The following is a 70717-nucleotide window of genomic DNA, read 5'->3' on the forward strand; positions in this document are numbered from 1 at the left end:
TACTCATTAACAGGCTGCTGTTAAGTGGAGGGGTGAGCAAATGGGTATTCTGTTGCTTGCAATCTGCAACTTCACCGCTAGATGCCACTAAATCCTACAAAGTGGACCTTTTAATTTGACTAGCAGACTATTCATGCTATGGATTCACTGAAATGTGAAAAGCAATGGCCAGGCCGGTTTAAAGGAACCTCGTAGTGTCTCTCACACCCCCGAAAACGATTGCAGCAAAATTCCAAATCTGAATCTGCAACGTAACTTGCAACATTTCTCTGAAAGGTAAATGTACAATGTTTTCCTCTGAAGTAGAAGTACACAGTATGTATACAGATGAGTTGCATATATTTCATCTGCTTTCGGGGCCTTTTGTTATTTACAAATGATACAATGAGTTTGAATAGTGACATAATTCAATATTTTTCTTATCTAAACATCATAATAAATCTGTTGCTGTTTTGGACCCTTTTAGTTGGGCCCCCAGGCCCAGGGTGCCTACCTTGCCCAGCAGTAAAGTCCACCCCCTGGTGTTTTTTCCTGAACCAGAGTGTATTTCACTGATGTTTCTGACCATGAATAGCTGTGGGTCGTGATGCAACAGCTGTATGTCATGGTAGGTGTATTGCTAAGGGCCCATAGAAGTGCAGTGGTTAGTGGGAAGTTGTTTGTATGAGCGGTTCTCGAGGAAGCTGCAAGCAGCAACACCACAGGCCAAGCATTAGGCCCATTCTGAAGAGGCATGTTTTGAATGGGCACCGCACTATTCAGGACAAATGCTACCAACATGGAAGCAAACAGTAGCCTGTTTTCAACTCATAATAATCACTTAGTTATCAAATAATACATTTGAATGAATTCCAATAATCATGCAATAAATACCCTACTATCATTGCGAAGGTTTTCTCTGGTTTTTGCACCACTTTAAAAAGTTGTGATAGTTTGTTTTATTACAGGCGCTGAAGGGAAACTCCAACACCAATTTTGCACACAGAGATCAGTTTACAAGTTGCGGGGAGTGCTGTTATTCTCCATGTGACAACAGCCGTATCATGTTGTATCTGGCTCTGGAAGAGCTTGTTAAGTCTGGGAAAGTATTGGCTTTGGAGATTTCAAATTGTTAACAGACCTGTATTACAAACCAGGGGCATTGAGATTGAGAGGGATGGAGATTTACCGGGCAGGATCTAAAGATGCTATTATTCCAGCGTTTTTGGAGCATAACCAAAAGCAGACAGAATACCTTCTGTTGCCTTGCTTCGACCATTAGAAAAAATAAATCTGTATCTTACAATCCCCAACTTTTTTAATAAAAAAATTAACTAATCAAACAGTAGTGCAAAGATTTTTTAAAGATTTTTGAAGAGATATTAATGTTGATAATCATGTCATTAATGTCAGTTACAGATTTAGTAGTACAGCATAATGTATTATTTTACAGCAGAACTGCAATACACGCTACCTTGTGAATATCATTGTGGTTACTGGCAGTGGAGTTGTCCACTGAAATACATGTATTTGTAATAATAACTTCCATAGTAGTCACAGTTGGGAACTACAGATTCCATGCAGAGACCCTTTAATTATTTGTGTTGGTTTAAGTTTTTAAAAAATGCAATTTTTGATTTACAATTCAAAACATGCTGTCTCGTGGCAGCTGCAACAAGTGAAAATGAGTCTTACCGGAAACGTAGCGAGTGTATCTTGCACAAATAAAACAATATTCTTTTATTCTGGCGAAAGACACTAATTTACAATAAATACATATTTAACATTTACAGAGCAAAAACTGCTATTCGATGCGTTTGAACCCCCGCTAAACTTTACCCATCTAACACGGCCAAGTAAGCCAGTAATGTGTATTGCATTTAATTCGAGAATTTCTGTCTTATTTTGAAAGGGTTTGCTTTAATTGTGTTGTTCTTTCGGGTTAACTTGACGCGGTGCATTGATTGTTAACAGCCACGTCTCAAAGTCAGGTGCGCATATTCTCGATATGGGTGACCCAGATATATAGGTGATGTTTGTGTACAGGAAGTGTGGTGGAACATGGCGGACAGCACGGCTGGCTCTGTAGCCTCCACTCATTTCGCTCCCATGCTACCGCACGAGACAGCGGCTAGCTAACGTCAATGGGCAACTTCCTCCTTTTACAACGCTCTCTGTTGTCTCGTTGACCGGCTGGGTTTTGCGATATTTCTCACTCTAAGTTAAAGCACCCAGTGTCTAAGAGGTAAGAGTTCTTTACATTTTGAGTTTGCATTTAAATCCTGATACCTTGCGCCCTAATTAATTCACCTACACCATGTGTATATGCTGTGTTGTTTCATTAGCATCAAAGCTCAGGTTGTTTTTAAAAGATACGGAACCGACACTGTTGTTGTATTGACAGTTAACGGTACACCAAGTAGCACAGTCTGTTTGTAAAGTCTTCCGTGTTTAGTTCGCGTGTTATTCTCGGTCTTCCTTCAGTGACACGCTCAGTTAAGTTAACGTTAGCTCAAACGAGTGCTCACTTGAATATGAGTGTGTGTGTGTGTGTGTGTGTGTGTGTGTGTGAGAGAGAGAGAGAGAGAGAGAGAGAGAATTACGAAATAGTGGTTCAACATAGGTGTTTGTAGCATCAGTGTAGTAGTTTACAAAGTTATGCAATATTGACCCTTTACAATGCGTGCAGAAACAATGAAAGAAGTGAGAATATTAATATAAGTAGTATCATCATTCAGGAGACTCTTATACTACATTGTCAAGTACTAACAAGACATGCAACACAGTGGCTCTTAAATTCAACACACTCAAAGTCAATAAAGTGAGGGATAACTATGTTAAATAGAAACATGGACTAAAGACAATATTATGCTGCATTGTTAGACACTATAAAACATCCATGTCAGAGGCACTAGACATAAAAGCATGCAGAGTATGTGAATTATATAAGTCAGTCAGACAACAATAAAAGACATGCATATTTCAAGACAGACAGGTGACAACAGACAGATGGAGGGAAGTTCAGCACGGACAGATGTGTGTGTATATATATATATATATATATATATATATATATATATATATATATATATATATATATATATATATTAGTGTGTATGTATGTTATTTAAAAAGCTGTAGCAAGTGAATGGACAATCATTGTGAATGACACAGTATGATCCCAACATGTGATGTTTACTAGTGTATACACAGAGGATGATGATTTGTGTCTCTCACCTGACAGAAGACTTTCCAGCTTCTGCTCCAGAGGACCGGGGACACCTGGGCTTAAAGCATTGAGCGCAAGACTGACAGACTGATCAATCAGAAGATGGACTAACGCTCAAAACTCTCATCGAACCCTCGCCTCCCTCTATCTCTACACCCACCTTTCGGGGGCCCACGGGCGGTAGGCGGGATGCCGGGTAGCAAGCAGACTGCCACTCTCCCGCTGTGGCGGATGCTGTCACCGCTTCGCACCCACCAGGACCGAGTGGTGGTGGCCCGCAGAGACAGCCTGTCGGGGGAGCAGGTGCTAAAGCTCACGGTCACAGAGACTACAATGATCGAGGCGGAGTCCGGGGTGTGGAACTGGCGCTCGCTGACCTACCTGGGCCTCTGGTACTTCTTCAGCTTCTGCACCCTGTTCCTTAACAAATACATCCTGTCGCTGCTGGAGGGGGAGCCCAGCATGCTGGGTAAAGAAAAGGATGCTTATGCTACTAGCTAGACTAAATTAGGCATAGCACGTTTATTGTAACGTTATTGCCTTGTATGTTTTTGTGACTAGTAACATCTCATAGAACCGTACTGGTGGTTTTGCAGGGTTAACTCTTTATACATGCATATGTATTTTGGGTTACTGCTGAACATTTATAAAGCACACTATGAGTCTTAAGATTGACTTCCTGCCTTCCAGGCGTTAAACGACTTGCAGAAACATGTAGCTTGCTTGAGATATGTCATTTTTAATGCAAGCAGAAACCAAGTTCAAATGACCTTTCTTCACAGTGACCACATTAGCTGATTGGTTTTCCTCTAAAAATTTATTTTTTCCAACTCTACATTTGTCATTTGTGCAAAATATTTAAGGTGCGATGCATTCCATTTGATGACGATGTAACTTTGACATAAAATATTAGTATTTTAAATGCATCAAATTGTTCACTATGATAGATTTTTGAAATCACGCATTTTTATGTCTCGAAAAAATAAGTAGTTGTTTGTTGCTGCTCCGCAGGGGCTATTCAGATGCTCTCCACCACCGTCATAGGCTTCCTAAAGATGTATGTGCCCTGCTGCCTGTACCAGCACAAGTCCAGAACTGAGTACCCCACCAACTTCATCATGATCATGCTGTTTGTTGGGCTCATGAGGTGGGTCCCCGCTCTCTTTTTAGTAAGTAATTTAATAAAGTAGATTAGCTAATAGATTTTTTTTTTTTTTTTTACAAAAAATCCAGTATTTGCGTCACCTTTATCTCCATTTGTCAGGTTTAGTACAGTGGTTCTGGGCTTGGTGAGCCTGAAAAACGTGGCGGTGTCTTTTGCGGAGACGGTGAAGAGCTCGGCACCCATCTTCACTGTCATCATGTCCAGGCTGATCCTCGGGGAGTACACAGGTAGAGGACACACAGATGTACAGTTGTGGTCAAAAGTTTACATACACTTGTAAAGAACATAATGTCATGGCTCTCTTGAGTTTCCCCGTTATTTCTACAACTCTGATTTTTCTCTGATAGAGTGATTGGAACAGATACTTCTTTGTCACAAAAAACATTCATGAAGTTTGGTTCTTTCATGACTTTATTATGGGTTAACAGAAAAAGTGATCAAATCTGCTGGGTATACATACATACATACATACATACATACATACATACATACATACATACATACATCAGTGCTAATATTTGGTTACATGTCCCTTGGCCATTTTCACTTCAATTAGGCGCTTTTGGTAGCCATCCACAAGCTTCTGGCAAGCTTCTCGTTGAATCTTTGACCACTCCTCTTGACAGAATTGGTGCAGTTCAGTTAAATTTGATGGCTTTCTGACATGGACTTGTTTCTTCAGCATTGTCCACATGTTCTCAATGGGATTTAAGTCAGGACTTTGGGAAGGCCATTCTAAAACCCTAATTCTAGCCTGATTTAGCCATTCCATTACCACTTTTGATGTGCGTTTGGGGTCATTGTCCTGTTGGAACACCCAACTGCGCCCAAGACCCAACCTTCGGGCTGATGATTTTAGGTTATCTTGAAGAATTTGAAGGTAATCCTCCTTCTTCATTATCCCATTTACTCTCTGTAAAGCACCAGTTCCATTGGCAGCAAAACAGCCCCACAGCATAATACTACCACCACCGTGCTTGACGGTAGGCATGGTGTTCTTGGGGTTAAAGGCCTCACCTTTTCTCCTCCAAACATATTGCTGGGCATTGTGGCCAAGCAGCTCGATTTTTGTTTCGTCTGACCACAGAACTTTCCTCCAGAAGGTCTTATCTTTGTCCATGTGATCAGCAGCAAACTTCAGTCGAGCCTTAAGGTGCCGCTTTTGGAGCAAGGGCTTCCTTCTTGCACGGCAGCCTCTCAGTCCATGGAGATGCAAAACACGCTTGACTGTGGACACTGACACCTGTGTTCCAGCAGCTTCTAATTCTTGGCAGATCTGCTTTTTGGTGGTTCTCGGTTGACTCTTCACCCTCCTGACCAATTTTCTCTCAGCAGCAGGTGATAGCTTGCGTTTTCTTCCTGATCGTGGCAGTGACAAAACAGTGCCATGCACTTTATACTTACAAACAATTGTTTGCACTGTTGCTCTTGGGACCTGCAGCTGCTTTGAAATGGCTCCAAGTGACTTTCCTGACTTGTTCAAGTCAATGATTCGCTTTTTCAGATCCATGCTGAGCTCCTTTGACTTTCCCATTGTAGCGTTTGTGGGCGTTTGTATCCAATGAGCCCTATTTAAATGGCCTCAGAGAAGTCACCAGTTGTAGTCACTCATAATCACTCACAAGAAGTTAAGAGGCCATGCTATGAAGCTCATTTCATTGACACAACTTTCTAAGTCACCAAAATTGCTAATTCATGTTGCTGTATGTATATTTTTGACCCAGCAGATTTTGTCACTTTTTCTGTTAACCCATAATAAAGTCATGAAAGAACCAAACTTCATGAATGTTTTTTGTGACAAAGAGTGATTGGAACAAATACTTCTATCAGAGAAAAATCTGAGTTGTAGAAATAACTGGAAACTCAAGAGAGCCATGACATTATGTTCTTTACAAGTGTATGTAAACTTTTGACCACAACTGTATGTCTGTATAAAATGTCAGGATACCAGGGCTTTAGGGGAAATTGAATGTCTTTCTCTTCAGTCGTATACTTAAATGTGACATTTTCTGAATCTTACTCGAACAACATGTAACGTGTCAAGATGCACTGAAAGCATTGTCACAGGTTACTTGATGCACATAACTCACTGTAGTCATCCAAACAGATGACAAAAAAATCGACAAGCGTCTAACACCTGTCTCTGTGCAGACTGCTCAGACGCTTTAAGTAGAAGCGTCAAGGCGGTTAGATCCAAAGATGAATCCTTGAGATGATGTATAAAACAGTAAAGCTCACAAAGTAAGGTTAATTTGATAGCTGTTTGGAGTAAAACATTTTATTTTCCAACACTTCCATTGGACACTTCAACTTTTTGTTTGCATTAATGCATGAAATATGGTCCTACCTTAGGACTGCCACGGGGGTGACCGTGGCTAAGTGGAGAGCAGGGCCGCCTTTCAATCAGAGGGTCGGTGGTTCGATCCTCGGCTCCTGCTCTGCTAGTCTCATGTCAATGTGTCCTTGAGCAAGACACTAAACCCCAAAATTGCTCCCGTAGCTGCGTCTACAGTGTGGAGATAGATACTGAATTGTAAGTCGCTTTGGATAAAAGCGTCTGCTAAATGACTGTAATGTAATGAAAAGCATATTCAGGTCAAGGGCTTTGTGTCGATAAATGTGATGACTCGCATCATTGTGTGTGCGCTGTTTGTCTTCCAATCTGCAGGGCTGTGGGTGAACCTCTCCCTGTTCCCTGTCATGGCAGGCCTGGCCCTCTGCACCGCCTCGGAGATCAGTTTCAACATGCTCGGCTTCTCTGCCGCTCTCTCCACCAACGTCATGGACTGGTACTGCAGCGCTCAACGCAACTATACCGCGGCAGTGCAACGCTTTATCTAACCCCTTTTTATGTCTGATTCTCAGTTTGCAGAACGTGTTCTCCAAAAAACTGCTGAGTGGAGACACGTACAAGTTCAGGTAAAAGACATTTGCATTTGTGACCCCTCTGATTCACAATGGCAAAATTGTTGAAGTGTGTGCAATCAAACTGTTGTTATAACGACTTTTTTCAGCCCTGCAGAATTGCAGTTCTACACCAGTACAGCGGCAGTTATCATGCTTATACCTGCCTGGGTGTTCCTCTTGGTAGGACAAACACACAATTGCTCTAATTATTGCTGTGCTGAATTACTGTTCCAGTTAGGCGAGTGTATGTATAGTACGGTAAATACCTAAAGTCTGTCTTCATTTGCGGTGTTCATTTTCTTAAATACAAAGCAGTATGACACTGCTCATTTCTATCAGATGTTAGGCAATACAATAGCAATATTTACATAAGAAAACCGTCAGGACCTATAAAACGGATGTGTTGATCGTTTGTTAATTAAAAATACAGTTTGTGATGTTTATGTTTGTCATGCTCCGTCTCTTTGTGTCCAGGACATCCCAGTGATCGGGAAGAATGGGCAGAGCTTCATCTTCAGCCAAGACATTGTCCTCTTGCTGCTTTTGGACGGCGGCCTGTTCCACCTGCAGAGCGTCACTGCCTATGCTCTCATGGGACGGATTTCCCCAGTAACGTTCAGGTGGGAGAGGTTCATGACATGGCTTTTAATTTTCACTGAAGCCGTTGACAACCTTTTTGTCTCTTGTAGTCACTTGTGTCACCATACCTTACCTTTGTCCCAACTAGCGCATACCAGCTGCAGGGTTAGGTGTTCTGATAAAGCTAGATAATTATACACCCTGTTGGCCACTTTCTTGGGTAAACCTACCTGAATATGACCCCTTTTATCTTGGTGCAGAGTTCTTGGTTAAGTTTATCAACATGCCGGATAGGATCTGTGCTTATTCGATAACAACATTGCTTCATGTGCTTATTTTCCAGCCATGCATGCATGCTGCAAATCTTCAATTTCAGTTTATCTTAAAGGGGAACTGCACCGATTTTACACATCTGTCTGTTTACTGGTATATATTCATTCAAACCCTCTACATGCAATACTGTGGCACTGTGCTCTGACCAATCTGTCCTATTTCCACTGAACTCCGCCACGTCTTGTCATACAGACTTGTAACCAAATGGGCGTGAGCCTGGCGTCTTCATCATGTTTCTCATAATTGATAACGAACTTGTCCAGGCCATGAATTCTGATTCATTTGTAGTTAAGTCCATGCTTACAGTAAAAACCCTCATCTCTTCCTCAGTGTCGCCAGCACTGTCAAACATGCCTTGTCTGTTTGGCTGAGCGTCATCGTGTTCAGCAACCAGATCAACTTCCTAAGCGCCATCGGCACCCTCCTAGTGTTCGTCGGGGTCTTTTTGTACAACAGGGCCCGGCAGATGCAGAGGGCGACCTTCAAGGCCATGGCCGCCGAGCAGAACTACAAACCACTTCTGCAGGACGAGAACGTCCATGCTCCTCAGTCGCACCGAGGACTCGGAAATAACGACTGAAATGCTGCCTGAAATGGGGTCGAGGTGTGAACAAAAATCCTTATTTGCTTTACCATGGCTGTCGAGCCATGATGACTGGATATTTGTTCTGACTTTGTCCCAAACCTGATTACGCTCTTACACATCCTTGATTCTTTGCTTTGTCTGATATGGGTCAGTAAAAACGGGAAAGCTCAGGGTGTCCTTCAGCTTTTTGAAGGAAGTGACTTCTGTAAGCCCTTTTGTCTTGCGTTTGCATTCCAGAGTGTGCTGGTTTATCTCTCGTCTGTGGTTCAGCAGCTGCTGAATGTATACATATTTTTAAATCATTGAAGCTGTAAGATTTTAATTCTGTTTGTTTTTCCTACACTGTATCCTAACATGTAAAATTGATCTTGACTGCATCTGAATTGAGATGTAAATAGGGGACTGGTGCCTGAGGCTTTTTGGAAGCACGTCTGACACATTTTGAACAATGTGGAACATTTGAAAGCCGCATACTGCATTCCAGGAATGCTCATCCTCCAAGTGTGGTAGGTGTATGTAAGGGTTTATGCACTTACTTTTTTTTTTCTTTTGTTTTTAAACTGTTTCTTCCCCCAGTGCATGCTGGGATAGCAGCCTTCAGTAGGAAAAGAGCCTTAGAGAATGAATGGATCGATGAGGTGCTGTAGATCACACATTCATACTCTTTTAGAAAAACGGTTTATTACAAGTTGTGTTTTTACTTTCATAGCTCAGTCCATCGGCTCTGTCAGTTCAGTCAGACAATCAAACGGGTTTAAACAGACCACCAAGTTATTCACATCAGAAGGCAAACTGAATAAATACTCAGATTGACCTACTGTACTTACTGTCGTTGTTTGAACTCAGTTTTCTTGTGCAATGAGGGATCGTAGGCAATGTCACGAATTCACTCACTTTTGGTTTTTCCACCCAAAATCAAGTAAATTTCTGCAGCAAAGCTGCTTGTTTACAAGCTGTCTGATGGACTGTTTGTTGGTCAGATGATTGCAGCATTATTACCACAAAGAACCGGACCAAAGAACCGGACCAATAACATAACAAAAATAATCCCAACTTGTAATATACCAGTTTTCATAAAACGCTTGGATCGAACCACTGTTCATTTATCCCAGTAGGATTCAGTGTAAAACCTATACCACTCATGAAAGTGTCATCTCTGCAACCCCCCCTGACGTCGTTGCTACTTTCAAACATACATCGGCTGCTCATGAATAGGTCCACGTTGACACTTTGCCAAAAACGGTTGCATGGTGCCAATGATCTAATGTGCATATGAATCTTATTCTGACCCTACTGCTTCAATCATACTGCCTCAAGTCTCCTGCTCTACTGGTGTGTGCGTCCCGGCTTCTTTCCAAAATGTGTTCCTAGGTTAGTAACTAACTAAATCCATTAGGCGTATGAAAGGACCAAGCTGTGTTAATCTCGTCAGTCTGACAATCACATCAGTTTGAGCATTTTAGTAAGTTTTATACTTTTGCTGCAGTTTTTGTGCATCGAGAAGCAATCTTTTTTTACTGACTGACTGTGTATGACACACGCACAGTCAGTAAAAGTTTAGAAGAGGGAAGGGTAAAAGAGAGCATTTTGTTTGGGAATGTGCAAATTAATTATGTAAAAAAATTAAATAATTATGAACTAATGTAACTCGTTAGTGAGGATGTTTTTGATGGCAGAAAATTAAAAGAAATGTTTTCTCTTCAGCACATTGAAAATACAAAAACATTTTTTACACAGTTACAGCGATCTCGGGTTACATCGTTGATTTAAATACACACTAGTATTCTAATTATAACTATCCATCATATGTCCAATTTATTCTATGTTTGCAGATACATAAACAATACATTTTCATTCATTCTTCAATTTGGAACTTGTGTTTTCACTCACCACTCTTAAACCCGCAATGACCACGAAGAGGTAGCTGTAAATGCAAAACACTGACATATTATCACCTGAAGAAAGTGTGTATGTTCGTCATACACACCCCGTGGAGGACCTGGAGAAGCACTAAGGTTCAGTTACAGTCAGGTTTTAGATCTCCAGGCGAATGCAAGTCCAATATTTACTCTCTGCCTATAAAGTCTCTACTCCAGTATTCTCACTAACTGGTTGCTAACTGTTTACTGTTGAGGGGCTGTAGAGCTGAGGGAAACTGCAGAATCGTTTGTTTTTTTTCTCTGACTTTGTCACTTCGAGTGACCCTTTATCACATAACCCAAAGTCGTTTGATCTGTTGTTAATGTAATGCTGTAAACTATAGCAGCTTTAACTCTAGGTCCACCCAACCGCGGGGTTGACTTTTAAGATCAGAAGGGATAGTGCCAACTCAAGTCTCGAGTCTTCAAGTCACAAGGAGACGGGACTGAAGTGCTGGTGCAAACAGCACAAACTGGTCAGGGAAAACAGGACCCCTATACTGACCAAAAAATTAACTGAATGAACCCCGGAGACATCAATATCCGCTGTATGAGAACAGAACAATACCGGTAACCGATCTAACCTGAGAGCAACAGATGATGGATCTCATTTCCACATGCAAACAATTACATGAATACAGACCAACATAGCAGTATATTAAAATGACACGGAGGCTGTTAATCAATGAGTTGAGTCTCAACAGCTAGAGACTTTGAATGCATGGTTGTCTTCCATCTATTTGTATACACACAGTTTATTTATGTGTTGGCATTCAAGATACAATTTCGAATGACAACTTGAATGACTCCATGGACCCGTCACTAATAATGAAATCATGTACATTCTTTGTATTGTTTATTTATTATGAAATAATTCACTGTATGTGTGCACTTGAGAGGAATAAAATGCTTTGTAATAGAATAAAATGCTTTGTAATAAAATAAAACCTATGGTGAAAAACAAGTCTCTGTCTAGAACAAGGTTACAGCGTCACATATTTTTCAAATACAGCGGATTTGACGTCCATAAACATGAGCAGCTTAACCGGCGGATCAAGTCTCAGGTGCCAAGATATGTTCAGGTTTCAGACACTATAGCTTCAGAGGAGTTGACCCATTTCACAAAGACGTTTAGAAATTCCAACAGTGAGTCAACACTCATCTTAAAACTGTCTACAACTGAGACTGTTTCAACTGGTTATGTTAAGTAACCCTGAGAATATCCACGGGAAGATCTTTTTTCGATTTTCAACGGCAAGGAGAGGACCCACTGCCCGTCATGAGTGAGGTCATCTCGTCGGTGGGCAGTACATCCTCATCAGACTCTCGTAGCTGAGGAAGGTGACGGCGTTGACAGGGAAAGCCCTCAGGCTGTTCAGTAGAAGGCCTTTGAAGAAGACCCTTGCTCCCTCCTCTCTATAGCTCACTCTCATGCAGTGGAGGACCCCTGTGTACTCCCTGCCGCCGGCCCCCGACATCTGGAGCCGGGCTTTCACCACATCCATTGGCGTGGCGAAGGACCAGGTCACCACACCCGCCATGCCACCTGCCATCATTATTGCAAACATACCTGAGCACAGAAACGTTAGTGAACAATGTGACTCATTGAAGGTGTGTCTGTTCTGAAAAATGACATTAGATTCAAATAAACCTGGACATTTAGAATTGCTGAATGAAAACTAAAAACAAACTGTCGCCTGGATAGCAGTTAACAAAGCTCCATCCAGAGAAAGAATACTTCCGGCGCCGCACGAGTGGCAGCCTTTTACAGCAGCTCCTTTTTTTCACTTAGTTATTATCCTTTACTGTTTATTACTTATTTATGATACTTGTTTTGATACATTGTTTTTTACTATTTCTCTTGTTTGCACTATCCACTATGCTCCTGAAATCCTGTAAATTTCCCCATTGCGGGACTAATATAGGATTAGCTTATTTGATTTTATCTTAAAGCTGGACTCACCAACGTTACATCATCCCTTTTTAAATTTGTTTTATCTGTTTCTTAAATATAGAAACCCACTTACACCAGGACAAGACAAAAACAGGTAAATTATGAGATAATACTGTAAGTCAAACGTATGCACTAAATCAAATGCATGAGATACCGAGTCAATATTAGGTCTTGTTTAAATTATGACTTTTCCAATACTATGTGCAAACTAAATCAATATCATGAGACACAAAGTAAAATTTTAATTATGATGTATTATCTCCGGAGTTTTACTTCTTAATTTAAAAATAGCATAGTATAAATGTATCGTAGTATTTCACAATTTTGACTTAAAGGAAAAAGTTGGCTTACCATGTCATCATTTCGATTTTCCATTCATATTTCTTTATTATTTCCAACATTTCATTCATTAACTTTCCTGACAAAAATGACACTCCATATTTCACACATGTAATGTTGCACTTTTTCCTCCGACACTGACCTGGCTCTTTGCCGCTCTTGGTCAGAGCCTTTCGAGTGACTTCGTAGGGAAGAAAGTAGAGTCCATAGCAGGGTATGTCCCTCAGGGCGATGGCCAGCCCTCCCCTGAACAGACCCTTGGGTCCTTCCTCCTTCAGGATGACGGCGACACAATGAACCGGTCCACGGTATCTTTTAACTGTTGTTTGACCCTGCAGACGCACCTTCACCAGGTCAATTGGTGCGTAAACACACACCTGAAAGCAGTTTAAGTTTGAGTGTTATTACATTCCAAATTATATGTAATTAATAAAAGAAATTCTATTCAGTATTTAAGGTTTTATCTAAGGTTTTAGGACTATCTTTTTACTGACAACAAGTCCCATGAAAAGACTAAAACCAACAAAGACTTAAACAAGTTATTCCTGTAGCCAGATATTTGCTGACAATGAAGTATGTCCCACCAGTTCCATCCGCAAGTATAGTTGATAGAGGCAGAACTCATAGCTCTGATTTCCTCCACTCTACTATGGTCACACAAACATCTCATTGCAAAGGCAACAGCATGTGTTCCTCCTGCTTTTGTATTTTTATGAGGAATTCACCAATTACTTCTCATGATTTTGGCGCCCGCTTGACTGACACTTTTGTCAGTGACATGGTGTGTTGACCACTATTTAGTTATACTTCAACTTTCCAGCCTTTACTTGGGCCAACGCATTAGGCTAAATCTCTAACCAAACACAGTAAATATCTTAATGTACATGGTGGATTGCTGGAAGTTTCATGAACCCTTGGCCTCTCCTCAGACGCCTGCATCTGATCACATTCTTCACCCCACTCTGACAAAAGCCTTTAGTTTTGTGGGATGTGATGAACATGGCAACCTCTAGGGGCCAGTAGCACATTACACTTGTCTTGTCTCCACATAATATCTCAATTCTCCTGAAGTCTAAGTGAAACTATATAACTAATTAGCTGTTATCTCTGTGAATAGAGATGTCACACCCTGAAAAATGTCAGTCATCATGACGGTATATATCTGCAGCAATGTTCCTGCAAAGGTGCTTTAGATGAACCCAGCCAGTGAACATCAGCCAGGTGTTCTTACCTGCATCAGGCCCGAGAAACAGCCGGCAGAGAAGACCTGTGCAGCAGAGACCGGTTTGCCCTGATCGCGGTCGCTGTGCTGGGACTGAGTGAGGTAATCTAAGGCATTACTGTAAGAGCCAAAGACAACAGAGTTGGTGATGCCAGTGGTCAGCACTGGAAATGCCATGCCCTTGAAGAATCCATGGAGCTGATATAATAAAGCATATTAACAGATGAATAAGCATGCATCAATACTTTCTGTCATTTGTTTTCTGGCTGAGGCTGCTGTTTAAGCATTAAGAAGACATAACACCTACCCCTTCATTAGAGTATGTTTTAGACATACAGTGAATTATCCCTTTATACACAGACTGGGCCTGCAGGCGCACCTACAAATGAAACACAAGGTGTGAAATGAATATAGTTTGTAAGACATCTGGTCATTTTTACAGATTTCAGTGTGTATAATATAGTTCATGCAACCTTCACAGTGTCTAATGGATGTCCAACTGCCAGTCCCAGTGCACCTACGATGACCAACAAAGATGTGTTATTTCTCCACATGAATAAAAAATACTGCGTTCAGTCAACGATTAATGCAAAGTTGTTCTTACCGGAAATACTCCCGGCTACGAATTCCATAAAAGGCATGTCTTGCAAAACTTCACAACCTGCAAACAACGTGTTTGTGGTGTTACAGATGTGATAACCTGAGTGTTCTGCTTTACAGCAGCTATAAAGGGAACCGACTTTGGACGGAATCCTGAAACATGTAACACTGAATGTATCCCCCCCCCCCCCCCCCCCGCCCAAGTAGTATTATAACGATGTCACCTGAGTAGAGGATTTAGCATCATATGACATAGGACGTCTCATTTCCCATAGGTTCATTCTATTTGACTTTACTTTAAACGTTATTGATTAGCGTTAGCCTGTCTAACGGTAAACATAACTACATTGCGCGTGCTAAAACAGCTCGTTTACACATTATCATACGGTGTGTCAACAGCATTATCATGCGAAAAACAAAAGGTTATATTTAAAATAGACTGCATTGCCTTCCTTTTGTAAGAGTCGCCTCGTTGTTAGAATGTCGGTTCCTTCAGAATAATCCTGCACAGTGTCAACCTCATCACTGTTTCCCCTCAATCTCAACGGTCATAAACGATCTTTGACTCTGCAGACTCTAAGCAACATTTGCAAGAGCATTTCCTGTTTGACTCGTCTACCTTATATAATAAAGACCGCTTTAGGGTCCAAACAAAAAAGTTGATCTACTGTATGACAACATACAATAATATGCCAGGTAGCTATACTGGTTTAGGCACAACGTTAGAGTTTTACAGTGTAATAGCGTAACCAATAAATACGTTAGTGTGTTTGTCAACCACCGCTGTAAAATGATTGTGATCACTTTAATTTAAATTGTATTCTACTTATTGGCATAAGTGTTGTTACCAAATATAGGGCCGTAGCATGCATACATAGCCCACACAGTCATTTAGCACATTACTGCTAATATAGCAAAAATCAAATCATGTTGAGGCCCAAAATACAAATATGCCTCATGTAAACACGATCTGAGTAACAGCTCAAATAAACATACATTAAAGTAAAAAGATAAATTATCGCAAAATTTAATTTATCAAGTTAAGTAGCCTAGTTAAAAAAAGCATGTAAAATTGTAAGAAATGATTTTATACCTGTGCCTTCAGTTGTAGTTGTATACATCTATCTGTGTTATTCATTCAAGTCAGTTCACAGTAAAAATTTAAAGTATGACATTTCAGACCATTCAAAAGTGCAATTCGATGTGTAACATGCTCTCAGTCAAATATTTTTGCAGCAAACCCCAATTTGAACTCTGGAAAAGATGCGAGGTCTCCACCACCATATAATCTCTAAAGCATTGCTATCCTCTGCAAAGGCCTTTTCATAATCAAAACCTGTAGCATGTTCTCAGTCGAATATTTTTTGCAGCAAACCACTTGCAGAGTGAGAGATTACACAGGCTGTTAATATTATGTGAGACAATGGGATAGCCTACTTACATTCAATTAAGATCAAATAACGGGGCTTCTTTGTTGCATATTAGATTTCTTAAACACCTCGTCTTCCAGGTGTATGCGATTTTATTTTGAAGGTGGAATTGCAAAATTTCCGCTAATTTTATTCCACTATGTTCGACCTTTGCTGCGTGGTTGAAGTCGTCTTGTATTCCGAAAGTTTAGCAAAAAAGACGATGGATTGTATTTATTCCTTGGCATATTTTTTTTAATTATTTTTAATGAGCTGCACACCAAATACGCCGCATTAAGTCAACAGACACTGTGCACTAATTTGCCAAGCCGCACGTTAATTGTTGACTGATGCGCTGCCCCGCTTTTACAAATAAGTAATATACAGTCTATAGTGTGTAATTCATGAGTATGTTGACAGTTAGAAGCTTATTCTGTTGGCTATGTATTTCAGCACATTGTACTTGAAATCAAACTATGACTGTGAAGTTACAGTGCTGCCAAGTGTTCCGTTAGTTACTAACTAAATTCGTCAGGCGTCTGATAGGGCCACCTGTGTTAATCATTGTCAGTCTGATAATCACATCAGCATTTTAGTTATGTTCTACTTTTGCTGCAGTTTCGGTGCCTCGAGAAGCTGTCTTTTTTGTGATGTGTTATGCTTATACTTAGGCATCTGTTTTGAATGTGACCATATGACTTGAAAAAATATTATTTTAAAACTAACACTAGTATTCTAATTATAACTATCTATCATCTATCCAATTTATTCTATGTTTGCAGATGTAAACAATACATTTTCATTCATTCTTCAACTTGGAAATTGTGTTTTCACTCACCATTTTTAAACCCGCAATGACCACTAAGAGGTAGCTGTAAATGCAAAACACATTATAACCTGGAAAAGTGTGTATGACGAACGTGGAGGACATGTAGAAAAACTAAGGTTCAGTTAGTCATGTTTTTGGTCTCCAGGCGAATGCAAGTCCAATATTTACTCTCTGCCTATAAAGTATCAGTATGCTCACTAACTAGTTGTAAACTGTGTTTACTGTTGATGGGCTGTAGAGCTGAGGAAACCTGCAGATTCGTTTGAGGATTTAAAAACTAGAAATGATGACTAGAAAGAAAAAAGGTCTGGGATTTCTACACTGTCCAAGCAATAATCTTTTTCATTTGAAATTCAATGTGCTGGAATGGAGCCAGAAGAAAAAAGGGGTCAATGTGCACTTTAGTAGCAGCATTCCTGTCGAACAACCGACAACTCGTATCCTGTTCCTAGCTTTTCACAAATATGTCCATAGCCGAAGGCGTAGTTTGAGCTGTTCTCAACACATTCAAATACCCCACCAAGCCCAGACGTGTATGACAAATTGACGTAATCACCAGTCGACGGTAGGAAACTTGTAAACAAATAGTGACGTCAATACAATGCGCTACCAAGCTTTCAATACGGCTCGGTAACGGAGGAAAAGTCGCGGTTTCGGGCTGTGGAATTAATTATGTCCTCAGGTCGCTTTGAGGCATGCCTCTGGATTTTTTATATTTTTCCGTAGTTCTTTGGGAAAACTGACATTCTACTCCTCCCCTCCCATTGGTTATCATCGTCAATCCAAGCGGTGATAAAAGAAGGATATCAACTAAAGACAGCCTCGAGAGAATGAACGCTTGACGGACAACCGCGTTGCTGACGTTAGCTAGCTATACAATTAGCTATTCGTTTCACTTGACAGTTTTTGAGATAGAAAACATGACAACTTTAACCAGGCAAGATCTCAATTTTGGACAAGGTGAGTCAACCACACAAACCAACGGCACGACACAGTCAATCATCCGTCCTTTAGCGGTAGTTTATAGCCCCTATTCTGTTAAACGTTGCTTTGACAAAATGCAGTTGATAAATATTTTGCAATTAAATTTGACCTAGCCAAACTGAATTACAGGTACATGCTGTCCTATTCGGCATAGCATAATACATAACTACTGTCATTATGAATCGTTTCTGTCATATGCATGAATGTGTTGTAACTCTGTTATGTTGTTCATTCTGTACACATGACATCTATTGCACTTCTGCCCATCCTGATAGAGAGATCCCTCCTCTGTTGCTCTCTCTAAGGTTTCTCCCTTTTTTAAAAAAAAAAATCCCGTTAAAGGTTTTGTTTGGGGGAGTTTATCCTGTACCAATGTGAGGGTCCTGGTACAGAGGATGTTGCATGTGTACAGATTGTAAAGCCCTCTGAGGCAAATTTGTGATTTTGGGCTATACAAAATATATTGAATTGAATAACTGCAGTTTATTTCTGTAAATTTTTTCTTACTTGACGTTGCTTGAGCCGTAATATGGCAACACTAAATTTCCGTGTATTTGCATTGAGTTTGGTGTTAGTTTGTCTTTGTATAAGACCAAATGAAATGCATGGAGATGTAATTAACCACTTGACTCCTCTTCTCCAGTGGTTGCTGACATCCTGTGTGAGTTCCTGGAGGTCGCTATTCACCTCATCCTGTATGTCCGTGAAGTTTATCCCTCAGGGATTTTTCAGAAGAGAAAGAAATACAATGTACCTGTGCAGGTACACAATAATATATGTGTAACTATTACATGCTCACACTCTTAGGTAGGCTTACGTATTTGTGTCTCAAATATTGGTCTTCAGTGTTTGGTGTGTTGATTTCCAGATGTCATGTCACCCAGAGCTGAATCAATATATACAAGATACACTTCATTGTGTAAAGCCCCTCATTGAGAAGGTAAGTCATGACCTGATACTGACGTATATTTAAGAAACGTGACCATCTCTCATGTACATGTACGCACTTCTGAATCATTTCCTTCCCAGAATGATGCAGAGAAGGTTTCGGTGGTCATCATGGACAAAGAGCATCATCCAGTAGAGAGATTTGTGTTTGAGATTTCCCAACCTCCACTACTGTCTATCAGGTATTCCTCTTCTTCCTCTCCTTCTTTTGTTTTTTGAATACATTAGTAGTGAGTATAAACGACATGCTTATTTTGTCATACATTTCCAGGCTGATCACAGTCACTAACTACCTGTGGTTTTGTTGTTACAGCTCCGACACATTACTGTCACACGTGGAGCAGCTGCTGAGGGCGTTCATCCTGAAGATCAGCGTGTGTGATGCTGTTTTAAATAATAACCCACCAGGTAATGCCACTGAGGATTACACAAAGAGATGCACATGACAAATATGTGTTCCTAAAAATTTCATGAAAATTGTGAAAAATCATTTGCTCTGATTCCCTGACATGATTCAGCCCAATATCCAGTATTAGCACCTAGAGAAATAAGTCTCTCGACTTTTCAGTGATGCTCCTCTCTGTAAGACTAACTACCTTTACAAACCTTTATATAACTTTCAACTTCATGTACAGAAAGTTATGACACCAGATTGACTAAATAAATGAAATCCCGGCAGTGATCGACAGTTTACTTGCAATGTCTATGCAAATTTAGAATATTGGCTTTGGTTGGCATTAATGCAGAGCAATCTTGGCAAAGAAGTCAGGATTTGGGAGCTACCTGAGGGGAAAAATAAGTCTGTGAGGTGTCAGACACAACTCTCTAGCAATAGCCCTACTGAAAATACATTAGTCATATTGGACAAGCATGCAAGGAAATAAGTCCAGGGACTAGAGAATCAAATGTGTAATGACAGCTTTTAATGATGCATACATACATTATAGTCAAGTAGGAATGGGTACAAATCATACTTATTTGTGACCTGTTGTTTGTCACAGGGTGTTCATTTACAGTACTGGTACATACTAGAGATGCTGCTACACGCAACATGGAGAAGGTTCAAGTGATCAAGGTGAGGTTCTAAAACACCGCAAACCTACAGGTTAACACATGATGTGCGACTGCTAATGAAAGCAGATTAGCCTGTTTGCTTCTTGGTAGTTTTGCAATCAGCTCTAATAATATGTAAACACTGAATAATGACATGCATCTGTTGGGTCACATTTGTGCATTTCCCTCTCCAGGATTTTCCATGGATAGTTGCCGACGAGCAGGAGGTCCACATGCAGGAGCCGAGACTCATCCCACTGAAGACCATGACATCTGACATAGTGAAAGTGAGCAGAAACATCCCACCCATCGATCCGTTTATCTGCTCAAAGATAAACACATGTATAAGCATGTAGTCGTAATCTGCTACACCTCTGAAACAAAATCATGTAGTTATGTAATAAATTTTCACTACGTCATGTAATCAATCTTCATTACGTCATGTTTAAATTCCCCCACTTGCTCTTACTGATTATGATTATTCTCTGTCTTTAACAGATGCAGCTCTATGTGGAAGAGAGAGCCCAGAAAACGTAGGCCTGTGATGATGTTGAATCATTAGCAAAGTATGTAACACAGTCAATCAGAGCTGCCTGGAACAACCTGAGTTTTTGTTGAACACATAGAATCATCAAGAAAGAGATGTGGAGTGTGTGGGTGAGATGTGTGCATTATGCTGCAGCTAGCGTTGAGGGTTGGACAGATGTGACACAGACATTTCATTAAGAATCACATCTGGCCCAGATTGTTTGCTCTCCACCTGTGATTTGATCGCATGCCAAATATGCATGATTACGGTTGTAATTTTATTGCCATGTATTGTGTTTGATTGCTTTAGTTTCCATTCAGATCTTTAGTACAACAGTATGATCCAAATGTAGCTGTTGCTCCATGACAATAAAATTGTTGCAAAATTCCAGTTGACCAGTGTATCGGATATCAACTCGAATATCTACCACATCTACAAACCACAGGTATCAGTCACCCTTAAATGTGTTGTGTGTTCACTGTAAAACATTGTTTGTTTTTGTGGGGAATTTGTTTTGCTAATGCTTCCTAGAGGTTGTCTTTTTACGTCCACAGTGAGGTCAGAGTTTGTTTTTTTCCCACCCACTATAATGTCACACTGAGTTATAGCAGGCCTTTCATGGTGTCTACAGTATTATCGGTCAGGGATGCAGTGTGAGAGTTTTGGGTGGGTTACTATGAAGTAAAAGGTTTGTTTTCCCATGTTTGTTTTCCCATGCAACCAGTGGTATTGTTCGCCTCCATTGTTATGTGACAAATTCAAAGTTTTTTATGTTGTGACAAACGAACAATTTTAATGCTGATAACTATGTGAAAATATAAAATAAATTGTAATTTAAAAAAAAAAAGAAAACTCTTTGTGATTATTCTATATGGAATAACCCTTAATGCAGATGTTTTAAAGTCTTCAACAGCACAGCACCACACACACACACACTAATAGACAGCATGTTTCAGATTGGCCTGATATAGCTGATCTAGTTACTATATGCAAACAAAAACAGCAATCCTCCAGAATGTTACATTAAGATAACATCTCTAGGCTTCCAAATAACTGCATTATGTTAAAAGTGCAGTCATTAGATGAGAGCTAATGTTTTCACAGTTCTCTAAACTTCTTCAGAGCACATTAAACTTACAGTGATCCTACAAGATCACAGACGCTGTATTATTTTAGCACTCTACATTGCCGTGACATTTATTAGGCAGACATTTTGCAGGTTCCATCATAGTTTGCTAAAGTTGCTTGGTGGACTGAGGCTGCTCAGGCACAGCTGAAGTTGAGTTGTTTAGAGGTAAGCAGAATATAATTTTTGAGTCAAATCAGGCTCGGAGCTCTCCCTAGTCATCCAGTGTAGTTTTGATGTTAAGAGTCTGGCCCAGTGACACCTGGCTTTAGCTATCCAACCTGAGGTGTCTGTCCTGGATATGCAACTCCTCCACATGAAAACATAATGACAGATTATAAAGGTTGTTTTAAAAGCCAATTCTACATGAAATTAACCTTTCTTTTTTAACCGCATTCAAACTTATACATCAGTTGAGTCCAATCATGTCCCAGTATATGGTTTTATCTCATCCACATCTTCCTACGTCTCTATAGGTTTGTTCTTCAGTAACATCAGAAAATCCTCAACAATATGAAAACTTTATATTTGATGGTTGTTTGTCATCAAACTGCTGTTGCTGTGATGGTCACCTCATCACAGCAGGCTGCGATGCCTCTACGTTCATGTTGATGTTGTCCTCGTTCCAGCGATCATATTGCACACTGCCGGCACTGTTAGAGTCCATGAGGGAAGGCCTTCCTTTCCTCAGAGGTTTATCTGCTGCCTGGAATCAACCGGTCACTCAACACTTCTCTGCTCAGCCTGGACACACAAACTGCTGTGACACACTGAGGATGAAGACAACATTACAGCATCTTGACTACAGTAAATACAAAGGAGAAACAGCAGAGTTGATTATGGTATCAATGTGTATAGTCATTTTGAAAATTAAATGCAACAAAAAAATCCTTAGTAATCTACTTTTAATACATCATAATGCCCTTAAAGTGTGACATTATAAAGTAGTGTCTAATCAGTCCAGAGCTGAATCAGAACTGAAATAATCAGACTCAAAAGCAGTGATTTGATGATTGTCACCCAAAAAAGAAATCACTTTACATCCCCACATTCCATTGAACATAGTTAGTGCTCATGAGTGTTAAACACTTAACCTGCCAAGAAAACTTTGCTGCTCACTTTTAAAGGCATGACTGAGACTGAGGAAGCCTGCTGCTTGGTATGAGACCTCGGTCGTAGTTCACTGGTTGACTGAGTTCAACCTGTCATAAATCTATTGGTTCCACTCCAGCTTTTCTGCTTATATGATTATTTCCCAGTGATAAAGGACAATTTATGCTCTGTGGGGTTTGCTTGTCTTTAATTTCATCAGACCCTGTATCGATAATGGACCACAAAGCAAAAACAGTTAGGGCTGTAGATTTTCACGATACTCCCTCCCCTGTATGAAAATGGGAATTGGTTGAATATAATAATATCACTTTGTTGTTTCATAGATTTTCTCTTTGGCTCTATAGCAATGTATCAAACCCATTGACCTTAAAATATCTCATATGGCACCTTTTAAAGCATGACAACGGATGACTTGTGGTTTCTGTATGCGTTGACAGACACTCTGATCGGTGCAACAAACACTTCAGAGTTAACATGTATTTGCAAAAGGAGATGGAGACGTACATACATTTATTTCCAGGTTTCATTAGATTTGAACACTCATGTTGGCTCTGTGATATGCATTGGATATCATTGCTACAGTGTTTGTATCATCTGTTAACAGGCCTGTTCTCCAGAGCCTAGAGCTTTACAGGCATCAGTGGATCCTAAAGCAATTAGAGGAAGACTGTAGACAGGGCTTGTGTTGTTTTTGCTGCCCATTGGTCACTGCTGCCCCCTCATGGACAGGCATCAAGTTTATGACTTTGCTCTAAACACCTGCTACACCTCTCCTAATATACCTGAAATATGAGCCCATGTATCTTTAGATTGTTTTTACTCTTATAATGTAACATTTTAAACACATTTACATTTTGTATAGGACCAGGAAATGCAAAAAAAATCAAAGAAACGTGGGTTTTCTTGGTGCTCCTATAATAAGACATTTGGTTGACTTTTAAGCTGCAAATACTGTACCTACAGATATCGTTTGACCCAAAACAATATGTAAGTTCCATCTCCTCAAAAGAGGAAATATGATGGTAAGACTTTTACACTTTGCTTTTGATATTTTTAAACTTAATACACTTGATATTTTTAGTAATTATTTAACATTGTATTGCCATTTGTTCATAATGTAGCTCTACTGGTCTATTGCATGTCTATCTGTCCTGGAAGAGGGATCCTTCAAGTGTAAGAGCTTTCTCCCTTTTCTTCCTGTTTGGTGTGTGCGTGTGTTAAATTGGTCTTCATCCAAATCAAATATCTAAAATATACTGATAATAAAGCCTTCTGTGATACAAACAAAACAAACTATGACATGAACAATGCTTGAATTGTAGCTTTCAGACAACTTGAGAGTACAACTAACACCTGCCATCCTCTGTGTGAAGCGTTTCCCAAGGCGCAATAACCTCCACTATCTCGTTATGACTCAGGCGGTCTGAGGGCCTCTGCGCCACCGACACTCCTGGCGACCTTTGGTACGAGGCACCGCACAGGCTCCTGCGTGAGCAAAGCTCAACGTTGAGACAACAGAAATAAACAATAGAGCTGAGCTGATACTCCACATTTTTATAACCAGATTTGGAATATCCACTAATCATGGTTCCTTAGTGTGTGATTTATAAAATCACATTTACATCCATGCAGTTTTCTAAAAACCTGTGACATTTAAAAGTCAGAGGCAGCACAATGTTCTCCTTTATTACGTCGCTTATTCCGACTTCCTACTTTCTACCAGAGTGGTTGACTCTTGATACAAATCCGGTGAATAGTTTCCTTCAAGGTGAGCTCCTCGTATTCTCTCACGTCCACGTTGCTACAGTCTGTTTCTAAACTGTTTTGGTGGTTGGAGTGTGTCTGTGGCTGAACATTCAGTTTTGTGACCTGCAGGACTGGTTGGTGCTTGTGGGATCTTGGTGCTATGCTCCCTGATAAGACTGCACTTATTTCTAGAAGAGAAGAGGTGAGGAAATTACCCTGTAATAGATCAGTGCATGAAGATTAATGCAATGTTAATTTTTCATAACCTGGCCAGTTTGTCAAGTTGTTCACAATTCTCATCAAAATACTTTATCAGTGCTGGTGCAGATCCCTTTTACTTTAATGTTTCTTTCTTGATTTGTTTCCCCACAACCCACAGTTGGAATGATAAAGATGACACATCAGGCCAGAGGACACCCAGTTATCAAAGCAGACTGAACACTGGACTTGTTGGGAAGCTCCAGTTCTTCTTCGTGACTGGGACCCTGGCTATGGTGGGCTCCCGGGTTGCCTCCCTGGTGGTGCTAGAGTTTTGTCTTCGAGCCGTCTCTGGATTGTTTACAGCGGGACCTGTAAGAAAACCATTCATGTGAAAAATATGCCTCCCAACTATATCACTCTATTTTCTGAGTTAACTTATGGAATTTCTCATATCACGATGACTCATAACATATAACAATCCACCCATCATCTGTTTGCATTTTTCAATCGGTTTTAGGTCATAATGCTCCTTTATTCCCTCAGGAGTCGAAGAAATTTGTGCAGCAGCTGCTGGTTCAAAGCCAGTTCTCCCTCGGCTGTGCCTTAAGTTGCAGCTTGCACTTTCTCCACGAGGGGGCATCCCAGCGCTGGCTATGCCTGCTGCTGGCCGCAGCGCTTAGTTGGTTCCTGGCGAGGCAGGCCGCGCTGCTGCTGCACCACGTCCTGTCTCTGTACAGGCTCCACAGCTCTCAGCGCTACTGCGGCACTTGCATCAGCCTCCTCACGTCGGGCCGCTGCCTGCTGCCCATGCTGTGCAGGACGATGGTCATTACGTTCTCCGTGGCGGTGGTGGCCGCCATATCAATCATCAATCAACAATTCCTCTCTGCTACCGAAGCCCTCAGGTTTTGGACACCACTGACTATCTGCTACACACTGTTGGTTGTGTACATGCAGGGTGAGATGACATGTAAAAAAGAGATTATGTTACAACACTCATGAGACACACGCCATAAATCTGGCCCCAGAGTTATAGTCGGCACCCCTTCTCAAGAAAACCATCATTAATTAATCAGTTTGACACGTCTCTCTGGATTGTCTGAATACTATTGCATCCATCTTTAATTTGAGCAGCATGATGTTTGATATATCTGTACTAAATTGTATACATTTACACCAAATATGCCCCTTATAATACTGCGTGTATTGTTCTGCAGAGGAGCAGCACCGCATGCCCGGCAGCCAGGCGGTCCTGAACACAGTGGTGGTGCGTCTCGGTGGTTTAATGGTCCTGATGCTGACTGTTGGTCGTTGGGCTGACGTGCTCCACATCCTAATGTGTTTCCTGGGTGAGGCCAGCTGTCTAATCCCCACTAAGGATCTGCTAGATGCCGCATTATCACAGGTCAGTGAATCTCCCTGGAAGCGGCACATGGGGCCGAAAGCACTTTCTGTCCACCGGGACCCCAAAACTGGGGCAGAATATCAATGTGTTCGCTAGACTGTGTCCCAAGATGAGAACGAACTTCTCAAAACTTGTGTCCCAGGTGGAGAAGGTACAAGATCCCCAAGACAGATTCAGGTCAAAGTAGTATCTGACTCAGAATACTGAGCCTACTTTTCCTTTCACTGAGCTGTAGCCTTGTTAAAAAGTTTTGCACCTGTAAATTAAAAAGTGGGTTCAATATATCTAGGAAATAAATAGGATGATACAATTAGTGTTAATAGGATTAAACTTAAAGACAACAATATACGATTGGAGCCAAGTTGAAACCCCACACGAATGTTCAATATAATATTGTTACTATTTATATATTGTATAATATTTTGGGTGAGTATTGATGGTTTATCTGTCATACTTGTACACACAGGAGGAAGAGGATTACACACGCTACACGAAAAGAGAGCATCAACGAAGACCACAGACACAAGAGAAGGAGCATCGGACATAGACACTTTGGGATTTCAACATCACGTGGAACCTCCTTTGAATAATAAGCCCTATTAGGGCTACACCAACAATGAATACTTTTGTATTTAGAATGTATTACTTTTTCATTAAAAAGTCCAAGGAGTATATCACACCAACTCCGAAATTAAATATCTTAAAAAAAAGTCCACGGTCCGTATGATCCACGGAATAATGTGCTTCATCTTCTTGTCTGTTATTCTCTCATGAATCTGAGGTGATTGACAGCTCATTAACACTAACTCAGGTGATACACCTTCTGGATGTCATTCTAGGAGTCTGTGTTACATTTTGGATAAATCAATACTGTATTCTTGCTGGGAGATGTTGGCATGTCAGTTACTCCTCATTGTTCCAGCCTTCTGATAGATGACGGTCAAAATGAGACAGTTTTGTATTTGGGTACTGATTGTCATTATCCCACTAATTGGTGTGATCAAAGGTGGATCAAGAATGTATTGCATTACCTTTAAAACAATAGAAGTACCACGTTCTCTTCACGTTTATAGAGCATACAGTAACCACACAAAGACAGTCGACACAAATAAATGTAGAAGACATTATGGAGGCTACATTACACACATTGTGAATTTCACAGCGGGTACATTCTATGAGACCGTCACACACGGTTCACGTCGTTTTTTTTTTTTTTTTTTTTTACAGTAAAACAAATACGTGTTAGTTTGGATACAATGCGAGCACTAAATACACGTTTATCAAAGACGCTACAGCTCGCAATTTTCACCTGCTATGCGGGCACCGAAAGCTGGAAACATGAAGAAATGCAGACATTAACGCCATTCCAAACAGCTTAGGCAACGGGTGAGTTTATTTTAATTACATTTTATTACAGTTAGCTCAATCTCAACACACCCTAAAAAAGGGCAGTCATTACACTTTCGACTTGTCTCCCGTGGCTGTGTACTTAAAAAAAAGGGAAAGGCAAAATGGCTGACGACAACATTAGTGTTGTAAAGTCACACAAAATGGCGTTAGACAAAGAAAAGGATAGGTTACTTGGATTTCCTCTGAAATTAACTACCTCTAAACACCTGCGGACAAGACGAGTCGCCATCAACAACTCGCATTGGTGGGCGTTGTTTTCATACACTCACTATATTCGCTTTATATCACATTTTAAAGAGATGTTTGTAACTCTTGTTATCGCCATTTTCAACCAAATCTTTGTTACATCATCTCAATAACACTGGAGCCTGGCTTGTTGTGACCATTTATAAGCACCCACGTCTCATTACATCCTCATTTTAACGCCGGTATGCCCAATAGATCTGTCTTTATTGAGAGCTGTGGATTGACAGGAACATATTCCAAGAGATAGCTTTTTGTTTTATCAGTCCCCGTCATTCCTTGTCAAAAAAACAGACGTGTGAAATTACAGTGGGCACATTAGCCTGACGGTCCGGTTCCCAAGATAATCCAAGCCTGAGAATCACTGAAGCAGAAATTTAGTTTTGGTGTCTAGTCGATCCACCAAAATAGTAAATTGTACTCCCATAGGTTTATTAGATTTTTAACTGAATACAGTTCCACATCAGGACGAGTTGAGTAGACAGAGGGAGGACGTTCTCCACGAGCACCCGAATACGGTGCAAATGCCCATTTGAAATGACTGAGTGGTTGTTGTTCAGCTCCTCAGTAGATTTCCAGACGTTTCTGTTCTCATCTGATAGGCACGCTGCACGCATGCGCGAAACGGTTGTGCGTGTCCCTTGTTACCGCATTTTAACGCACGCGCACTTCTGCCTTTCCATGTGCGTGCTTAATATAGTAACAGAAGCAGAATAATGCCGTAGTGTAGTAACAGAGCTTTTCTGGAACAAACTTCAATTCAACAATCGTTTTTTTCTATGTTACATTCAGCTGGTATGTGCAGAAATGTACTACGGAGTAAATTAACTGAAACTCAGGTCACCATTTTATTCAGATGTAGACCCACAGATTATAGGTTAATAACGTTTTTTTTTTTTTTTTTAAAATAAGCTACACAAGCACGTATCATAAAAACAGAGATAGTCTTTCAAAGGAAAGACATTAAAAAAAACAGTGCCACTTTTATTTGCCCATCATTAATGTTTATCACCACTGGTCTTTTGTACCTTTGGACATGGACCTGATTGCTCATGTTACTTATTAGCTTAAAACAGAGCTCAGACCAGGTTTTTGACTTAAGTGCCATCACGCCATTTTGTAGCCCGCTACTAGCAGTAAAGTAGTAAATTAGTGAAAGCATTATTTGTCCCTATGGACTGCAGGTGTTACAAGCAAAAGGCAGACAAGGGAATCAGACCAGTTATAAACCTCATTATGATAAAGTAACATGCATATGGATACATTTTGTTGTCTGATGCCTGTTACATTCCTCTCTTGCCCAATTCTGTGTTAAACTGTGGCAGGTTTTTGGTTTGTGTATTGTTTGGCGTGCCATCATGTCAGCCAGCAAACACTTCTAAAGTGGTGCTTGTTCTTATCAGTGACACTAGCAGATCTAACAATGCACTGCTCAATAATATTAAGGGGTTTCTTCTTCTGAAATAGATCAAGTCAACTCAAAGACACGTTAAAGGCATTTGGTTTGACTGAATGCTTTGTTTTTGCCACACATGTCAATCCCACAGCTGTCAAACCGTCCTATTTCTTGAGAATATCTTTTCAAATGGTATGTCTGATGCTTTAATTTTGGTTGGACTAATGGAAAGGCCTTACTCTTTATTTGTACTGATGTGTTCAGCAGTTCCATGTTTAATGGATGGATCAGCTTTGGTGATACACAAGTCACTGCTTTTGGGCTTTTGAGCTATAAGTCTTTTCGTGTGCAGAATGTGGTAACTGTTTTTTTATTGACAGGTGACAAACTAAATGAAAAGAATGTCTCAGTAACACTTGGCATAGATTTTCCAAGTCTCCTAACATTAGTTTCCTTTTAGTTTGTTTGAACTGTATATATTTCCTGGTAAATTTATGGGCCAAAAAGAACAATTTGTGAGAAAAAAATCTCTTAAGCATAGAAATAACGTTTCTATACCGTAATCTATTCTGTTGACAGAATCATGAGGCTGTTCCATAACCTCAGAGCAATAACTGAGATATTGAACTTCATTCAGATCTCAACTTAACAGTATGTCACAGCACATTATTTTACTGAAGCTCACCACAGCCTCAAATATTCTAATCATTAACATTCAGAATGACCCACAATTGGCTTAGTGTCCTGCAGGCTTACGTTTCCAGTTTATATGTCGAAATGTTTAAAACAACCTTTTCAGACTCTTTAAATGAAGGGGAGTCAACTCTGCAAACTCTCATGTATGACTAAATCCCTGCATGTAATTTAGTTTTACTAATGTAAAATGTTAACCTAAGTTCGGGAGACAAGTGGTGACTAATCTGTCATTAGTCCAGCTATCTATTTTTCAAACAGCATGTTCTGTACAGATTCATACGAGGCTGGAGTCCATCCCAGCACCAAGTACATCCAGTAATTAATAGTATTTAGTCAGGGATAAATTATTGACATACCTCAATAAACTACCAGCCTAAACAGAGCAATGCCTGACTGCCCCCTCTGCTACAGTCTTTTTTTTTAACCTGAGCCTATGACTCAATGATAAATATAGGGTGCTGATGTTGCTGTGCATTGATACAAATATAAAATGGGTCTATTAACAAACATTCAAAAAAAAAAATCTAAATCGGGTTTATTTAGTGTGTTACTGTATGCAAAGTGCAAAACATTGCCGTACAAAACTAGCACTGATGGGATCCTCCTGTAGAGTCAAAGCCTCTCAGATGTCAAAGCACCTTCATTCAACCAGGGGTTTTCTCACGCATGCGCATGGGCGGGAGACTATCTCATCAGGGAGGGGGGAAAAAAGAAGTTCACACACAAAGCCACGCCTGCGCGGTGTGCCTCTCATTACAAGCGAAGTTGCTGCATCTTTTTAGGAAGCTACATGCTTTCTTTCGACACCCAAAAGGTCGCATGGTGTCAGGGACGCGCCTAGTCACGGGAACAGTCCGGAGCGCGTTCACGAGGTGCAAGATCGCGCTTTAACAGTGAAGAGTACCGTAACAGCGTGTGGGGATCTAGCCTAATGGTTTACATTGGGTCACAACGACCAGTCAATGATTTGCGCCGAATATTATTTTTTTGTTTCTTGTCCGGCGTTTTTATTTTGCAAAGCTTTTCTATTTTGCACGGGAAGAAATTGACATAGCCAACTCATCTGTATGATAGGGGAGCAGGAGCACACAGTATGGTCCGGGAAACCAGACATTTATGGGTGGGAAATTTACCCGAAAATGTGCGAGAAGAGAAAATCATTGAGCACTTCAAACGGTGAGTGGAACCACTAATGAACGATGTGCGTGTCTGTGTGGATTTTGTAATTCAACGACGAGTGCATGGCCAGCATCTCCCTCTCTCTCTGTGTTGTGTCACATTTTAGTGAAGTCGGGATGAAGCAGGAGGTTCCCCTCTGTAGCAAAGTCCCATTCGGCAACCGTGCTGTCAGCTCCCCACAAGCACCAACGTTGTGCTGCGTTTCAGCTGAGATTAAAACCAAAACGGCTATAGCACGCGTCAACCGACCTGCTGGCAGACATATGTTTTTTTGCCATTTTGACACGGTTACTAACTTGTAGGCTAGTGATAACTTTACTTGTCCTTTTCAATGATGTGCGGTTGTTCATTCGCCTCAGGTAACCGCTTGACTTTCCCCAGAAAGCCATCTTTCACCTGGGTACCATCAAAATAAAACACATTGTTGTTGCTTTTTCTACAACGCTAGCAGCACACAGTAAACAAACTTCAGGCTACATGGCGAGCTGCTAGCATCGTAATGAGCCATGCATTTCACAGTCTGCATCTTTGGCAGACAGTATGAAGTCTATCGCCGTGTGTGTGTGTGTGTGTGTGTGTGTGTGTGTGTGTGTGTGTGTGTGTGTGTGTGTGTGTGTGTGTGTGTGTGTGTGTGTGTGTGTGTGTGTGTGTGTGTGTGTGTGTGTGTGTGTGTGTGTTTTTCTGGTGCCTGAGCGCAAACCGGAGACCCGGTGTTTTCACGCGATCCTCCGCGAGTTCGTCAGGTCAGCGCTTCCAACCAGACCTGTGCACAAAGTACAGTCAATTAGCACACTACGTACCTGCTTATCCGCGTGTACTGTAGCTGTTGCAAGAACCGGAATCTTTTTGTTTCTAAATGTCACAAGTCAGTGAAAGCTAAAAGATGACGCGACATCCACGCTGCAAACATTGTTGCAAATTGGCTGCGATCGAACGCTCCGCGTTAACTCGTATGCAACATCGTAACGTTATAGTAGCTACTCGTGTTTATTTTGTGTGTGCGTATGAACACAGAAATGGTTATCTTCGCTTCATTATTACCGTGTTTGCCCCCCCCACACACACACAGCTGCTGACTTGCACAGCCCGCAGCGTGATCTGATTTGAAAGAAAATCAGCCAACACATCGATATTTTAATTACGATATTCTGATCGAGCCCTACTTGTGCTTTTTGTATGGAACAGATGAAACCCATGCACCATTTATGGGCTTTGGGCTCTTTGTTGTCATCTCCGGAGGGAGAGAAAAATGTAAATATGATTTGTGTGTGTGGGGCTATCACGGTTGTCTGCGTGCCCTCGCCTCTCTCTTCCCGGCTGTCAAGGAAATAGCAGCCCGCCTCTCCGTCCATATGCGCCGGAGACCAGACCGCTGAAAAACACCAGTCTACCTATATGACATAGGTAGACTGGTGTTTTTCAGCGTGTAGGCGCGTCGCCATATCGGGCGAAGGCTGCTAAATTACCAACAGAAATCACCCATGTCTGTTTAACGAAATTGTAACGGTGAGGCACGTTAGTCCCTCAATGTGTGTGTGTGTGTGTGTGTGTGTGTGTGTGTGTGTGTGTGTGTGTATATATATATATATATATATATATATATATATATATATATATATATATAAACGGATGATACCACAATTTCCTTGCGCTCTCTTCGGTCTTGTTATTTACGGTAGAGGGATGCAGCGAGTGAACTGCAAACATGGTCAGTGATTCATGCAGCCTCGCACAATAATGGGATACCTATATGCCGTTTTATTTACATAAGCCCGTGCTATGATGTGCGTAGCGTTATGTTTTTTTTGGGGGGGATGGTGACTGGCAGCATGTTCTTGCAATAGCGGATGGGGGGCGGCCGGAGAACTGAATCTGCGAGTCGCTTTCAGCACGCTGCCTCAGCTCCAGCGTTAACCCAGAGGTAGTCGGAGTCTGCAGGTGCATGACAGCCCAGTGTGTGATAGAAGTCATTGAAGATGGGGGACGGCAGAATGAGTAAGCAGTGTGAACAGCTTTTCTAAAATGGCGTCGGAGGCTGTTCAATGTTGGGAACTGGCATGCCAATAAATTTATGGGCACCCTACTGTCTGTCCGTCGGAGAATAGTTTCTTCGGGGGGGGGGGGGGGGTGTCAACGCACAAAGATGATAGCAGGCTTTGTAACCCCCGACTGGGCTTGTACATCTTGTCCCATCAGTTTATATTATTATTAATAATAATAATAATAATAAAAACAGCAACAATAAAACAGTATACCTTGTTTTTTGTTAAAAACAGGTGGAATGATGATATAAATGTAGAATTGAACCAAAAGTACTTTGCTAATAATGCAACAGAAGAAGCTATATAGACATGCATAATGCATTTTTGCATTTGAATTGAATTTTTTAAACCCACACAAAGCAAATCGGTAAATGTCACATCTCTCCTTTTTGTTCTGCCCAAACCTCATCCGTGCGCTATTATATTATGAGCACCCCCCTCCTCCTAGACAACATGCTAATGTCAGAAAATATATACATTTGCTAACATGCAATGTGCCAGTTGCTGGGTTACTGTTGCCTTGAAAGAAAGTACCACAGAGCAGAACATAAGGGAAGCAAAGCCACCTTACCACACACACACACACACACACACACACACACACTCACTCACTCACTCACTCACTCACTCACTCACTCACTCACTCACTCTCTCTCTCTCTCTCTCTCTCTCTCTCTCTCTCTCTCTCTCTCTCTCTCTCTCGCTCTCGCTCTCGCTCTCTGACATAATTTAATTCAGAATAAAATAAAAAAGGTGTCACCGTTTAGGAAACTGCATAATTTTTGCTGTTAATTAAAACTGAACACTGTTTAGAAATTCATAAACACTAAAACCCCATAATTGCAGTTCAAAACCTAGTGATCACCTCCATTGTTTTCTCCTCAGATATGGACGTGTGGAGAGTGTCAAGGTCCTGCCCAAGCGGGGTTCAGAAGGTGGAGTCGCAGCCTTTGTGGATTTTGTGGACATTAAGAGTGCTCAGAAGGCTCATAATGCTATCAACAAGATGGGGGACAGAGACCTGCGCACTGATTACAATGAACCAGGCACAATTCCTACTGCAGCAAGAGGACTGGACGATAGTCTGTCCTTAGGTTCTCGTGCCCGGGATGTATCAGGGTTCACAAGGGCGGCAGGGGGGACCGTGTATGGTTCCCCCGCGTCGCTCCACAGCAGAGATGGACGCTATGAACGCAGACTAGACGGGTAAGTGGACAAAGTTTCTCTGAAGACGGGGGGAAACCGTGGTTTCTTACAACTTACCGCCAAGCATCTTCCCACCATCTATTCATTTACTTGTTTGGGGTGGAGGTGGGGGAGGCGGGCATTCTCAGGTTGACCTGGATATATTCCATAAGCGATGAAAGCATGATTATACACAAGTGTATCTATTACTTAAATCAATAGCCACTAGTTTATTCTGTTGGGGATTCTCTTTGTGATCTTAAAACATCTGTTTGTGGAAAATATGATGCAAAGATTGGATTTCGTAAAATTTCCCAGGATTATTGGAGATTGCTGGAGAGGGGGGGGGCAGGGGGGAAGAGAGAGAGTGGTCCAGCAGCCGTCCCTGGGATTCCCCTAATCTGGAGTTACGCGCCCTGCTCGGTGGATTAATGTCACTCTTTTTCCTCATGTAACAAAACAACCAAGAGCACACATTATATGTAAAAAAACCACACAAAAATCACCACCATTGTTTGGATTAGTCTAATTTGGTTTTCGATAATTGTGCACACCTCACGGAGGTGTTCACTTCTCTTACGGCCTGGAGTCACGAGGATAACCTACACAGGATATTTATTCCTCTCTGTTGGATTAACGCACTTTAAGGATAAACTATCATGCTAAAGGTATGGGTTGCTTTCTTGGTTCTTTTGTTTTTTTGTTGTTTTATTTGGGATCATATCTAAAATCAGGGCATTACAATTTGAGTGCTGGGAGACCTCTACTGGTGATCTCAACTAAGTACAGACAACAAAAACAGTGAGCACATTTTTTTTTTCTTGCCTCATTTTTGTGGAGATTATTTTTAACCTTTCGATGACTGAGACTTCCAGATTTAATGAGGACCAACACGGACTATGTTTGGATCGTACAATTCAAAGAAGAATGCTGGAAATTGAGACTGAAAAGTAGCAGCTGGAGATAACCTACCTCACGTCTGTGGATTACCGGCTCCTTTCCCGAACGTGGAACTATAATTTAAATATGGATACAAACGCTCACAGAATCGATGAACAAAGCTGCACCAATGAACTGCATTTCACATTGACTCGGCTTCGGTTTGGACAGCAAAGGAGACAGACAGCAGACATGAACACCCATGAGCTTCAGAACTGTTATGAATGTTCTTCCACCCTGGGAATGAATATGGTGCTGCTAAAAACAAGAATCTGGATTACCATTAAGAGACATGTTCTTTATTCTTAATCTTTCCCTCCCTCTGCGAAAGGAATTTGACGACTTTACTACTGGGCACCGTGTGACCAATGTGGAATGCCCAAGACTTCACAAATTGAAGATGCAAGAGTTAATTTTTTTCCATCATTGCTGTTGGGGTATCAGTTGTGCACTACTTTCTGAAGAGGGACTTATGGATATCATGTATTAATTTCACTGGACTCATTTTCCCCCTGCGTTTGGATGGTTATGTGGACTCAAATTGACATTTTCCAGCATACAAAACATCCTACCCTGGATCCGTACAAGGCCAGCTATGTTTTCAGCGTTTTAATTAAAACTGACACTCGTCTAAGTATAAGATGTCCCTTGCCCTGAAGATGAGGATTACATTTTCTAATGTGAACGATTTTGCTTCATATTTTTTTCCCTCTCAATATTCTCAACATTTTTGCCCATTTTTTTTCTGCTCACAAAGTTCTATCTCCCTAGATTGTATTTGGAATAATAGGTCAAGTTACCACTCTCTCAAAAGGTTGGTATGTCCTGCCCTGTGTATTTTAGTTGTCCTCTCTAACCCCCTAGTTTGAACCCCTGTCTCTCTCCATTTTCCCCACTAACCAAAGTATCCGGCACATAGACTGCTACTACTGCCTGTGTGTCTATATGCCGAAATCTTAACCTTATCTTGTATTGTTTTCCTTTTCTCTTCCTCTGACCTGACCCCACCGTCAGCTCCCGTTCCCCCCATCCTCCTCAGATAAATAGACCCAGATCCACCATTTCAGCTGTTATTCAAGGTTTAAAATATGTATATATAATATAATATAATATAATATAACACGAGGACTGGGCTGTGGAAGATTCAATACATTCAAAGACTCAAAGATTTGTCACATACTTGTATTTACAATATGTGCAGTGGAAAGTGGGGGTGGGGCACTACAATAATAATAAGAATAGAGAATACTCCCATAAGAATAGGAGTAAGAAATAAAAGGATTTAAAAAAAGATAACAGGGTACAATTTTTAAAGATAAAGAATAGAAGAATATCCATACAGTGTGTACATTCTATAACGTCTTAAAAAACAGTGAGACAGAATGCTCTGGGGGGAAAAACATGGACAAAACCACTTTTTATACTAAATGATTGATTGATTTAATTAAAAATAATAATCATGATATTCATCAATAATGATAATTTTCATTAGTTCCAGCACCAGTATCTTTTGTTCCTGCAAAAAAAAAGCTGCAGTTTTAAAATGTTCTCAGCTTCCTTTTTCTGGGACAAGAGAAGAATATGAATGCGGTATAACCTGTCACAGGGTGCAGATTCAACATTTGATTGTTACACTCCTGAGAAATAAAACACATTTCAGATTATTTTTTGTATAATTTCACTCTTATTCGTGAGTTGGCCACAGTCCTTGTCAGGAAATAGGCAGATAGAGAGATTACATCCACCCAAAGTCCCCGACTGGAGTTTAACGTCTCCATGTAGGGTTGGTCAATAACACGATAATTGCCGTGATATGGTAGAAATTTCCCAACGGTCAGAGATTTTTCTCTACCATTTATACTGTGCTATCTGTGCCTTTTTTAATTTTTAATTGTATTGGACTGTTGAGGGGAACATTGCAAATCAATACACAGGACTGATTCATGGCAGTGCTGTCTTTACAGGATGGTTGCTTCAGTTTGATGGATCACCTTAATTCGTAGTTTATTCACTGGATTAACCAAAACAGATCTTTCAATTATTTGATTAATTAACTATTTTTCCATTGAGTTTCCGATAATATATACTATATCACTATATATATATATATATATATATATATATATATATATATATATATATATATATATATATATATATATATATATATATATATCAATACAATATCAATATCATGACATAAGGTGATAGAAGTCCAACCAAGACTCTGTGCTTTGTACTTTAGCCTCCAAGGACAACAGGGTGCTCCAGAGCTGCACAGTTTAACTGTTAGGATATTTAACATTGAACTATGTATAAATAGTTTTGGAAATGTAGAATTTAATTGCTATGCATGTATTGCCCCTACTTGAGTCTCCACATAAGATGCTTTTTTAGCATGCTGCTGGAATGCATCCATATAATTATGCTGTTCCCGTAATCCCAAAACAGTTGATGTGCTTAGCATGCACCAGAGCAGACTAATAATCAAACACTGATGGAAAATCTGCCAAAAAAAAAGTCCAACTGAATTATTTTAAGCTCCATGAATAATGTAGAGCCTGTTTTGTGTAAAGTGAAATTGAAGTGAAATTGAAGGCTATCTATTGAGCAGTGAGCCTGCGCCACCAAATTAGCATTTTCGGGAGCATCTAGGGGTCAAGGTAATCCATCAATTTCACTGCAGACATCGTTATACCATAGATGTTATTCATGAATCCAGCAGACGGATGATTAAATCAAATAAGATGAAACAGAATTTGCCCCTGACCCGCTGTACTTTTTGTATAGTGCAGTGAAATACAGACATAGTGCTAGCTCATCCAACCAATTTATCCTCAACATCCAGTAGACTATGTGCATCCCATGCAGCCTTTTGTTCTCGTGCCCCATGGCAAAGGCCTTTTGTTGGAAAGATTTAATGAATGACTTCCATTTATGAGCTAATACATTGAGGTTGTTCTTTGTCTATAGGTTACATTTATGTTAATGTTTTACACAGAGTACCCACAAAACTTAAATTATTGTCACTAACCCTAGTCGTTGGGAGTCGCTGTGGACTTGTATTTTTGCACGGTTAAAACAAAAGCCTAAATTGTGCATCCTTGAAAGGGTTAAAAAAAAACAAAAGGTTAAGCTTAGTGGATGAATGCAGTCCATCAAAGTCCTCAAGAAAGGCCTGTGAATATGAGTAACACATTCTCAGTCAGTTGTAAAGGTCAGGTTGGGCATTTTAAGAAACTCATCTTATGGATCATTTACCAAAATGCCTTTCAGGACATGACAGGGCATCAGCGATGCAGCGATGTGCCATATATCTTCAGAGAAATGGCAGCAGCCTCCTGTTAGCCCCTTGTATAACCCACATTAAAGCTCAGACTGGGACCTGTTTCCCACATCATCCAAAACAATTTGTAGGATTTCTAGTGAAATATCTTTCAAAGTTGTAGCACAAGAAAGTTGGAAAAACCATAAAACTAAAAACATAATGCAAGGAAGCCTATCAAATTAATTACAAATGTTTGCTTGAGATTGAAAACAAAAAGCATAGTGGCCTCATTTTCACCACCAAAGGCTGCTGCTGACTTCTCTTTAATGAGATTAACGGTTTCAGAAGTTTCTTCATGTCTTTGATTTATGCTTTGTTGGCATAGACGGTTAAGCAGCATGTAACCCAGCAAGCAAAACATTTGCACAGACAGATCTATTCACAGATGTAATTAAAACATCTCTGATGTTCCAAATCACAAAGATCCGAAAGGTTTGGATGCCTTTATCAATTATCAGCAAGGATAATTTGCAAATCCCATTTAGGGAATTGGCTTGATTACCTTCTTTCTCACACTTGATATCATAAGCTTAATTTCTAGTCATGTTGTCTAGTTCAAGTTCTATAATACTTTATTCCTTTGTTGGAAGACATTGGCAGGAAATATTGGGGATGGGAGAAGGAGGAAGTGGGGGTCTTAAAATGTTGCCCTCACTACCTTCTAGGAAGTTGCCGTTAGATAATATGGGCATTAGAATACTAGTCCAACAAGATGCTGTGTATGTCGGTTGGTTTTACCAGCCATGTTTACATGAGTTCTGGTTTGAACATGACATTACATCATTTCTTTTCCACTTAGAATGCTTTGACTTCTGTGATTACATAGGCATAGATTATTAACAATTTATTCTTATATAGTCACATAGTAAAAACACGACATCTGGAATTAGTATTTTTGTTCGATTGAAAGTAACTTTTTCAAATTGTTTATGTATATTTAAAATCTCAAATGTACTGCAGTGAAGGTTTTTACCATTTCGACAGTTGAGGTTGACCGTTAACATCTGGAACAGTCTCTTAATATTTTTCCATCCTCTTGTTTGAAATGGACAAAAGAATAAACCATAGAGGGTTTGTAAGTGTTGTTAAATTAAACCACAAACCGCCCCGTGTTGGAACGTCACGGCTAATTTGCTGATTATAATTTCATCTGAATTCAAACAGTCGTAATTGCTGTCCTGTCCCGCTCATTACTGGGCGTTGGGTAATATGACTGCTGTAATGACACAGCAGTCGTATTGCCAAATTAAATTCTTGATTGCTTTATTCAGAACGAGGATGTTCGGGTCTGAGCAGAATGTCCTTAATGGCACCTTTTTCTAATATGCGTCTTCGTAGAAGATGATTTGAAGACCTTTTTTTTCAGGAGAACAAGTGGTGTTAAATTGTGTAACATTATAAACAAAAGGCTCATCATGAGTCACATCCAAAAACCTTCAACAAAACCTCTCAGATAAATGATCAAATGTCTCAGAAAGTGGCTTTTGTTATAGTTACAAGACCAGAATGACTTAACAATCTATAAAGGCATAAATCTCTCATGTTATTATTTTGTATTATAAGAAATCTTTGTCGAAGTCGTATATCCTGCAATTATACTTTCAAATAATCTGCAGATTTCTATTCCTTTTAAAAACTGAATGCATGCCTTTTGCTAAAAAATCTCTTCCGGCAATCCTATGTTTATTGTACTTTCATTATAGTGTGTGCAGTTTACAATAGGGTATAGTTACATATCTCTTTGATGCTTGAACTGATAAACCATTGATTTATAACACATCTGCATTCAAAGAAAAGCAGTTTTAAACAGTACAAGTGTTGTGTAAACACCTCCAAGCTGATTCGTGAAAGACCTGACAGCCTCTTTGTGGCAGAAGGATCTGATACATTTCATCTCCGAGCCATATGCAGTTCAAACAAGCTCAGTTGTCTCAACCAGTTCGTCAACTGAATCCCCTTGTAATTTGGTCTGTAGGCTGGAAAAGATCTCTTTAGATGCTTAGAAACTTTCCTTCTCCAAACACTTAAGTGCCCTGTCTTCCCATGTGTCTAATTAAGTAAAACCCCACCAGAGACACCTGATGATTCTGTTTGCCCAGTGTCTGATGCTAGCGGCTGTCTTGAATGTAACGGTAATGTGATGTTCTTTCTTTTCATTTTGTTAGGACGGCCGAAAGTCGGGATCGGGCGTACGATCACAGTGCCTATGGACACCACGAGCGCCCCGGTAGCAGTTTTGAACGCCAGCGGCACTATGAAACAGACTATTACCGGGATGCAAGAGAGAGGACTCTGAGCACAACCGGGAGCGGGTCCGGCACCTCCAGCGGAAGTGGTCCAGCGGTGTCGTCAGGAGTCAGTGGACCCATCGTCAGCGCTGTCGCTGGCAACATGGGAAAAGGAGGATCGGCAGGGGCCACGCCGGGAGGAAGCGGAGGATCTACATCCAGCGTGGTCGGCTTCTTCCGCTCCCACAGCAGGAGCCCTTGTTGCTTCGAGACGCCAGAGCCTCGCTACGAGTCTCGTACCAGGGAACCATTTACTTTGGCCAGCGTGGTTCACAGGGACCTTTACAGGGAGGACAGGGGTCGGCGCGGGGAGCGGTCGTACCGCCACAGCCGTAGCCGGTCTCCGCACTCGACACACTCACGAAATCCATCTCCTCAGAGACTGGCAAGTCAGGCTACCTGTCCTCCGTGCTCCCACAGTGGGTCAGGCTCCCACAGCCGCTCCTCCAGTTCAGACTCGGTCAGCAGTACCAGCAGCAGTACGAGTGGCAGGTGAGTGACGTTGTCAGATTTCTACCCCTGTGCATGGCTGTTGTTTACTTTTTGTGCATCCCAGTCTTAAACAAGGGCTGGACAGAGCACAGAGTACTTTAAGAAAGAAATCTACGCTCTAAATGCTGCTTCAAATGGTTGTAATCCTTCATTTCACAGAATCTTGTTCAAGTACAAATTCTAAAGATTAAAAATACCATCTATCTTTTTTTTTCTTTTTCTGCTGCTTGCCCGAGTCTAGGTCACAGTGGTAGCAGGATGGAAAATAAGTTGTTGATGAGGCTAAAACAGGATTAATATCTCACATTCCCTGGTAGTATTCAGTGTCTTTGCTTTTATACGACAATACAAACATGATATATTCATAGTTTCATGGTATGATTTTAATTCAGCGTTCCCAGTTTTCCTCACATTTACCCCAAAACGTGTTCATGTGGACCACTGAAGGTTTTGCAAAGCAGGAAAATCATGAAAACAATGTCACTGGTATGCATTTTGTATCACTCAGCAAAATCAACATATCAGCTGTCTGTGTCTTTTCTCAAACAAGGCCTGTACTAAGCATGGGCACGTGGGGGGCCTCAAAGGCTGCCCCACTAATGCCAAGTAATCTTGCTTCATCCCAATTTTTTTAAATAATTTTTCTTTGTCCAATCAACTAATCAAAAAATGACACCTTGAAATGACATGCTTTCTAATATCTGATCGGTTTGGCCCTATGAAATATGGAGACCCAGAGATCAGCTTTTGATAAACGCCGGCCCCCGGCCAAATAGCTGATTACCGGGGGTGTAGTACTATTTGTGCAGCGGTGAAGCACGCCCACGGTTAAGTGTTGGCTTGTTTTGAAGGTTATGTAACCACTATTCCAGCGGGAAGTTTACATACATTAGTCAACAAAAACTGACCACACGATCAAATTAACAGCAGTGCCGTTATGTACGGCTGCTTACCTTCATTAAACCGCCTGGAAACACCAGGCTGCTACAGTATAACAACAGTTTATTTACGCTCATCAGACTGGTCCGTTATAACTCGATTTTCTGCTTTTTTTTAATAAGGGAGGTGTTTGGTTAGCAGGGCTCATCGTAGCTTTCTTTTTAGCTAAAGTAGCCTTAAGACACATTGCAGTGCAAACCCTGTTGTGTAACATTAATTACTAAACTATGTGGCCATGTCCGAGGTGAGATACATAGGAATTATTGCTGAAATGGTGTGTTTACGATATAATTATACAAACGCATTCACCAAATCAATGTCTTTATTTTTCTATCAGCGGCTATCTGATGGAAAATAAAACTCCATCTGTCTTTGTGGGGATGTGTGTTCATGTTGTGACGCTCTGAGGTAAAGCTTTCAGTTCTGCTGAGCTATCGTTGTCTTATTTCACTGTGATTGGCACAGCTGTTTCAGAGCTATGAGACCAGTGGTGTGACTGGGAGAGAGGATTTAGGTGTGGAATATTTCATCAGAGAAGGGAGAGGAAGGATTTCTATACGGGTAAATTAAGTGGGTTTTTCATGTTTTAATCTCTGTGTAATACCATCTTTTAGGACTCAATGAAATATCCCCAGCACATATACATCGGCTGTATTGAACACTGCAACAGAGTCAAAACACCATTTTTGCAATCAAGCAAAGACGTGCTTGTGCATTTCATTTCTATCACTGGTTAGCGGGGACTATCAAGAACACGTTGTTGCTCAACTTCCCTCAATGCAGAGGTTGTGGTTTATAACATTAACCATTTCAAGATATCATATCTCCTAAAACCATTTCATGTCTGTTTCCTCAGCAGATACTGTATATGTTTTTTATTATTTTAAAATAATGTCAATAAAGAACCAGCTTACACAACAATATGGCCAAACTTCACGTTCATGGTTACTGTTTTCCAGCATTTGAGCTATGCTCCACCCAGCAGGGGACATAGATTGCATAGAATTTCCAATTAAAAATGTGTAAACCTTTCAACCATTGTTATGTGTGCAAATTTCTTTATACCCTTTTTGTATGAGTGAACTTTGTACTCGTGAAATGACAAATCTGCTTTTATAAGGTTGTTGACTGAGTAATTGATTGGTAGGAGTCAGAGCCTGGAAAATGACCTTTGCTGCTTGTAACAGCTGTGATGACACACATTTTGAGTTGTTAAGATTCAATCTGAAAGTGTTTATTACTGCTATACTTTGGGTTAAGTTGAGGTCTACATGTCTTTCCACACAAACTGTGGCTGTCACTTTTGATATGCCAGTGGATCTGCCCTCAGCTAAATTAGCATGTTCAATTCAAAACAGAGTAAATTTTTTTTTGCTACATTTGTTGATATTTTTGTCCAGGTCTTTTGTGAATGTATTGCTATTTATTAGTTGATTTGTGTTATTGTTGAGTAGTAAAAAAGGTTGGGAATTGGGATAAATTCAAGTGAGATCTGCAGTTTTAGAAACATAAGCGTGTCTGTCCATGGGATTTACTCCACTACATAAATGCACCCCCTCGCTCCAGTTGTTTATTTTCTGTATAACCGCATCACCTTTGGACACAAAAAGCCGAGTCGACAGCTCTGAGTGGCATGTAGCGACACATGTGGTTTCACAAGGTAGTGCTCTGTGGGGAATTTCAAGAGATGGCTGGTATATTTTTTTCCGCTGCCTACCTCTGTGTGTGTGTGTGTGTGTGTGTGTGTGTGTGTGTGTGTGTGTGTGTGTGTGTGTGTAATGCCCCCCCCCCTCCGTGAGATCCAGTTGGAACTGGAAATTTCTGGCCAGTGCTGGCTGCCTGCCCACTCCCACAGGCCAGCCTCCGTCAGCAGCACTTCCGGGAGTGTGAGCACAGGAGGAGAAAGTGAGAGGGAAACAAACAGCAGAGGGCCTTGAAAAGCCGAGACAGGCATGGGAACTGTTAGAGTAAAAAGGTGCCCAAGGCAGCCATGAATTTGCCACTGGCGTGCAAATCCATTTTTTTCTACTGATAACCAGATGATGATGATGATGATAAATTGGGGAGAAAGAAGGTGTTTTTCTCCTCTTCAGCTGAGATTTTGAACAGTAGAAAGATGCATTTGCAGTGCATTGCATGAGCTATTATGCAAATGGTTCACTATATATATATATATATATATATATATATATATATATATATATATATATATATATATATATATATATATATATATATATATATATATATATATATATATATATATATATATATATATATCATTTTTAAATGTGTGCATACTATTGCCTGTTCAATACTATATATAATCTAATACTCCATCCTTTACCTTGGATTGGACAAAACAAATGCATTTTGTCACCTTTTGAGTCACAAAAATGACATTTTAACAGCTGTTCTTGTCATTGATTTAGAGTTTTCAACACATATCCAATTTATGACAGCTTTTTCAGAGGCAGAGCATTTTGCACTGACAGTGTTGCGCTGCAAAATGATTAATCTGTATACAGTATAAATATTATAGCAATTTATGATTTTAATGAGGTAAAAATATCAATAACTTCAACATATATAAATATCAATAATAAGGCAAAGGCAACAACCAGTTACAGAAACTGACAGACTGTGAAGCTTGCAACAACATCTAAGTCCATGCTTCTCTTTTGTTACAGTGATTCCAGCAGTAGTTCAAGTGATGACTCCCCGGCACGTTCAGTGCAATCTGCTGCTGTTCCAGCACCCTCAGCACTTCCTTTATCCTCCCTTGACAAGGATGAACCACGTAAAAGCTTTGGTATCAAGGTCCAAAATCTTCCTGTGCGCTCTACAGGTTAGTTATAAGGTGCGCCTACGGTGCGCAACTACAAATAGCTTCTTTACGCAGAAATAGTAATGCATTGTATTGCTGTTTATCCCTTAAATATTGACACCTTTTATGAAAAAGCAATACTTTAGTATTTAATAACATATTACGTTTTCAATAAACATACTTAATAAAACATTTGATTGGTTTACTACAGATACGAGCCTGAAGGATGGTTTGTTCCATGAATTTAAGAAACATGGAAAAGTCACATCTGTACAAATCCACGGAGCTTCAGAGGAGCGCTACGGACTTGTCTTTTTCCGCCAGCAAGAGGACCAAGAGAAAGCACTTGGAGCATCAAAGGGAAAGCTTTTTTTCGGCATGCAAATTGAGGTCACCGCCTGGAATGGCCCCGGTAAGTTCTGATCTTTAACTATATTGCAGCACAAACATGAAACGACCAAACGCACCAGGTTCGAATGGGCACTTGCTGTATTTTTCAGAGACTGAAAGTGAGAACGAGTTTCGGCCCTTGGATGAGAGGATAGATGAGTTTCATCCAAAGGCCACACGGACATTATTTATTGGAAACCTGGAGAAGTCCACCGCTTACCATGACCTGCTTAACATCTTTCAACGCTTTGGAGAAATAGTGGTAGGTTAATGTTATGAAGTAGTTGGGAATATCTCCATATAGGCAGTGGTTATCATGCTGCATAGTTTGAGATGACCATGCTTAATGAAAGCCTCTTTCTTTTTTCATTATTGTGCAAAGGACATTGACATTAAGAAGGTGAATGGAGCCCCACAGTATGCCTTTCTACAATACTGCGACATTGCCAGTGTCTGTAAGGCTATAAAGAAGATGGATGGAGAGTACCTTGGTAACAATAGATTAAAGGTGAGATTTATCACGTTAATTTAATTTTACATTTTGCCTTAACTACCACATTATTGTCTTTCACAACCATACTAGTATTATTTATGAGCATGATTTATGTAAACTGTTCTTTAAGTTTTTGGATGTTGGATCAAATATTTGCAATCTTTTCATTTGATCCTTCCTTTTTCAGCTGGGCTTTGGAAAGAGTATGCCTACTACGTGTGTTTGGTTGGATGGATTGGCTTCAAACACAACTGAGCAGTTTCTTACTCGTCATTTCTGCCGCTACGGACATGTTGTCAAGGTAAGTCTGTTTTTTACCCCTTACAGTTGCCCATTGTTTACTTTCTGGCAACATGGGACTCTATTTTCCTCTGTTTTGCACAGGTTGTATTTGACAGAATGAAAGGAATGGCCCTTATCCTGTATAACAACATTGAATATGCACAAGCCGCTGTCAAAGACACAAAGGGATGGAAAATAGGGGGCAGTAAAATCAAGGTAAGTGGGGGGAAAAAAACGTTGCTCTCAAATTTGCTCTGTAATGTTTTTGTGTTCTGAATGCCTGACATCTTGTGAAATGCAACTTACTCTTGTTTGTTTGTTTTCAGGTGGACTTTGCCAATCAGGAAAGTCAGATGGCGTTCTATCGTTCAATGCAAGCATCTGGGCAGGACATTCGAGACTTTTATGACATTCTCTCTGAAAGAAGGTTTGTGTAGTTTCCTTAAGGAATAATCATTTTGCCTTAATACTATCTAGTGTTAAACATTAATGATGCCAAAGTGCTAGGAAATTATATCTTGGTTTTTGGGTTTATTTGTTGGCAGGGATGATCGACGACCTCAATATGAGTTTCAAGCAGAAAGACAGTATTACGAAAATGTACGAACACCAGGAACATATACTGAAGATCCACGTCGCAAATACCCTGCCAGAAGTCGGGAGTTCTATACAGAATGGGACCCATATCAGGGAGATTACTATGATCCACAATACTTTGAAGACCCCCGTGAATATCGAGAATACAGAGCTGACCCTTATGAGCAGGACATTCGCAAATACAGCTATTTGCAACGAGAACGTGAACGAGAGAGGGAGCGCTTTGAAACGGATCGTGGACGTGATCATGGGCGGAGGACCATTGAGCGTAGCCAAAGCCCATCTCACGTTGCCTCTCGTCGTCCTGTCAGCCCTACTGCATCTCCTTCGTTCTCTGAGAGGATACCAAATGATTCGGATCGTCGTATTTGTTGCCGATCTTCTGAAAGAAGTGGTAGCTGCAGTTCAATCTCCCCACCCAGATTTGAAAAACTTGAAAAGGCACGCACTGAAAGGTATAATAAAACTGACAAACTTGAGATGGATCGAGTCTTTGAAGTTGAAAGAGGGAATTTGGTTGAAAAAGAGAAGCGGGCTGGACGTAAAGATCGAGGGGACACAGACAAAAGTGAGAAGCAGAGGCTTAAGAAGCTAAAAGTTGCATCACCCATTATTCAAGCATGTGAGACGGAGCCTGAACTTGAACAAGATGGTAGCCCTGAGTCAGTCCTTCGAAGTAAAAGCAGTAAAATTCCAAAGGAAGGCTTGAGCAAAGGAAGGTTAGATCTTCTGCCTTGTGTTGTGCAATTAACACGTGTTAAAGAAAAAGAAGGAAAATTGATTGGTCAATCTGTCCAAGAAAAACAAATACCGAGGGGTGGGAGTGACAGTCCTAGATTGGCATCACCTTCAGCTGACCAAAGGAGTCCTCCATTCTGCTCAGAACCATCAAAAACTGATATCTCTAAGCATGTAAAGGTGCCCAGAGACAAAAATATGCACAGTTTAGTGGAGGTTATTGATAAGGATGCTAAAATCAAATCCAAAAAACATGGGAAATCTGAAATGGGATTTGACAGTTGTATTTCTGTAGATATTGACCGTCTGGCTGCAAGGAAAAGGCGTTTTGAAGACTCTGGGAAAACTGATAAACAGAAGAGAACTAGCGAGGAGGATGTTGGTAAACCTGGACTTCACAAACTATGGAACAATGCTAAAGAGACAGACTTGGATAAAAAAATTTTGATAAAAGGGGTGCATAAAAAGGAGCATCACAAGGATAAATGTGTCCGAATGGTTTCAGTTAGCGGTCCTAAAGATGGACGAGACAGTGAAGTCAACTCTGTAGGCTTTTCTCTGGAGCAGCATTCACGGCTAGGGGAGCTGCCTGAAGATTCTACAGATCAGTTGGACTCTCCCTACCTTAAAATGGATTTCACAGGATCAAAAAGTGAAAACGGCTCCAGTCTCACAAAGAAGTTAGATGATGGCAGCTTTAATTTGGATGAATTAAAAGAACAAAAACAGGTTTTGTCTGAAAACGAACAAGGGAGAGGGAAATGCAGGGACTCAAATGACGGAGATGAACACAATGTGCACATTGACCAGAACATTTGCACAAAACAAATTGAACAGAGTAGATGGCTCCGACCTAAGCTTGGCGATCCTGATAAATTAGTCAAGTTTGAAAACCCAGCAAGTATTGAGACTCATGACTTTGGAAAGGATTATATCATGCATGATGTTCCAAAATCAATTCAGGATATGGTCAATGATGAATGGTCTTCCAGTAAAAGAAAGAAAGTTGAGAATTTTGGTTTTGAAATAGTGACTGCAAAAAGACAGCACAACTTTCTAAGTTCCCAAAAGTTGAATGAAGACATTTATCAGAGTATAACATCCTCAATAGGGCATGGTCACTTTTATGCAAATGAGGAAGATGACACTGCCCAGATTTCTGTGTCAGTTATAAACAAAGACAGAAAATCTCCAACAAGAGACGAGAAATTTTCACACACGGAGTCCTTGAAAACATTTTTTCACTCTTCTGACACTGAGCTCCCAAAGCTTAAGACAACCTTGCTTGGCTGTGATGAGGAATTGATGCACCGCTGGGAAAGAAGGATAAAGTCTGATTCACTTAGAATGGATATGACTTTCCCCAGTGATATTGCAAAACGTGAAACCATCCACAAACGCCTTGGCCAAGATTTGGAACCTGGAGAAGTGCAGTCTGATTCAGATGAGGATGGAGAAAACAAACACATCTCTCCCAAGTCCAATAGTTCCTTGTCTTTTATCCTTAATGAACGTGACGAGAGGATGACAGACCTGAAGCTTTCAGGATCATTGGAAAAGAATAAGTTTTATTCTTTTGCATTAGATAAAACTATAACTCCTGATACCAAAGCACTTCTTGAAAGAGCTAAGACACTGTATTCTTCCAGGGAAGATAACTGGTCCTTTCTCCCCTCACGTTTTCCAATCTCCCACAGCTGTTCAGATAAGGACAAGGTAGAGCTAGCACCTCGACCTATTCCTTCTTGGTATATGAAAAAAAAAAAGATTCGTACTGACTCTGTTGAAAAGCTGCATGATAAAAAGGAGGAACTTAAGCCACAGGACCAAGAACGACAAGACCTGTTTGCCTCTCGCTTCCTGCACAGCTCAATCTTTGAACAGGATTCCCGCCGTTTGCAGCATCTTGAACGTAAAGACCAAGAATCAGAAACTGGAGTTGGTAGGCCTTTTGCTAAGCCAGGTGCTACTGAGGCACAGCCTGAATCTAGAGTAGGTGACATGCCACAAGAGCCCATAGTGCTTTTCCATAGTCGGTTTTTGGAGCTTCAACAACAAAAGGACAAAGACCATTCTCCACCTGATTCTGAGAATGATTTGATAGTGGTAGAGATTAAAAGGGATGAAGGGCAGAATAGTGATAATGTGCTGTCTGATAAGGAATCTGAGCCAGTTCTGAAGGTTGATCACAAATCAGCTAGCCCCCCATTAACCATGTTAGTTTCCCCATTTGCTTTTCCCCCGAAAGAAATGTCTTCACCAGAAAAGAAAGAATTTTTAACTTCATCCTCAGATCAACCTGTTTCATTTGTCAAAGAAGAAAAAGAAGAGCCAGTTTCTGAGGTATCTCCATCGCATTCTTTTCCTATGGAAGACTTCAAACCAGATGCTCCTAAGCTCACCATAACCCCTCCAGTTGTGCTTTTGGGGCCAGAAAATGAAATGGAAACAAAAGCAGAGTTGATGGAACCCAAAACAAAAATTGGAGATCATTTGGCAGTGGAACGTAATCCTCTTGTGGAAGATAAGCCCCCCACTCCTGGTGCTTCCCTAAGGGGTTTAGAGAGGGAGACTGCAGAATTCACTTACTCTGACTGTCCAAAGATTGAAGAAAAAATGGTAATTATTAAGACAGAACCTAAAATAGAAAATCAGGAAACCAAACACTCTGAGGAATCTCAGAAAACTGAGACAGATAGTGAGGCATGTATGCCAGAGCTAGAGGCTGAAATAAAACCATTACCAAATCGCAGACAACCCAAGAGTAAAAGGGCAAAACCACTGTCAGTATTGCGTACTTCCAAACCTTCTCAAATTGTTGCCACTGAGAAACCTGCAACACGAAAAAGTGAACGGATTGACAGAGAAAAACTCAAAAGGGCCTCATCTCCTCGGGCAGAAGTACCAAAAGCGTCTGTTGAGTCCAAAGCCACATCCAAGTCACCAATCCATGCATCAGATTCAGAGCAGAACCTTGAGTCTAGTTTGATCCATGGCAGAACACGCCGCAGGAATGTAAGATCAGTCTATGCCACACTACATGAAGACGACCAAGCTGGTAAAGAGGTGGTTGAGTCAGCACGCTCCATGCGCAAACGTGTTGCCGATAAAGAACCAATACAGCAAGATGTTCCAATTCCACATACCAATACAAGGCGAGGACGCCCACCTAAGAGAGGCATCAAACGAGGTGAAGATGCATGGCCAGTTAAAGGGGACCAGCAGAAAATTATGGAAGAAGGCACAGAGGTCAAAGAGACCTCCACTACTGTAGAGGTTGTGAAAGCCTCTGAGGGATGGCGTTCACCCCGCACCCAGAAAGTGCAACAAACACAATTGACATCACCTGCTCCAGTTAACAAGAAAGGAGGTAGAATAGACAAACAGTCTGGTACCACTACAGTGCTAGCTGAACAAGCTGATCTGGCAAGTCTTGATGAGTCAGAACTTAACCCTAAAGCTGATTCTGAATTGTTTGTGAACTTATCAGAAAAGGTGGAAAACGAAAGCTCACAAGTGCACAAAAGGGAAAAAGAGTTGAAAGATTCTGGTGGAAGGAAAACTACTGATGGGGATATTGAAAAGGTAGACACCACCTCCTCTGAGAGTAGACAACAGCCTGAAAAGAATGTGAAAATGAAAACACCAAGGCTGAAAAGAAATACAAAGCAGGTCACTGAAGATAAATCGCACAGCTTAAAAAATCTAGAGATCCGTGTAAGCGTTGATGATGTAAAAGGTTTACTACGTTCAGGGGATGATGAGCTTGATTCATTTGAAGCTCCCACCATTACACAAACCAAGATAGTAGTAAAAGAGAATGAGGAAACAAAGATCATAGGCTTTCCAAAAGAATCAAAAGAACTTGACACACAGGATCAAGAAGACACCCTATCCGAGCCTGAACTCCCTTCTGATCCGGCAGCTATCTTAGCACGGCAGATGGAACTAGAGCAGGCAGTTGAAAATATTGCCAAACTTACTGTTGATCAACTTCCTCGATCATTTAAGGAACCACCTTCAGAGCAACCTACCACATTGCCTCCTGTCATAGTGGAGCCAGAAGCTGAGGTTGAGGAGAAGCGAGCTAATCCTGCAAGCGAAACTGAACTTGCAGCCGCTATTGATTCCATTACAGCTGAAGAAACATGTGCAGATGCAGAAAGTTTCACAGCTCCTCCTACTTACACTGGTCTTATCCCTACCCCAGAATTATCAACATCTTCCTCCTCCAATGAGATTATGGATCCGGAAACACACATGGTGATCAATAATATTCTTGCTGCAGACTCAGATGATGGTCCTGTGACACCCACCCCAAAGGGGCTAATGGCAGACTCTAAGGCAGCAGAGGATGCCCCTCTACTTGAAACACCCAAGAAAACAGGCAGAGTTAGAGCCAAAACCCTGAAGAAGTCGAGAAGTCGCAAAGGTGCAGCTAATAAGAAAGGGGATACTTCTGAAGAGGTTTCACAACCAGAGCCCTCCCCAGTCAAGTTACCAGAGTCTATCCCAGAAGACCCAGAAACCAACAATTCAAAAGCAGCCACTGTTACAGCTGGGGCTACTGCAGCAGCTTCTGTGGTCACTGCCATTGCAACTTGTAGACGTGATGTTACAAGTGCTATAACTGTAGACACGCCCAAAGAGGCAGAACAGCCTGAAGTTGAACAGCCTGTACCCAAAGAATCTGCCTTTCATTCAGGCACCAGCAACATATCCAGTAGTAAAAAGTATCCCCAAGCAGAAGAGCTATCTTCCTCTACTCTTGCCCCTGCCCGCCCAAAACCTGTATCTCACTTCAGTGTACCCCTGCTGCGGCCTGCCAAAACTTCACTTTCGCCAGACTGGCCTCCTAGAACTGAAGAAAGTAGAATCTGTGTTGCTCCTTCGTGTCAAGTTACAGTGGTAACTCCTTCTCCACCAGCATCAATTGCTCTTGCAACCCCTTCAACAAATCCCCCAATGCCTCCTGACACAAAGGCCTCTGATATTGACCCTAGTTCTAGTACCTTAAGAAAAATCCTAATGGAACCTAAATATGTTTCTGCTTCAAACAGCAATTCTATACCTACCACTATGGTGACCTCTGTACTGTCAGATCCTACACGGATGTCAGAGAATGAAAATCCCTCTGATATTTTGGGTTCAAGACAGTTACACCCTGAAGAGAGAGCACCTTTACCCCCCCAGCCCATACACCACAAACCCTTTCCACTGACAGAGTCCCAACAGAACTGTGGAGAGAAGATCCAGCATACAGTTATTTCTCCTGCTACCTCAGTAATAAGTCGAATGCCAATGCCTTATGATACAGAGGAAACTCCACGAATTTCTCTCAGCAACCGCAGCATTGGCCTGTCTATTCCCAAGCAAAAATTTAGATCAAACTCAAATGAGAATAATCGCTACCATGGCATGGATATTGTAGAAGATGTGACTAGAGGGCACTCTGTTGTTGAGACCACTCCCTATAGTACAGGCACCAGTTCTGGCCTAAGGGTCAATACATCAGAGGGTGTTGTTGTTTTGAGTTATTCTGGTCAGAAAACCGAGGGACCTCATAGGATGAGAGCCAAAATTAGTCAAATCCCTCAAGCGAGTGCTGGTGATATAGAATTTCAGCAATCTGTCTCCAAATCTTTGATAAAGCAAGACCAACTCATCACATCATCCCAGTCCCCTACCCCAAAAGTAAACCCAACTCCCACAGCTTATGGGCACACAGGGGTGCTCTTGACAGGCCATTCATATAACTCCCAACCCGTCATATCAAGTATGAAGCAGGAGGGTATTGGGTGTGACAAATCTGATGCCCCGTATCACACAGCGTCCCAAGGTGGCGTTGTAAAGATGTACCAACAGCCAGTTAGTTCTCCTCAAGTCTTGATGTACAACCAAGCTGTGATACAGCAGCAGCATGGCAAGAGAGGACTGGGGTCTGAACCTCTACCCAAAAAGATGGACATTGGTAAAGCTGTTCAGCAGTCTAACCTTAGCCCAGTCATGAGTCCACACCACCCATCACTATCTGGAACCCGCATGAGCCCCAGCCCTAGCATACCAACTGATCGGTCAGCTCAACACCTAAAGCAAGAACCCCATTCCCCACGATCAGCCGTTCACTCCCCTTCACACTTTGTTAAAGCCTGTCCCCCAAGCAGCTCTCCTAGAGGCACTTCTGTCGTTCTAAGCCACGGTATACCACCGATTTCTACATATCATTCTAGTATGCATCACCCGCACCTGGAACAGTCCTCCGTCATAATTCAACCTCACAGTATCACTCAGGCAATGGCTCATGAAGCCAGAATGAACACCTCACCAATGTCTGCGATAAACTATGGAAGGCGAGGTGACTCCCTGTCTTCTTCCCACCCAGGGCCTCCACAGCGCTCAAACACACCTCAGCCTAATGTCATCCGAGATTTGGTACTGCAGTCCCATTCAAGTCCCAAGGGTTCAGTATCAGGTAGTGTAAGTGAAGAAGACCCCAGACACTTTAACCAAGCCCTTAGTAGACCTTCTGTGCCCCAACTCCAATCAGATGTAATGATGATTCACAGTGATCACCGAGGACTCCATCCAAGCATACGCATGGACCAGTACAGAGACATGCACCAGCGCATCCTCATGCACCAGCAACTGGGAGAGCAGGTCGCTGTAGAGGCACGACAGTCACGCACCTCAGAGACTGGAACATCTTCAAACAACATCTCTGGGCCTTCAAAGAGTCCTATAGTGGGAAAGACCATTGACCTTTCTGCAAAAGAATCTCTCAAACAACTAGAAGGAAAGATAATACATCCACCCTCCAACGAAAGTAGAACCAGGGGAGTCCATGCATCTTCCCCTGTCCTGGTGTCTCCTCACCCACATGGTGTTCAGATGATGCATCCAGGAGGTGCGGGCTCCTTTCCAATATATCGTGACATGCGATGCTTTCCATCCCAGTTTCCAGGGCATCCTTCATCGGGACACAACCTGGCTAACCAAGGCATTACATCTTCACAGGTCATTTGATTTAGTTATTTACATTTTGCAAATATTTCAGCATTTTATAATAATTGTATTTCATATATCATATTCATATGCACATACAAAATATGCATTATTCTTTTTATTTGGTATGTCCCTATAATCAGGTTCCTTCGGAGCCTGAGCTGGGTCACAGGGGTAAAATGCCTCAGTCACATGTGGGAGGAAGTGGTTCCAAACCTGAGAGTTCCCATCTCCGCCTTGCTACCTCTACGGACCTCTCGCACATTTCCCGAATATCACGAGATACAATTTCCCCCTCATACCAGTCTCCCATGACGTCCCCTATGAGTCTTACTCATAAGCCAGATCTATCTCTACAGAAAGGCCCTACAGCCTTCCTGCCAACACCTATGCCAGCAGTACCCCCATCAAGTTCTCTAAACCTACGGCCTGATGCCAAGTTGGAACATTCGGGACATCGTTCTGTTGACATGGTGCAGCTTTTGACGGTAGGATGACAGATTAACCAGCAATGTCATCATATATGGAATATGTTTTCAAGACTATACCAAAGAGGAAATAGGTTTAAAACCCATTTTCTGTTTTTGTTGACAGAAATATCCTATTGTATGGCAAGGCCTGTTGGCACTGAAGAACGACCAGGCTGCCGTCCAGTTGCACTTTGTTTCTGGCAACACCATACTGGCCCAGCGCTCCCTGCCGCCAACAGAGGGAGGTCCTCTACTACGTATTGTCCAGAGGATGAGGCTTGAGGCTTCCCAGTTGGACAGTGTGGCACGCAGAATGACTGTGAGTATTTTTAGTTTTTACTCCCTCTGGAATGTTGGGTGCTAAAGTTTGGATGAATTTATTTAACAAGATTGATTAAATAGAGATTTATTGCAAATGCATGGATTGTCCGCCAATAACCTGATTAACACTCTGTGGGATGTGCTTTTATGTTTACATTTATGAAAAAGGCTTATCATTCATGGCAGGTGGACAATGACTACTGTTTGCTACTGGCTCTACCCTGTGGTCGAGACCAAGAAGATGTCCTTGGGCAAACCCAAGCCTTGAAAAGTGGCTTCATCACCTACCTGCAAGCCAAACAGGCAGCTGGCATTATCAATGTGCCCAACCCTGGCTCTAATCAGGTTTGTGGTCATTTAAACTTTTTCTACTCTACCTCTCTTTTTATATTGTGCCCGTGTTTTTCAAGGTCATGTCTCATCATGTTGTTTTAATTTTTTGATTCACAGCCAGCTTATGTGGTGCAGATTTTCCCGCCATGTGAATTCTCGGAGAGCCACCTTTTGCGCCTAGCCCCGGACCTTCTTAACAGCATCTCCAGCATTTCCCCTCACCTCATGATTGTCATTGCCTCTGTTTAATTACCTTCATTTTTGCTGAACAAAGCCAACACCAGCCCCTTTGGAATTGTCCAGTTTTGTAAACTGGAATTGCCTCATATTTTTATGAGTTTGGCTTTAAAACTAATTTAATTTAGCATGCACTCACCAATTCTCCACCAAGTCCTTAAGTCTCTCAATGACATCGAATTCCAAAAACTATACCTCTACAGAGAAGGGTCAAACAGGACTTTCGATGATCATTTCTGGTTTATCATTTCATTTTTGCCATTTTTGGAGGTGTTGTGCAGCCTTTCCTAATTCATAGCACCTATAAAGCTATGGATTGAGGCCTTCCTGTGGGATATTTTTTACCTTCATAAAAGTGATTGTGATAATTTTTTTAAAGACAAACAATATGGGAAGTCATTGCACTATGTTAAGGAAAAAATTGTGAACTCTGTACAGATTTGAGTATAAAATGATACATGTTGAATTACTGGAATTACTCTAGTGATTAGCCATGCTTGTGCAAGATGAAAGAAAATCATTGCCTGAAAAATGATCATGGATCATTTCAGCCTGATCAATCATACTGCTTTTGCTCCTTCACCATCAGCCAACTTCTACACCATTTCCGGACTCGACTCTCCATCCCGAAGTGTTCCCTACCCCAGGAACTCGAGAGGGGACGTTTAGAGTTGTACAGTTACACTCAATGCCTCAACAGGGGACTATATAAAGAATATTTAATTTGTTTATTTTTGTTTGCATCTTCTTTAAGCCTAAGGGTATTGTGGACAATTGTGAAACTGTAAATATTATAAATATTTAAAGACTGAAGCAATGTGGAGAGACCAAGTGAATTATTTTACAAGACTGATCATCAAATGTTTAATTTTGTTTTGTTTCTATTTTTTTCTTTTGGGCAGGGGCAAGAATGGGAATGGTGGGAAGGATCTGTACATGATCCAGTAGTAATATTCAAGAAAAAATATTTTTTAAAATGTATTCTGTGCCAAAATGTCTTTTGCAAACGCTCTGCACACGCAATGTATCTAAAACAAAAATTGATCAGAACCTATTTTCATATGTGACTTTGTATTTTGCCACTCTGACGGCAGACCTTTTTTTTGGTATTGTTCATCAACCCAACTCTGTTACTACAGTGCTTTTACATTATGAAGTTGTATCCTCATTTTGAAGGAACCATTGTATTGTAGGGGTTGCATTTCTGTTCTTAATCCTGTTCTCCTTCTCCCTGATATGGTCCTTTACTGCCCCCTCCTGTCTGAAAATCATCCTCTCACATATTAAGAACTGAATCCTGAGGTCATATAAGCCATGACTTCATAACAAATGTGCTATAGCATGCTTTATTTTCAAATCTTAAAGGGTAAACAGAAATCATAAGTAAAGAATGTGACTTAAACTTGATATCATGCCGCTATTGGATGTGTTGATCATCTGTTTTCAGCCCTCCCCTTAACTGTGTTGAGCCAAGCTGTAAATACTAATGTCCTTAATCTGTGCTCTTGTGTATTTTTCCCCCTTCATAATTGTCTGTCTTCAGGGTCCTTATGTTTGTTTTGTGCAACAAAACAAAGCAGTCTGAAAGAGACAGGAGATGAGGTGAAACCGATGCTGAAAGTAAAACAGTGCTTGTCAGTTTTGTGTTGTAAATATTTCTATGACTGCAAGCTGAATACTCTCATGGTTATGTTGAAGGCACTTATAATTTTTGATAAACAAATGAGAAGAAAATACAAAAAAAAAAAAAAACTTAAAACGGTGATTAGTATGAAAACTGTCTTTTGATCAATCTTCATTTTGAGTGTATTTTGCTGTTCCTCCATGAGGACATTTTAAACTGTAAAATAAATGGTTGTTTAACTTACTTATGAAGATCATTAAATGGTCTGTCACTCTTGGTTTGTGTTTTTGTGACTTGCCTTTAGAAACTGAAGTTATTTTGAAGCACTGATTGAAGACACATTTATCCAGAATCTTGACTGTGGTTTAAGAAAGAAGACTTGCATCGCTGTAATCTAAAATCTCAAAGTTAATCTGTTCATTGTCTGGAAGCCTCAAGTTTTGCAACAGTTTAAATTAATAAAATATATATCATCGCTCATCAGAATCAGTGCTGCAATGCATTCAGCAGTCAGAAGATGTCAGTATTTGCCTAACTACATTGCTGCGACACAAGTCAATTGTCATTTCAATTCACAGTGAAAATGATTTGTTTTTTGAAAGGTGGGCTCTGCGTCTTGATACGACTGCTTATCCCCCGGAGCTTAGTATCTTCAAATTTGATCGTTTGTCAAAGGTAAATATGTACCCTTTGAAGCAAAGAACCTTTCCTTAGACCTTAAACATATGCAAGTAAGACTTTGATTGACTTTGTAGACTGTTTTTTTTGCATTCAGCAAGTCATTGTTTTAATTCTGGTCTGCTACAGGGGGAGTTGTGGAGGATATGTTATGGCTAAACATGTCTTATCTTGGTCAGGGAATATTCTACTTTAAGTATTAGGATACATGGGTTTGCTGTCTCATGGGTATTAAATGCATACTCAATTCACTCTTAACTCTTATATTCAATAATAATAGAATTGACATTAAAAATCTGTATATTACATCTACATATTAGAGTAACAGGTGTGCAGAAAGGAAAATATGAGCATTCAGGATCAAGCGCTGTCAATATTTATTAAATGCCAAAACTTGAACGTCAATGACATATAAAAATGTTCTTGCTGCACATCTTTTTAGTGGTATTCAAATGGCTATGAAGCAAGACGAATGAGCACCATGGCTGTCAGAGCTGGAGTTATGGACTCAACCCTGAGGCAGCTCCTTGGTTTCGGGAATTTTAAAACCATGGCTTAAACATGAGGGTTTCCGGCTGCACCAGTCAAATTCAAGAGTAGACTAGCCGACAGATTCTCCAGCCTTTAGGGATTTAGTGGTGATTGGAATTCTTCTCGATGGAATTCTTCTCGATAGTTATCGAAAGATATTTATGTAACAAAACTACTGCAATTATTTTCTATCTTCATCCCAGAAGGCTGATCCAGTTGGTCAGGACTTCCCATAAAAAAAGGATGACACTGAGGAATACCAGCTGCAAAAGCATAAGATGGTGTTTGAGCAACCAAAGGAGAGGGCCATAACTGTGCTTCGCTCATTTTCTCTCTCCTGTCATTAAGCCTACAGTAGAAAGAAAGAAGTGTGACCATGCACAAGAGGTGAGGCATAAGTGATTTATAGTGCCCAGACAGGCCAAGACTTGGAATTTTAACTGACGCCCTGTTCGCAGCATGAGAAGAAGCAGATCAGATTGGGACAGTGAAAAGACGAGACAAGGAAGACTTGTGAAATTCAAGATGATTTTCTGCACGTTGTTCTCCCTCCTTCTCCAGATTCGTAGTTCTTCTAAGATTACAGGCTCTGCCTTTGAGCGATGAAGCAAAGTCGAGGGGGAGTCCTGTGCCGTTGTCCTTAAAGTAGACCTCGTTCATATTTCTGAGCTCCTTTTTGAATTCCTTGCCACAAGAAGACATTTTGAAAGCCCAATTTTAGCTAGAAAATGTAAAGAATGTTGAAAATTCAGAGGTTGGTTTTTCAGACGCTGATAAGTGCTTGTTTTCTTGTTTGTGCTCTTTCGGGATTGAGCTCCCTGCATTCCATGCTGGTGTTTGGGCAATATATCCTTACATGCGAGCAAAGTGCAAACTGCACTTGTAATGTAAACTTTAATTACATTGCTTCATATGTCAGAGCATTGGAATGAAGTTGTCCATGCTGCATCAACATAGTCATGGCGAGCGCTGGAAGGTCTTTGTAGGCAAGCACACGCACATGCATGCTTTTGTCGAGGCATTTACCAGTTATTAAACCGTTAATAAGGAAGCTTACAGAACGCGTTGCTGAGAGTGACACAAAGGAAGCTCAACAGGTTTTAAATTGAACTTCTGCTCAACAGATGGTTGCCATGCTGCTTTTCTTGCCAGAAACCTATGACAGCCTTAACCTTCATAACCAGAGGCACCATTAATATCATCATATAAAAAGTCATAAGGTGCTTCAGCAGCCTTTTTTCCTCCGCAGAGTTGTGAGCTTGAAGCCTGAAGCCTGACACGTGGTTGCAGTTGAAGATTTACTACTTGGAATATTTTGGCTCACCTCTGCCAACAACTGCACGGGAGAACTTTGATACAGCAGTGTTGTGATTTGTTCCAGGTATTAAACTCTTACGCGGACACTGACTCCCTCATGTGATACTGAAATTGGTGCTTCTTTCAGCCTTTAATACAACACTTATACAACATGGTTTACTACTCCTGTTGCATATTGTCACTAGTATTGTTACTAGTATGATCTATTTTACTTTTATAGACCAGAAGATTCATAAACAATTTGCCTCTGCATTCTGCTGTCCAACAGGTTAGCATAACATTTGTGTATGCTAATTGTTTGTGCTTTGCATTGTCTTAAAGGGACAATGTGTAGGGATGGTTACTTTATTCAAAAGATACCTCTAAACCTGTTAGAATAGTTGGTTCATTGGCAAAATGAACAATATTCAACAAAAAGGATAAACTTTGAATAGAATAAAGTTTTTTGTTAGAGAAATTAGCCAGCTAGCTTAGCTTATTGTGCTGCAGAATTATAATGTCTCTCTAAAGAAAATAATTCATTTTGTTTCAAAAGGTTCCGATGCAAAGAAAAGATTGAATAATGTCGTATTTAACACCAAATACAAATCCATGCTAGTAGCTTGCTAGTAGCTGTTCCATTCCATTAGCTTGTTTAACTCTGAAAAATCTCTCTTTAAAGGTTTCTGCTATCAGTTTTTCTGAAATAAAAAAGTGTAAAAGGGATTTACTATCCGTATTCTATCAAAAATTTGTATCTGCCACAACACCTGCTATTAGAATTGCTCTTTGTGGTTTTAGTGAAGTTAAACCACAATTGAATTGCCATTCAAATGTTTCTATTGCTTGCCATGTGGCTAGCCTCAGTCTGGGAAGCTGGAGGCATTTAACGTACAACCATTGTGGGCTTGTGGGAAATAATTATTTCTTTTCAGTTATTGCAAAAGGTTAAACGTGTTATGATTTCAAAAATTCGGGACCAGAACCCAGAAATTCTGGTTTCCCTAAAGCTCTCCAGCCTACTGTATGCTAAAGCTTTTTGCAGTAAGCATGGATATTCCATTAAGAACACTTTATTTTGTGGGGTCTGTGAGATGATTTCGATGGTGGTCCCTCATCACATATTGGGCAAGGATATCTACAGACCAAACTCCTAAAATGTCGTCGTCCCTTCTTTGGGAAGACAACAAATTTTGGTTTGGAGTTAGGGAGATGTTGTGTCCACTGGCGCCAGCAGTCCCAAAGACAGCACGAGTCCTAATGTCAAAAGAGGAAACAGTGTTGCATTTTCAAATGAAACAACCACTCACACAAAGTAGACATGACTGATTTGCATGTTAGCACGATAAGGTACTGTAATACAGAATGTGGTATTTGTTTATTGTGATAACGTGAGTGTTTGCTAATGGTAAATGAAAATTATCAGAGTATGTTTAAGAGGTAAAAAATTGCCTGGAGCCAGAGTGTAAATGCTTTCATACTAGAGCTTTAATGTGAACATAAACTGTAGAAAAAAAAAAGGACAGAGTTAGATGAATGCCATTTTAGAATTAGACTGGAGCATTACAATAAGGGAAAACAAGAGGTAAAGGTCATGTAGATAAATACACATGGGTTTTATCAAGTAATTTTGGAAATTCTTACGAGGCGTAAAATTCCCAATGATTTAGGAATTTTTAACACTCCTCAATGCACGGCATTCCATTCATCTTGTGACGCAAACAATACAACTCATAACTGACTTATAATACCTGTCCACATAAAGTGAGAATGCTGAATATGAAAGGTCAGTGTCAGGCATACGCCACTGAATGAAATGCAATGATCTATTAGATCAAGTGACTGATGGGGTCACAGTACACGTTAGGTGTGGACAGGTAATGCTACAGCAATATGGCCTCACCCTGGTGACTCAAGCGTCATAAACACAACAACGTCCTCTGAATTCATGGCTTGGTGTCCTAGTTGCAATCTTATATCTGCGATGCAATGCTTGCGCTTTCATATTCTATTTCTCACTTGCTTCCTTTGGTGTCCTTTTTGTGTTCCGTTAGATAGATATAATATGTAAATGTGACTTATACAGGTTTTTTATCTGCATATTTATCCATGTAAATACATTATTTACTATTGTTTCAAGTGTGCTAATATGCCAATGGCTTGTTTTGGTCTCTCGTAGACTTGAGCGCTTTGATAAAAGATTCCATGGCTAAAACAGAAACTGGGCGCACCCAAAGTGTTTGTGTGCGCACATATTTATGAGAAGCATGCTAGGTTACAAGTTGATGGATGTTTAGAATGGAAATTACACTGGGATTTTTCCATTGACTTTCAGTCTATTTAAAACTTGTCTGATTGTCTGAATTCACGTGTCTCTTGTCCCGTCAATGGACTTCTTTTGAGCAATGTCACAGCCTTCCCAGATCTCAGCATTAACATTGCCCTCTCTTGTACTTAAACTTAATTCATGTTTACATTCAGTGCTACTCAGCAAACACATTATGTGTATCATTGAGGTCCAAAAAAAGTGTTTAAAGCATTTCCTTCTTCATAAACATTTGCTAAGATGATTTTTCTCAAAATGTTTGAAACATGCAATCTTAACAATAACATTTGCTTTTTGTGTGCATTGCCCCATCAGTGGAATTGCATGACACCTTAACAGAACCCGAATGCATTAGTGCGGACTGTTGTTTTTATGCTACACAAATGCATTTCAAAATAAAAAACAGCACATGTTAAATCAGCATTTTTTAGTATGAGCACTATAATGGAGCGCTATGGTCCATATATTACAGTAGGACTTTGAACGTTTCTTGTTCCATTCCCTCTTTCCCGGAGTGGCAGGGTTGGGTCATGATCTGGCTCTGGGGAAATGTGAAGTTGATTTGTGGTTCTTTCACTTTTTAGGGATAATAAAAGACAGACTTGTTAGTTGTCCTCTTTCTTTTCACCCTCCATCTATTCTGGATTCAACCACTTTCTGCCTCCAGAACCCAATCTGTCAGTCAGTGTGAATAAGTGTGAGAGACTTCACATTGTGCCTCGGGTTGCTCGGATGGCAAAACTGGACACAGGTCACTTGAGGTGGGTGTAGTTTTGAAAACAGTGTGCTTGTGCCTGACTCATTCTGAAATAGGTTTCCAGAGGTAGGGTGGGGGAGTACAAAGCGGTAGTATTATGCCAGTCAGGACATCCTGATTGTTCAGCGTGGTCTGCCTGCACAGCGCTCAGAGAAATTGATGCGGTTGGAATTTTTTAAGACTGGAAAATGCGAAAGTGGAATTAAGGAAGAGATAATGCACAAAAGAAGGCATTTAACAAGAACAATCTGGATTCCTCTGGCGTGCTCTTTTCCATCGTGTGTTTGTGTTCGTTGGACAGCTAATTGTTCAGTCTTTATATTTTGAATCTTCTCTGTTAAGCATCCAGGGCACTAACAAACTATAAGCTGTTTACAAGAATATCAGTGCTGCCCTCAAACCTCAACCATGTTTTGATTTATGGAAATATGTGGCCTCACCAGAGATTTAGGCAGTTACCAAAGTCTAGTTTCATGTAGATTTATGTCTTGGTGAGAGACTCTGTGGCCTTTTAACTAGAACACTGTGCCTCTGACAATAGTAATAGTTGAACATTTTGCAATCTTAGAGAAAGTTGGTTAAACTTATTTGTATTTCACAGATTCAATTTATGTCCCTCTTATAAAATCACTTTTATATTTCCACCTCAAGAATATGTATTACTGAGCATAAACCAACCACCAACTTTCCATTTTAATCTACATTTTCAGGTGAATACACACTCTTTTTTGTTGCTTAAAGTGACCAGAAAAGAACCGTGTAAACAAAGAAACACTACAGTGCACTTTCATTTAATAAAGCAGACCATTTTGTCAGTAGTTAGGAATCTTTGTTTTCATAAAAGCCAGCACCAGGCGGTAACTTTGAAAAGTTTGAACGTCATTAAAAAGCCCCTCTCTGATGTGTTCTACAAAACAGGGGGGACATGAGAGGTTAAAGGTGCTCAATATGGAATTCAGAGCATATCTATTGCCTTCAAATGGCTCTCAACATGGAAACGGCTCTCATACGGGGAAGCATATTATGAAATCAGACAAAGAATTTGCACACTATTATTTTTCATTTTGTTTGAAACTGCCATAATCTTAAATTGATGGGTTTTGCAATATCGAATTTTCAATTGAGTGGGTTTGGCCTCAAAATAATGATTAAAACCATTAAAACCATGTCAGCATTATCCATTTTTTATTTATTTAAAAGTTTAAAATACTTGCAAATTTGAGTTTCACATTTAAATGAAACATATATCCAGGTTTATTTATGTCCACAAAAGTTCTGTCAGCTATGTTACAGACAGAAAATCCCCCTGCAACTAAACACTGGTTTGTCCTGAAACAATGTCACCAAGATAATGTCGTTTCTGTCAGTGGCCACAATTTTTAATACATTCTGTTTGTATTTAAAATTCTTAATCTATAATAGTGCATTGTGAAGGAGTATATCATTTGACCATCATTTATGTCGGGTACATGGTTATGTTTTTTAAAAATTCTAATTCAAATATATGTTGAAATTTAAGGTTAACCTGATAAAGTAAATGACATGTTCAGCCATGATCAGACTACCATTGAAATCATGGGTAGAATAGGAAAATTGTCTTTCCTACCTTTCAACTAAGTTGCTCATAGTAGAGCCAACTCATTAGTAATATAGTCAACATGGCACTACTGGGATCACTGGGAAAATATCCTTTCCCTTAAAATATCTAAAAAGTTGTTAACGTTTAAGCTTTGCAATAGTGGATAAACTGCACTGTGGGAATAATCTAATTTAAACCACTGATTGTTTTTTGAGAAAGCACAAAAACAACTTTTTTTTGTGGTAAATGTACATTTCTCTCTCTGTGCATATAGCTTTCCCCGGACAGAGGGGAGCAGATCATACCTGACCCCCAAATTACATCTGGGCCATTTAAAACTGCCTCCACCATGGGAGCTGCCTTAAGGTGCAGTCCCACTAATGGTTAGCAGATGCTGGCTCTAGAATAGCTCTCACTATTGAAACCCATTTTAAAAGTCCCCATTTCGCTCTTGAAATATAATGTAAGTAGCCGTTTTTTCACATGAAGTTAGAGTTTTTACTGAACTGACTTGTGCTTTCATACTCGCTTTAGCTCAAATGATGTATTCAATACAAAGCAGTTCCAAAGAAAACTGTCGGATCATGAGTGATGGATTATCCAGAGTACTCAGGACACAGTTTTGAGAATGACACGTTGCTGCTGATATTATCATATCTCACTCTTCAATGCTTTGATCACTGAAAATGCATTTCCATTAAGCTCCATTGTATTTTGATGGTGGCAGAAATCTCACAGATGGATATTTCAAAACCTCAGCAGATAAAAACAGAATGAACTAAATCTTTTTTTTAAAAGTCCCCCGAGAAACCTATAGAACAATCAGTGATGCTATAGTCAGTGTTTTTAGCCAAGCTAGCAGCATTTGTACAGACCTTTGTGATCACGAGAGGATGAATCCTAATGATTACTGATGATCCCCTAAAAATTCCTTCACTGCCATCATGAGGCTCACTTTTTTTGTTTTATTGAATTGTCTTGACAGCTATTTAATGGATTACCATGAAATTTGGTACAGATATACCTTGTTTACAGACAATACATCTTACTGAGTTTAGGTGATCCCCTGACTTTTTCTTCAGCTCCACCAGCAGGTCAAGAAACTAGGTAATGCAGAGAAATCAGGTTCCCCGGGTGATCGAAAATGTCTGTAAACTCTGCTACAGGCCCACTTGGTGATTTTAAAACAGTTGGTAGGACTGGTCAAATCCCACAGGATCGTGTGCGGGCCAGAGTTACAGAGAACAACAAGAAGCACCTCAAAAATTCACAGTCATTACAAAGCTTATTAGGGCCTGAGCACCGACGTAGTCGGAGCGGAGGACCTATTGTTATTCTAATGTTTTTTATTATTATTATTATTATTATTATTATTATTATTATTATTATCGTACCAGTTTCATCGCAAAAAGGAGGTGCTTGAGATACTGCGAATCTTTTGAAATTTGGCACAAAATTCAATCGTGGTGAAAATTCCAGTATTATTGGGGTGTCCAATATTTGCATGACATTTTGGCTCGATAGCGCCCCCTACAGAGTAGCCCCAACTTTGGGTTTCACCTAGCTGTATGAAATTTGGTAGGTATGTGGAACGTGATGGGACATACAAAAAAGTCAAAAGGAGGTATATCCTAAACCAAACAGGAAGTCGGCCATTTTGAATTTTATGACGTTTTTGGACTGTTTCAAGGCGCCGTACTTTAACAAACTCCTCCTAGAGATTAAACCCGATTGCCTTCAGATTTGGTCAGTATGCTCTTGAGACCTTGGCAGTGAAACGATACTCAAAGATCAAAAAGTTATCAAACTATGTGTCCGTGGCGTGGCGGCAAAAAAACACCATTCGCCATGAAACAGGAAGTTGTTGTAACTCGGCTGTACATTGCCTAATCTGCTCCAAATTTCTCATATGTCATAACATCCTGACCCTGAACACACGTATATGACAATTTTGAATCATAGTAATAGCGCCACCTAGTGGCAACAGGAAGTCATAGGTTGTGTACTTTGACACCCTACTGCTCACAGATTAATCGGATCCTTCTCAAATTTTGTCACAAAAGCCTTAAGACCTTGATAATGCTTCATTGTGAAAATTGTAGGAAGTTGTCGAAGCGTGGCGACGTGGCGGCTCTGCGAATTTCGATCCTTCGCCATGAACGAATAAACTGATGTAACTCGACTCCGCATCATCAGATCTTTACCAGATTTCACATGTTTGATTAAACTCCAGGCCTGAAGACATCTGCAAGCCAATTTTGAATCATAGTCATAGCGCCACCTACTGGCAACAGTAAGTTAAAGTCTTTATACTTTGGCTTGTTTCTCTAAGTTGGAAAATCAGATCAACATCAAATTTGTTCCACACAAATGTAAGAAGTTCATAATGCCAGTTCTCTAAGCTTTTGATGTTTCGTCGAACGCCGTTGCCGTGGTAACGCAGTCTTCGCCGTGAAAAACGATGGTCATTTGGAGAGGTTAAAAAAGCTCGAAACACAAGCAAACTTGACACACAGATCACAAGGCCAAAATGTAGTTCTATAATATGATTTTATTCAATCAGAGTGTTAAATCGGCTCAATAGCGCCCCCTACAAAATTTCGACGAAGCAGCCCTCGCAGTACGTTTCACATAGATTAACAAAATTTGGTAGGCACATGTATCACATGTGGACTTAAATAAAAGTCTCTTGGGGCCATGCCCTAAACCCAACCGGAAGTCAGCCATTTTGAAATTTGTATGAATTTCTAGTGTCGTTTTAGACATTTCCAGGGGCTCTACTTTAACGAACTCCTCCTAGGGAATTAATCAGATCGACTTCAAATTTGGTCAGTCCAATCTAAAGATCTTTGTGATGAAAAGTTACTCAAAGGTTGTTGTTTCGTGAAAGGCCGTTGCCGTGGCGACGCATTCTTCGCCACGAAAAACAAAAGTGTTTTTGAGGGGCTAAAAATGCTCAAAACGTAACTAAACTTGTCAAACACATTTAAAATCCTGAATGTAGTTATCTGATGTGATTTTAATGTTTCAGAGCGGCAAGTTGGCTCGATAGCGCCCCCTACAATTTTTTGACGATGCAGCCCTCGCAGTACGTTTCACCTAGCTGTATAAAATTTGGTAAGCAGATGTATCACATGTAGACTTAACAAAAAGTCTTTGGGGTTCATGCTCTAAACCCAACCGGAAGTCAGCCATTTTGAATTTTGTATGAATTTCTCCAGTTTTTTTCCATTTCCATGTGCTGTACTACGAACTCCTCCTAGGGAATTAATCCGATCAACTTAGAATTTGGTCAGAACAATCTAAAGACCGTAGCGATTAAAAGTTACTAAAAGCTTGAGGTTTCATCAAACAACATGGACTTGGTGTAGCAGCCATTTGACATGGTTCGCCATCATCCACCAAGCTGTTGTAACTCAACTGTACTTTGACAAAACTGTCCCAAACTTGACATGCTTGATTACCGTCATGATTTTAGGACTTTTGCATGCCAATATTAACTCATAGTCATAGCACCACCTACTGGCAACCACAGAAGTAAGCAGGATTCTTTAATTACAGCAGCCCAAACACTGAATTTATTTTAAAGGTTCGTGGGCACACCATGAGAAAAAGACTTCTCTGATCTAAATATGTGCAAACTAAGATGCATGGAGAGCAAAAGTTAGACAACAGTGGTTCTCAAACCATGTCAGTGGGCATTAGTATAAATGATCTGTCCAGAGCTTCTACATGAAAATCACGTTAAATGTTACAATGAATGCTTCACACTACAATCTAAAGTTATAGAAGAGCTTAAAATGAAAACAGTGTTAAATTAAAGTGTTAAAGTAAAAGCAAATGACAATACTGTTCTGTTAACTTTCATGTAAGTTCAAATACAATCAGCAGGACACTGCAGGGAGTTGAACCCCATCCCAGTAAACTGACGGTCTGTTATTTTATAAACACATTCACACATTCACACATTCATTTTCTTAATGATCTTAACAGGCTTACATTTATGATTGTATCGGAGGTACACTCAAAACATTTGAGGCTTAAGACCTGGCAACATGATCTTGCTACGCTGCTGGTTGAGGCAGGAAATACTGTTTAACTCGTGCACGCAATGTATGATGGTCACAGAAATGCATGGCCGCGTCAACCAGAGTCCTGCCAGTACACTCGACGTGCGTGAAGTTGCGAGGGCCCGATCAATGCTGCTTGCAGCTTTAATTATTATTATTATTATTATTATTATTATTATTATTATTATTATCGTACCAGTTTCATCGCAAAAAGGAGGTGCTTGGGATACTGGGAATCTTTTGAAATTTGGCACAAAATTCAATCGTGGTGAAAATTCCAGTATTATTGGGGTGTCCAGCTGCGGCATGACATTTTGGCTCGATAGCGCCCCCTACAGAGTAGCCCCAACTTTGGGTTTCACCTAGCTGTATGAAATTTGGTAGGTATGTGGAACGTGATGGGACGTACAAAAAAGTCAAAAGGAGGTATATCCTAAACCAAACAGGAAGTCGGCCATTTTGAATTTTATGACGTTTTTGGACCGTTTCAAGGCGCCGTACTTTAACTCCTCCTCCTAGAGATTAAACCCGATTGCCTTCAGATTTGGTCAGTATGCTCTTGAGACCTTGGCAGTGAAACGATACTCAAAGATCAAAAAGTTATCGAACTATGTGTCCGTGGCGTGGCGGCAAAAAAACACCATTCGCCATGAAACAGGAAGTTGTAACTCGGCTGTACATTGCCTAATCTGCTCCAAATTTCTCATATGTCATAACATCCTGACCCTGAACACATGTATATGACAATTTTGAATCATAGTAATAGCGCCACCTAGTGGCAACAGGAAGTCATAGGTTGTGTACTTTGACACTCTACTGCTCACAGATTAATCGGATCCCTCTCAAATTTTGTCACAAAAGCCTTAAGACCTTGATAATGCTTCATTGTGAAAATTGTAGGAAGTTGTCGAAGCATGGCGACGTGGCGGCTCTGCGAATTTCGATCCTTCGCCATGAACGAATAAACTGATGTAACTCGACTCCGCATCATCAGATCTTTACCAGATTTCACATGTTTGATTAAACTCCAGGCCTGAAGACATCTGCAAGCCAATTTTGAATCATAGTCATAGCGCCACCTACTGGCAACAGTAAGTTAAAGTCTTTATACTTTGGCTTGTTTCTCTAAGTTGGAAAATCAGATCAACATCAAATTTGTTCCACACAAATGTAAGAAGTTCATAATGCCAGTTCTCTAAGCTTTTGATGTTTCGTCGAACGCCGTTGCCGTGGTAACGCAGTCTTTGCCGTGAAAAACGATGGTCATTTGGAGAGGTTAAAAAAGCTCGAAACACAAGCAAACTTGACACACAGATCACAAGGCCAAAATGTAGTTCTATAATATGATTTTATTCAATCAGAGTGTTAAATCGGCTCAATAGCGCCCCCTACAAAATTTCGACGAAGCAGCCCTCGCAGTACATTTCACATAGATTAACAAAATTTGGTAGGCACATGTATCACATGTGGACTTAAATAAAAGTCTCTTGGGGCCATGCCCTAAACCTAACCGGAAGTCAGCCATTTTGAATTTTGTATGAATTTCTAGTGTCGTTTTAGACATTTCCAGGCGCTCTACTTTAACAAACTCCTCCTAGGGAATTAATCAGATCGACTTCAAATTTGGTCAGTACAATCTAAAGATGTTTGTGATGAAAAGTTACTCAAAGCTTGTTGTTTCGTGAAAGGCCGTTGCCGTGGCGACGCATTCTTCACCACGAAAAACAAAAGTGTTTTTGAGGGGCTAAAAATGCTCAAAACGTAACCAAACTTGTCAAACACATTTAAAATCCTGAATGTAGTTATCTGATGTGATTTTAATGTTTCAGAGCGGCAAGTTGGCTCGATAGCGCCCCCTACAATTTTTTGACGAT

The 70717-nt window shown here is 40.6% G+C and overlaps 5 protein-coding genes across 9 annotated transcripts; 4 read left to right on the forward strand and 1 right to left on the reverse strand.

Moving 5' to 3' along the window:
* The first annotated feature begins 1931 nt into the window (after positions 1–1931).
* Positions 1932–9945, forward strand: LOC137889333 (solute carrier family 35 member E2A-like). The gene is made up of 9 exons (XM_068733141.1): positions 1932–2224; positions 3224–3677; positions 4220–4355; positions 4473–4600; positions 7042–7162; positions 7239–7292; positions 7388–7460; positions 7755–7900; positions 8523–9945. The coding sequence occupies exons 2-9, from the start codon at positions 3398–3400 to the stop codon at positions 8770–8772; spliced, it is 1188 nt and encodes a 395-aa protein (XP_068589242.1). The 5' UTR covers positions 1932–2224; positions 3224–3397; the 3' UTR covers positions 8773–9945.
* A 1595-nt stretch (positions 9946–11540) lies between these two features.
* LOC137889334 (solute carrier family 25 member 45) lies at positions 11541–15122 on the reverse strand. Of its 2 annotated transcripts, XM_068733142.1 has the most exons (7): positions 15037–15122; positions 14817–14873; positions 14686–14729; positions 14520–14591; positions 14222–14410; positions 13133–13367; positions 11541–12267 (listed from the first exon to the last, which is right to left on the reverse strand). In XM_068733142.1, the coding sequence occupies exons 2-7, from the start codon at positions 14851–14853 to the stop codon at positions 11987–11989; spliced, it is 858 nt and encodes a 285-aa protein (XP_068589243.1). In that variant the 5' UTR covers positions 14854–14873; positions 15037–15122; the 3' UTR covers positions 11541–11986. The 2 variants fall into 2 exon arrangements, with proteins under 2 accessions (XP_068589243.1, XP_068589244.1); XM_068733143.1 differs by lacking the exon at positions 15037–15122 and having other exon boundaries at positions 14817–14962.
* Positions 15123–17666: 2544 nt separating this feature from the next.
* On the forward strand, positions 17667–21399 carry mad2l2 (mitotic arrest deficient 2 like 2). Its single transcript, XM_068732998.1, has 8 exons — positions 17667–18010; positions 18678–18796; positions 18903–18974; positions 19064–19164; positions 19296–19390; positions 19984–20057; positions 20230–20322; positions 20534–21399. The coding sequence occupies exons 1-8, from the start codon at positions 17971–17973 to the stop codon at positions 20570–20572; spliced, it is 633 nt and encodes a 210-aa protein (XP_068589099.1). The 5' UTR covers positions 17667–17970; the 3' UTR covers positions 20573–21399.
* Positions 21400–24294: 2895 nt separating this feature from the next.
* Positions 24295–26832, forward strand: tmem82 (transmembrane protein 82). The gene is made up of 6 exons (XM_068733699.1): positions 24295–24571; positions 24679–24751; positions 24929–25121; positions 25294–25708; positions 25968–26155; positions 26622–26832. Exons 1-6 carry the CDS (start codon positions 24478–24480, stop codon positions 26700–26702), a joined length of 1044 nt encoding a protein of 347 aa, XP_068589800.1. The 5' UTR covers positions 24295–24477; the 3' UTR covers positions 26703–26832.
* Positions 26833–27399: 567 nt separating this feature from the next.
* Positions 27400–57883, forward strand: spen (spen family transcriptional repressor). 4 transcript variants are annotated; one of them, XM_068733697.1, is made up of 15 exons: positions 27400–27541; positions 34007–34327; positions 40739–41353; positions 44983–45140; positions 45331–45531; positions 45620–45771; positions 45892–46017; positions 46190–46303; positions 46387–46500; positions 46611–46711; positions 46830–54633; positions 54765–55109; positions 55216–55410; positions 55581–55757; positions 55863–57883. In XM_068733697.1, the coding sequence occupies exons 2-15, from the start codon at positions 34128–34130 to the stop codon at positions 55992–55994; spliced, it is 10434 nt and encodes a 3477-aa protein (XP_068589798.1). In that variant the 5' UTR covers positions 27400–27541; positions 34007–34127; the 3' UTR covers positions 55995–57883. The 4 variants fall into 4 exon arrangements, with proteins under 4 accessions (XP_068589798.1, XP_068589796.1, XP_068589797.1 ...); XM_068733695.1 differs by lacking the exon at positions 27400–27541 and adding an exon at positions 30711–31076; XM_068733696.1 differs by lacking the exon at positions 27400–27541 and adding an exon at positions 30711–31076 and having other exon boundaries at positions 55599–55757.
* Positions 57884–70717: the final 12834 nt, after the last annotated feature.

This window comes from Cebidichthys violaceus, unplaced genomic scaffold, assembly GCF_023349555.1.
Source record: "Cebidichthys violaceus isolate CVI_PGR_0920_01 unplaced genomic scaffold, fCebVio1.0.p SCAF_6, whole genome shotgun sequence".
NCBI lineage: Eukaryota > Metazoa > Chordata > Actinopteri > Perciformes > Stichaeidae > Cebidichthys > Cebidichthys violaceus.

Bases quoted from the DNA above. Each gene is read 5' to 3' on its own strand.
- LOC137889333 (XM_068733141.1), top strand. From the start codon at position 3,398: ATGCCGGGTAGCAAGCAGACTGCCACTCTCCCGCTGTGGCGGATGCTG. The intron at 7,163-7,238 runs GTACTGCAGCGC...TCTGATTCTCAG, and splicing joins TCCACCAACGTCATGGACTG to TTTGCAGAACGTGTTCTCCA. The intron at 7,293-7,387 runs GTAAAAGACATT...GACTTTTTTCAG, and splicing joins GGAGACACGTACAAGTTCAG to CCCTGCAGAATTGCAGTTCT.
- mad2l2 (XM_068732998.1), top strand. From the start codon at position 17,971: ATGACAACTTTAACCAGGCAAGATCTCAATTTTGGACAAG. The intron at 18,011-18,677 runs GTGAGTCAACCA...CCTCTTCTCCAG, and splicing joins AGATCTCAATTTTGGACAAG to TGGTTGCTGACATCCTGTGT. The intron at 18,797-18,902 runs GTACACAATAAT...GTTGATTTCCAG, and splicing joins AATACAATGTACCTGTGCAG to ATGTCATGTCACCCAGAGCT.
- LOC137889334 (XM_068733142.1), bottom strand. From the start codon at position 14,853: ATGCCTTTTATGGAATTCGTAGCCGGGAGTATTTCCG. The intron at 14,730-14,816 runs GTAAGAACAACT...TGGTCATCGTAG, and splicing joins CGTAGCCGGGAGTATTTCCG to GTGCACTGGGACTGGCAGTT. The intron at 13,368-14,221 runs GTAAGAACACCT...AACTGCTTTCAG, and splicing joins GTTTCTCGGGCCTGATGCAG to GTGTGTGTTTACGCACCAAT.
- spen (XM_068733695.1), top strand. From the start codon at position 30,994: ATGGTCCGGGAAACCAGACATTTATGGGTGGGAAATTTACCCGAAAAT. The intron at 46,304-46,386 runs GTAAGTCTGTTT...TGTTTTGCACAG, and splicing joins GCTACGGACATGTTGTCAAG to GTTGTATTTGACAGAATGAA. The intron at 46,712-46,829 runs GTTTGTGTAGTT...ATTTGTTGGCAG, and splicing joins GACATTCTCTCTGAAAGAAG to GGATGATCGACGACCTCAAT.
- tmem82 (XM_068733699.1), top strand. From the start codon at position 24,478: ATGTTCTCCTTTATTACGTCGCTTATTCCGACTTCCTACTTTCTACCA. The intron at 24,752-24,928 runs GTGAGGAAATTA...CACAACCCACAG, and splicing joins TTATTTCTAGAAGAGAAGAG to TTGGAATGATAAAGATGACA. The intron at 25,709-25,967 runs GTGAGATGACAT...ATTGTTCTGCAG, and splicing joins GTTGGTTGTGTACATGCAGG to AGGAGCAGCACCGCATGCCC.